The following is a 72,089-nucleotide window of genomic DNA, read 5'->3' as shown; positions in this document are numbered from 1 at the left end:
TGCTTTCACTTTTAAAAGATATTTTCTGTGACATAAAACTCTCAGTTGACAGGTTTTTTTCCTTCAGTACTTCAAAGATGTTGCTCCATTATCTCCAAGTTTAATTAGCTCCTGACCAGACATCTGTTGTCTTTCTTAACTTTTTCCTCTGTACATAATGTGTCTTTTTTCTCTGTCTGAGTTTAAGATTTTCTCTTTAGCACTGATGTTTAGCAATTTGATTATGATGTATCTTATTGTGGTTTTCTTTATATTTCTTCTGCTTGAGGTTTATTGGCTTTTTGATCTTTAAGTTTATTGTTTTCAAGACATTTGAAAATTTTTCAGCCATTATTGCTTCAAATATTTTTTGTATCCCCATACTCCCCTCTCCCCTTTTTGTGACTCCAGTTACATGTATATTTGACTACTTGATAATGTCCTACAGCCCTTTTTTTTTTCATTCATTTTTTTTCCTCTGTGTGCTTTATGTTGGACGGTTTCTATTGTTATATTTTTAGCTTCACTTGCCTAAAGCTTGGGCAGTGTCTAATCTACAATATTTATCCTATCAAGTGCATATTTTAAAATTTCAGATACTGTATTTTTTATCTCTACAATTTCCATTTGGGCTTTTTCAATCTTCCATTTCTCTCCTCATCAAATTCATTCTTTGCTGAAAAACCTACAGAATACTCTAAATCATGAGACTTAGTAAAACCTATGGAATTTCTAAATAAATAAACACATTTGTCCATCAAATAGGTTCCTCCTATTATGAGTCAGAGTCACATTAAAAACCTTTAAAGGTTTGAAGACAATTATCACAGCTGACCAAAAGCTTTCTTGCCTCCAGTCTAAAAGATTGTCCTCTCCTTATATGTCCCTTTTCCCAGAGTCTTCCTTCTCTTTTTCTTTTTCTAGATACTCCTCTAGGTATCTCTCTAGGTTATTGGCAATCAAAGTGAAGGCTCAACACTGAACACAAGTCTTCAGGTCCATTCTGAATATAACCAGACAGAGTAGGATAGTCTTTTTTCATATTTAAGACTCTAGTTACATGTAAATGTAATTTAGGATTTTATTACTTTTTTTCCAATCTTGTCACATCATGAATTACATTGCACTGGAAATAAACTAAAACCCTTTACCTTTTTTCACACATATAGTTATTTAGTAATTTCTCTTGTATCTTGTACTTGTGCTTTTGAAGTTTGTTTATTCCTATTAAATTTTATCCTCTTCTATAGGCTCTATTATTTCTGTTTCTGTTGAGACCGATTTGATCTCCAAGCATTCTAGCTAGGGTTGGTTCCTGTTATTTGTGATCCCTCAGATATCAAATACCATTGACAGCTCAGCAAATTGGCATGTTATTTCAGTATCTATTAATCTGTAAGATCTCTGAGATCAGGGACTGCTCTCTCTCTCTCTCTTTTTAATAAATCACCAGTTCCTATGAATGTGCCAGACACATAGTACGTGCTCAATAAAATGTTTGTTTACAAATCCTGAAAGTTGAGTCATTCAAGGCAGGGGAAAATATCATTCAGAGCAGTTAAATTCTTCTCTTTGTGTTTGTTTGCTTACCTTGGTCTGCAATTCCCTCATATCAATGTTAATTTTGCCCTTTCTCATCTGGTTGGCATTTCTTCTTAACAGAGAAGACACAAGCAAAACAGGAGGTGTGACATTTTACTTTGTTTCTGTCATTCATGCTATTTCATGCCATTCATCTAAATCAATGAAACAATGGTTTACCTTGTCTTCTTGCTCCAAGTACATCTTACAAAGTCATTTTGGTTGTCATGAACAATATCTGCAGGACTCAACTCATTGCAGTATTTTGCCTTCTTTATGTTTGTGGTAGATTGAAGATGGTTGTAAATTCTTTGTCTGTCCCACCAAGACATGGAATTTCTTTCTCTAATCCCTTGAAACTGGGCTAGACTTGTGACTGCTTGGATCATAGGGTCCCTAGGGCACTGATAGACTACAAAGCAGAGACAGCTTGGGTCCCTGAAAATCTTATGGGACAGAATCATCTGCCCTCAAGTCTTTGGACTTTTAGTTTAGAGTGAAACAAACTTCTATTTTATTATTTTGAGTCTCTGTTACATGGAGCTGAACCTAACCTAATGGATAGAACCTCTTTGTTAATCAACATTAGATCCAGAGTAGCAATTTCTAAGTAAATTTCTTAATTTTGAATGTTATTATTGTTCTTTTATTTTATGTTTGTCATTCAAACATTGAAAAGGGGATGGAAATGGGATGCAGAATTGACTTATACAACAACCTGGCAGATATGCCTCTGGAACACAGGACTTGAGGTCTACTGTAAGCGTTCTAAGTGTTCCCTAATTTTCTTATGAGAGAATTATGATTTTTATGTCTTATTTTCTTTTAACTTTTCTCTGGAGACCATTAAATCATATGTAGAGCACTAGACCCGATAGCACAAGAATTCAGTATTAGTTTTCCTCTAATTATTTCTTATGTGTTGGCCTTGTTTCTTTAATATAGTAAGTAGTATGAGGAAGGAAAACATACCTTATACTCTCTGTAGTAGTCATAGTATTGAGAACACTGCAAGGCACATAATAAAACTGAATTATGTTCAAATATCTGATATAGAGTCATTGGAAATATTGTCATTAAGTTGGCTTATGTGTTTTCCTTTATATATCTCCTTCTAATGCTCAATAATTTTTGTTTATGACCTATTTGTGATTTTAAGAAATCTTTTTCAAAGATTTCTCATACATTTATTATCCATTTGAATATTTTTCTGTGATACTTATTATAATTTTTCCCTCTAGAGCTGTGAACATTATAATTGGCTACATACAAGGAAGTCATCATAATATGTTGATTAAAAATTATATTTCCTTGCCAGAGAAATTACATTTATCTAAGAATTTTTTTTAAATCCCATATAAAGTCATACACTTTTAAAGCACTAAGCAACATTAATAATCATCTAGTCTAGCATCTGTATAATACAGACAAGTAAATGGAAATTCAGGGTATTTTCCTCCAGCAAAATAAAATATATGATTAAGAATATGTGGAAATCATGTCCTAACCAAAATTAGGCATCATAAAAAAAAATTTATGTGTGTAATTCTGAATTCATCCAAAATCTTAAAGAAAACCTCAACAGAATGAAAAAAGAGAGATTTGAAAAATAAGATCATAAATGCTTTGGGTTGCTTCTGGCAAATACTAAATAATCAGATCCTGTTCATGATTAATATGTTAAAATGTACTGCAGTAATGCTAATGTTATGGCAAAAACAAGCTTAGCTCATTTTCCTGATTATTATTCATTATTTTTAAAAAATCAGCCTCATATCAATAATTGGTAATATGCTAGAGGTATTGTGGAAGGGTATACAGTCACCATGCTTGAAGTCAGGTAAAATAAAACCTGGTCTACAGATTTAAGCCTATTCAGTATAAATGATGAGTCAAGTTAATAGAAATATTAAAAGTAAAAAAGTTTAAGCTATGACCACATTTTCCCTTTTACATTAAAATATTTCCCTTTATGAGCACTGTCTTTGGAATTATTGGCTTGTAATTTGTGAATTCATTCAAGTAAGAGATTGCACCTGAGGGCTGGAAGGTTAAAAAATTAGGTTACTCTTTTCCCTTCATTGTTTTTGAGGCCACAAGGAATTTTGACTCAATTTCTCTCTGTGCCTCTACTTAATTTCCGCCATCCTTCACCTCCTGCTTCCCTATCATCATCTCCTGGGGCTTCCACTGCTCCGATCACATAAACCCTGTCCTGGCTGCTCCAAGACAGTGTTATTCTGACCTTTGTGTTTTTAAATCTGCCAAGGACAGTGCTTGTAGCTGACTTAAGAATCTATGTTGTGACTCCTGGCACAGTTCAGTTCATTAAATAAAGAAAAGTTTAACATTCAGTTTCTGCCTCTTTTATTCCCTTTTCTCCCTCACTGGTTATCTCTCTTAACCAGAGTTGTCTTTAAGAATTTAGGTCTTCAGTGTCTTCTTACTGTATAGACCCTCTTTCTATCCAAGCAGGTGTCAAGTTACTTATATCTTGACTGTCTCATTCACATCAACGGTCACATAGTTCTGTATATTAAATACTTGTCTGTGGAATAAAAATTTTCAGCCTTGGTTAAAGAAATTCTGCCTCCTGGGAAATTGCTGAGATGTCTTTTCGAGCTGAGCAATCCTGCAATTGGCTTTGAAAGTTGAAGCATTTTAGAGTGACTGAGGAAGCCAAGTAGAAAGGATAAATTGGATCCCAATCTCTGTCTTTCCTTGATTCATTCTTCTTGTTGCTTTTGCTCTATGCTCAGTTCTTACTTCCAGGTACCCACAGTCCTGAGCTCAGCCTCACTGGCCCTCCTGGCTTTCCTTGTGCCACTTCTGATCAGCTTCTCACCACAATCTTCCCATCTCGCATTTGAGATCACTTTTCATCTATTGCACTGTCCTGCCTGGAACACCTAGCTTCATGTCCTCTAGCCCCAAAGTCTCTCTGTAGGTCTTAAGCAGAGAAGGCTAGAGAATCTGTTAGGTTGGGGATAAGAAAACGAAGAGTCCTGGAGAAAGGGAAGCACAGAGTCCTATAACTGACCGTGTGCCAATGGTGGTGACAGTGGTGGGATGATAATGAGGATGATGTTCATTGATAATGATGATCATGATCATGATACTAAAAAACCAGCATATGTAAACTCTGGGAACCTTCTAATAATAAGGCAGGATAACTGACAACATGAGATAAGTAAAAGAAAACTAAAAAACACTCTGGTGGTATAAGAATACAACGAAAACTCAGCTGCCTGGAGCCCTTAAGGATTAATAATAATGACAACTACTTAGTGAGCAGTGGCCAGTGTAGCAGACATTGTGCTACCTTCACGCTACAGCAGTAGATGATAACCACTTCTGCGTATGGTAGCTTCTCTCCTGCAAATGTGCTAGGAATGGTAATGACCATGATGATAATTGCTGATGTTTACCGAACTTTTATTATAGCATTGAGGTAAGTAGTGTGCTTTATCTTATTTAATCATAACACCAGAACCCCTGCCCACCAGTAAGGCAGGTACTATTGTTATCCCCACTTTGCAAATGAGGAGACTGAACTTAAAGATGTTTAATAAATTATCTAACATTGTTCAGCTAATATATATTGGGCCAGAACTTGACCCCAAGTTGCGTTTGATTGCAAAGCCCATTCTATGCTGCTTCCAACTGCCAAAGGGTAAGACATAAGGCAGCAGGATCCAGGGCTTACACTGGGATTGAAGAACAGGGGTTACATGATGGAAATGGTGGAGGTGGGAATGGGTTGTGTGGTTAGAAACTTTGCTCTAAGACCAGGTATTGCCGTTAAGACAAACTTGAATTCTAAACTTCTGGCAATGAAGTAAAAAAGGAATCATGATTTATTTTTTTTCCAGTGGGAGCTGTCTTTAATTGACAACAGCCCAGAAAGCACATTAAAATTTTCATTCATTCCAACATGCTGTCTATGAGCCTTTACCATGCCTATTGCTTTGTGGGGGAGTGCAAATAAAAATAGTAAGACTGGGTTGCCTGCTCTGAAGGAAAAGATAGCAATGTAAACAAACAGTATGAATCTAGTGCGAGAAGGCAAGAACTGGTGTTTTGGGAACATGGAATAGGAGGTCATAGGCCATCCTGGGGGTGTCAGGAAGGTTTTCAGGAAGAGGTGATCCCTGAGTTGAGTTATGAATGACCAGTTGGATTTTCCAGGCAAAGAATGGAGGGAAGAAGATTGCAAGCAGAAAGGCCCAAGTGAAAGGTGTGGATATGGGACTGTGGCTTATTCTAGGACACAGCAGAAGTAAAGTATGAGATGAGGGTAAGGAGGTAGGTGGGGAGCAGGTTATGGAGAGCTTTTTATGTAATCCAAAATTTTTAGATCTTATCCTATAGACACTGGACGAGCCACTGGAAGGTCACAAGGGAGTGAAAAATCAGGTTTTTGCTTCAGAAAGCTGATTTTGGAAATAGTGTGGAAATGGATTAAAGAGAGCAGAGCCGTAAAAATCAAGTTAGAAGTCTTTTGCAGAAGTCCAGGTGAGAAATGATGAGCCTGAACTCAGGAAATAAAAGTGGGTAGAGAAAGCAGAGGATGTGAAAGCAAAGAAGCAAAACTCAGAGATCCAACTGGCTGTGGGGTGAGTGTGGAAGGGGATAACACCCCGGTTTCTGTCTTAGGTAACTGGAGATGCCATTCACAGAACCAAAAGGAGCATTGGATCCAAGAGAGTGGGAGCATTAACAATGGGTTCAATTTGCACACATTGGGCTCCAGGTGCCAGTGGCACAACCAGGTAAATCTGTGCCATAGACTCAGGAGAGAGACCTTGACCCAAGACACGCATTTGAGAGTCATCAATGTGCAGGTAATAGTTGAAGCCATGTGAGAGACTCCTGGTGAATTCAAACTGTCCTTTGTATAAAGCAATATTGAACCACATGGTGGACAATATTCCCCAAAACGATTTCACACATGATACAAAACTGTTGGTCACACTTGTATTCCTACACTCACCTTCAGGAAAAGGTGGCAGCAGAACACAAATCATAGTTGTATAAAGATATTTCTCCTAAACTAAAATAATATAGTTTAGATATGTAGTTTTCTGTCATCTAAAAGTATCTTAAAATACCTGGCTGCCCGTTGGAATCACCACAAGTGCTTCTGAAAAATTCTAAGATGTTCTAAATCAGTTATTCTGGGGGAGGGGCCCAAGTTTATTGTGTATATATATATACACTATATATATATATATATACACTACACATATATATAATGTAACTCTACCATGCAGCTAGAAATAAACGACTGGCATGGTGTCCCTGGATAATTCCTCCTGAATATCAGTTGTCTCAGCTGGGTTTTGGACCACAGCTCTAAGGCAAACAATTTTCGAGACTAGGTGAGTCATACAGTTTAGGTTCGAAGCATCTTGTTAGCAAAGATGATATTTTTGCATAAAAATTAAATTTCTGCCATGAGTTCTTGCTCAGCCAGATGGAAAGTGTCCCTCTTCTACATAAAAGTTCTGGAGTGCAGAGAGAAGGACAAGACATTTCTAAGAAGCAGCTTTAGACTTACTGAAAGGCTTATATGGCAGAATTGATGCTTCAGGGTTGTGCCACATGAGGAAAGGAGAGAAGACCTTGACAGGAATATTTTGAAGGCAAATTCTCACATATGCTATTCACAGATTACCTGTGAAAGGAATGAAAACTCATTAAATATCTTAAACCTTAAAATTATTCTTATTTTAATTCAATCTGTAATGATTCAGAAGACACATTAGAATCAGAATGTTGCAAAGTTGGTGTTATGAACATCGGCTATTATATTGAAACTGCATGACACTGCAGGTTAAAAATATATGTTAAAAAAGTTTACTGTATAAAATACCACTGAAACTTTTGCTCCTGGCCATGAGGAACTATCTTGCAGAAGATTAATTCTTCCACCAAGAACAAGTAGAAAAGCTAGATAAAATACCAGAAAAAAAAAAATCTATTTGAAAGTCACCAGAAATGTACCAAGGCAGCCAGGACTTAAGGTTCAAGATCATGGAGAAAACGGAAACTCGAGGTGAATTCAACATTCTACATTGTTTTTCCCTTCGGAAATTCATTGATTCATAAGTGGTATTGGTGGAGAGAATGAAAAATAAATAGAAAATAGCTGCTAAGGACAGAGAATATGAGTAGAGTTTTCAGCAGTTTTATAGGACTAAGAAGACAAAAATTAAAATTCAAGGCTAGCCAGGGGAGAGGAGCCCTGGAAAACACCCAGGCTTTCAATTGACCCTGAAGGAGAATGACATATGCATATGGCCAAACTGGAAACAGACCAGGCCTTGTGAAGAGTAAAACCCAGCCTCAATTAGCTCTGTCCCTGATTGGGTTAAGGTGATTTTCTCCTGCTCTAACTGCCACCAGAAGCTAAAAAATAAATCCTCTCCAGCTGTAGAGAACATCATCTAGGTTTGCAGAGTCAATATAAAGTAAATACACAGAAAAATACACTTAAGCACATCATGGTAAGATTGCTGAAAACCAAAGATGGAGATGATATTAAAAACAGCTAGAGAGGGGTCTGCCCCACGGCTTAGCGGTTAAGTGCTCGTGCTCTGCTACTGGCGGCCCGGGTTCGGATCCCAGGTGCACACCAATGCACCACTTGTCTGGTCATGCTGAGGCCGCATCCCACATACAGCAACTAGAAGGATGTGCAACTATGATATGTCTACTATTTACTGGGGCTTTGGGGAGAAAAAGGGAAAAAAAGGAGGAGGATTGGCAATAGATGTTAGCTCAGAGCTGGTCTTTCTCAGCAAAAAGAGGAGGATTCACATGGATGTTAGCTCAGGGCTGATCTTCCTCACACACACAAAAAAATTGTCCATAATAAAGGTATTAAAAAAAAAAACAGCTAGAGAAAAAAGACACATTTCCTTGAAAAGTGCAACATATAAGACTTAACATCGACTTTGCAGTAGGAAAGATGGAATGCAGAAGACAATGGAAAGATATGAGTGATGTGCTGAAAGACAATAACTGCCAACCAGAATTTCTTAAACAATAGGGAAGTGCAGGGGGAAAGTATGATCTTTTCAATAAATGGTGCTGGGCTGATTGGATCCTTACATTGAAAAACATAAATTTTGACCCCTTCCTCAAATCATATATAAAAATCACTTCCAAGTGTATAACAGATCTAAATGTGAAAGGGAAGTATTTTCATGACCTTTGAGTAGGAAAATATTTCTTAAACAGGTTACAAAATACGCCAACCACAAAGGAAACAATTGATTAATTACACTAAGTTAAAATTAAGAACTTCTGTTCAACAAAGGCCACCATTAATAGAGTGAAAGGGTAGGTCACAAAGTAGGTGAAGATATTTGCAATAAATGTAGTTGAAAAGGACTCATACCCAGAAAGTATAAAGAATTCTTTCAAATGAACAAGAACAACCCAACAGAAAATTGATTAAATGACTTGATTGTCACTTCACAATTGTGGATATCCATTGGTCAATACTCATGTGAAAAGGTCTTCTACCTCATTAGTCATCATCAGGAAAATACAAAATAAAAGCTCAATAATGTATCAACAACCACTCCCAACAATATCTAAAATGAAAAAAAAGGGAGGGGCAATACTAGTTGTTGACAAAAATATGAAACAATGGAGCACTTTACCCAGCTGATGGGGGTGTGAACTATTTGGCAGTGTGGAAGACAGTGTTGGTGCCCTCCCTGTGTCTTCTCAGCATTCAGCACTCCCATGCACCCTACCCTGACAGTTTCCAGCAGCAAACACCCATAACTTTGAGGACCTCCTTTGGATGCCGTAACTTGTTTGATCTGCACATGGGGCAAGCCAAAAGAGCTGGGGAGTTAATATTCCCTGGGAGATGGACTCAATAGATGACTACTGGGAGTTAACAGACAAATATCCCTACCCCTCACCCTCAGTTGGGATAGCTTTGAGGTTTGTCCTACATTGCCTCCCAGAGTTTCATATTGGGATTGAGGCTCAGTTGTCTGCAGCAGGAATCTGCTCCCTAACTCTAGAGTGATTTCAAACTCACTTCTGCCAGGGATCTAAGGAGTTCACTGATCCCGGACCAGTTTCTGATGCGAATTTTTTGGCTTAATATTCCTATACCATATAGTATTAATTCAAACCCCACATCTACATGTGGCACAAGCCTGGGGTTTTCATTACTCATGAACAACTTGCCCCTCTCCTCAGCTAGAGCCCTGGACAACAGCAGGCTTCTTTTTGTTTCTCTGAGCCAGTGGACACAGTTTTGTATACCCCATCCTATGAATAAGGCAGATATTCTGGCTAAGAGCTCTGTACAAGGAATTCACTTCCAGCCTCACACAGGCCCAAGTTTATGTCTTTTGTCCCCAGCCCCTAGACTTTAGAGCCCATATCTGATCTGAAACTCAGTGGGCAGTAATTCACTCCTTATTACTGCTTTGGCTTTGATTTCTCTCTTTTCTTTTCTTTTTTGAGCTCAGCTAATCTAGTAGATGCTGTTGGCCCATATCTTCTCAGCGCTAGCTCTACATGCGGAAGACTACATATTACCTTCACTTCTGACTCTCTGCCTGAGTGCTTTATATTGGATGTGAGCACACTCAGCTTGCAGGCAGGGCAAGCTAGAAATGCCAGTGAATTAATGCCCCTGTGCACCTCTCAACCAATGACAGATGGAAATTTGGTGGATAAATACCCTAGTTTCCCCACCCTTCAGTTGGGATAACTCAGATATATTCTATTAAGCTTCCGTTGCTCACATTGGTAACTTGTGTGATAATGCACTCTTTAAGGACTTTATTTAATTTCCTACGTCTCCATTTCCACTACCAGTGCCTCCTGGAATTACTGCCTAAATAAACTATTGGCACTCAAGTCTTTGTCTTGGGAACTGCTTTAGGGACATAAGCGTCATCAACTAAAGCTGATCATATATATAACCTGTGACCCAGCAATTCCTCTCTCGAGTCCATGTACAATGGAAATGCACACAAACGTATGCCAAATGACATGTACAAAAATATCTATAGATGTATATTCATAATGCTCCAAGCTGGAAACAACCCAAATGTCCGTCAACCGTAAGATGGATAAATAGATGGCGGTACATTCACAAAATGGAATATTACACATCAAAGTGAATGAATGAACTGTCGCTAAACATAACAACATGGATGAATCTTGCAGGCATAATGTTGAGCTTAAGAAGCCAGAAACAAAAATATACACCCTATTTAATTCATTGGATCTCTACATCATAGTATTGGTGGTATATTGTTATTGGGGGCAATAACATGCAACCCAGAGTATAAACTATATAATAAATGAAAAATGAAATATCCTGTACTATAATTTGAAAAAATAAGGAACAGCTAATTTGGGTTTTCTTCTCCTTAAACACTATCTAAATTGTTAGGTGATCACATATGTGAAGATATTTGTTAGTTTACGGTATGAAGCTTGAAAATCCACAATATTCCCTTATTCATTGATGTGCTTTATAATGTTAATATCTCAGTGGCCTTTTTTCCTCAGTATCTGATTAATTACATGCATACAATGACATCCATAGTATGGATGTGACTCTCATTTTAATTGATGCAATTAAAAATAATGTGGCACAGATTTTTCAAGTTTAATGAGTAGAAATTAATAAATGGATGGTTCACATTTTAAGTCATCAACATATCCAAAAGCAACCAAGGCAATCGCAGGTAACTTTTGGTAGAGATAATCGGTTTGCTGCCCCAAACTGAACTCTTTGGGGTCAACAATTTCTTCAGTAACCATATTAGCATATTTTAATACCTGTTGAATCTAAAGACTCACTAATATGCTTAGTAAATGAAATTGCTATTTACAGTTATTAGCATATTCAATCTTCATCCTGGCCGCAAGACTCTGAAAGCATTATTAAAATCCCATTGCAGTAACAGAACTCTGTGAGTGTTTAGGATCACTCTGTTGTAGAGCAGGCGGGAAAATATAATCCCTCCTTGTGGAGAAAACATTTTCCTTTTCGGCGTGGACTCCTAACGTGGGCTTCTGGAGAGTTCAGTGTGGCTCTGGAATCACATTGCATGGCTTTGAACTCTGGCTCCATTACTTAGTAGTAGGGTAGCCTTGGGCTAGCTATTAAACTCTCTGTGCCTCAGTTTCCTCATCTGTAAACTCAGAATAATAACAGCACAAGTTAATGAGAGTAAATAAATGCAATGCTCTTTGAACTGTACGTGACATAAAGTTAGGTACTTTCTTTATTCAACTAATATTTATTGAATATCTACTATGTGCCAGGGACTATCTAGGCACTTGGATATATCAGTAAATAAAACAAAGATTCCTGCCCTAATGGAGTTTACTTATAGTCTAGCCAAAGAGACAAACAATAATACAATAAATGAGTCATGTATATCGTACGTTAGAAGATGATGAGAACTACAGAAAAAGGCACATACAGAATAGGGTAAGGGAGGTCAGGGTGCCAGCAGGGGCCAGGAAGTTTGCAGCAAATAAAGTGCTCAGGGTGGGTCTTGCTGAAAAGGTGAAATTTGAGCAAAGGCTTGAAGGAGGCAAGAGGGGTTAGCTAGTGGCTATCTGGGGAAAGAGAGCTTCAGGAAGAGGAAACAGCTGGGCCAAATGTGCTTGCATATTCAGAGAACAGCAAGGAGGCTTGTGTGGTTGGGGTAGATTGTATGAGGGGTTGTAGAAGTGTGGATAAAGGGGCTGGATCTTATAGGGCATTGTAGGCCATTATAAGGACTTTGGCTACTGCTCTGAGTGAAATTATGGTTGTTGTTGTTAATTATCATTACTCTTTCCAAGACAGGACATCTTTGCTATAGATGTTGTTTGAGGTATTTCTGTCCCAGGTCTTTGGTATCCAAGTGACAATCAGTGAAAGACGTTATGAGATTGGCCATGGCTCCTTTCAAGGTCCCAGGACTTGCCAAGACTGCCAAGGATAAAAGTCATGAGTTATTTGCCCAATCAAGGTAGTATTACACCCAGCCTATGGGAATGTGTGTCCCAGGGCAGGATCAGCACTGTCCCTTAGGAGCGGAGGCAGTAGTGGCGGATCTTGGCTGAATTTCTGTCTCTTCAAAAGCATTTCTACATTGGTGTGAGTAGGCCAGTCACCAGCCCTGTAGCTAGCAAGAATTTAAGAAGGAATTCACCTCACCAAGCCACTTCCTTAAGTCACATAAAGCTTAAGTAGGGATAGAAAATCCACTTAAATGGGGAAGAAGCGATATGGTGTGAGAAAAAGGAAGAAAGTTCTTTCTTCTGTCTCCTCTCTGTGTGTTCCAAATCCCCGCCCATCTTTCCAAAGCATCTTCCTAGCATACCTACGGTGTGCATGGGTTGTGTATGTGTGCGCAACATGGTGTGTGTCTGTGTGCCTGTGTGCCTGTATGTTTTTCGTCACTTATAAGTGAAATATATTAACAGTGGTTTCAGAAAATTATGGGAATAAGTGAGACAAAGAGTTCACAGGAGTCTCCAGAGGGCATAGAAAAATTTAATTGCCTCTCCTTGCCTGTGCCTGGCTTTTGGGGAATAACCTCAGCTGCTTTTTGAATAAGAAGCACTCCTGGCTTCATGATTCTCCAGGTCACCGGCCAGTTTCCACTGCTGAATTAATTTTGTTCCAAGTTTTCTGTGGATATTAATAGGATATGGTGACTCACTGTCTCCCAAGTTCTTTGAGGTTCATAACCAAGATGGATGCTTCAGCTCAAATCAGTGTGACTCTATTCCCTGTCTCTCCGTGCTAATGGCTACATTGTCTTTTTGTGCCCTCGGGGCCACACGCCTGGAAAACTGTACTCCTCCTATTAGCCATCTCCGCCTGCATCCTGCTCTCCTTCAACAGACATTGCCAAATGCACATGGATGCAAGCACCGAAACGTTTTTGTTGTCTCAGCCATTCACAAATAATTTAACAACCTACAAATTATTTAAAAGCAATCTAGCCAGAGTTCTCAGAACTTCCAATCATATTTTAGTACTTGCTGCTATGACATTCTTTGGGCATATTTTTTCACCCCTCTGAGCACTTCATTGACTTTTTTGTATTATCTCTTACATCAAATTTGTGTTTGCCCACCCTAAATGTTGTGGAAAACATTATCCTTCTTTTCTTTCCTTCCTCTAGCTTTCCCGCTCCAATCGGTCGAATGCCACTGAAGAACGCTTTCCTTTTGCAGCTCCTTCATCTTTTTCTAGGCTGTTCCCTCCTTCGTGATAGTTAGAGCACCACTCTGTGCCCAGTGTTCTCTCTTCCAGTGCTCAGAACAACAAGTCTTCAGGGCAGGCACTATTCACCTTTTGTTACCAATGAGGAGACCGAAGCGTGAAGCTGGCAAGTTATTGGCTTGAAGCCACACAACTCCCAAGTCAAAGAGCCAAGATTTGAATCCAGATCTTCTGCTCCACGGCCTCATTCCATTCCTTGCCTTGTCTTTTCCACGAGATGGCTCCTTATTCTCAGAACATCCTCTATCAAGTATTCATAAGCTATCTCCATTTGCTTTTTCTAGATCTCTAGACTTGATTCTTCCAGAGTCTACTCTAACCTATCCCAATGATATTTGTGAGTGTAACAGAGGGGAAGAGTGCTTACACTGTCTTACAGATGCCACACCAATCAACCCCCCTCTAGTGAAAATTCTGGTATATCTTGATGTGGCTATGCAGATCGTGTTTACTCAAGAGGGCACTTGGCCCAGTCAGATCTCAAAGACTGGATCCTCTCCTTCCCATCCGCACATGATTAGCTTTGCACTCTCTGGAGTGCAGGAGAAAGACAAGGCTTCCTTTATTTCCTAAGCCAAAGTCTTAGGACTTCAGCAGTCTTGCAGGGTAAGAGAAAGGGAGGGTGCTATTTATGCCAGTGGGAGGTTGACAGCAATGTCTTTAAACGAAGGAAACCCAGGCAGAAATCTAATTTCTCATCTTCTACAGGTGCCATAGCACTCCCTCTTTTAAAATTATTTACTTAGGTTTCAGTGGGAGCTGCTCTCTTTGTGGAGTATATGTGTGTGAGTGTGTGAGGGAAAGAGTGTGTGTGTGTGTGTGTGTGTGTCTATGGTGGTAGCTCTCTCCCCCAGAGTGGAATTTGTGCAACTCCAACAAAAATTGGGCAAACTCAGACCAGATCTGCAGTGCCTGTCTCTCCACCCATGCTCTTCATTTTCTGTTGACTCAAGGTTGAGAGCCTCGTTTTCAAGGCCCATTCCTTCCTCCATGCTCTGGCTGGTCTTGCCTCCTACTTAGTTGACCCATCACTCTTCTTCTCCTGAGCACTGTCATTTTCTTCTCTTCCTTGTATATGTCCTCCCTATCTTGAAAATGCCTTTATTTGTGACCCTGCCACTCTCTCTTACCACCACATTCTCTCTCCTTATATTCACAGCCAAACTTAAAAAGAAAGTTGTATACAACTCACCACATCTCTCTTCTTGCTCCTCTCAAATCAACTGAAATTGTCCTTTTAAAGATTATCATAACCTCCTAGTCACCCCACTTGATGGTTTCTGCTCATTCTTCCTGGACTTTCTGCAGCTTCAGAACCTTGACAATGCTCTTGCCCTTGTTTTGAGAGTCTCTTCCTCTCCCTTCTAACACTTGCCTTCCCCACCTTGGATCCATCTGTCTCCCTCTTCCATTCTCTGAGACTCTGGCTTTATGTGAATCTCTCCAAGAGACTCATTCCTTCTCAAGAACTCAAATAGGATTGCTATGCAGATGGCTTTGAACTTTATATGTCTAGTTCTATCCTTTTTCTGGGCTCCAACCCTACAGGTATAACTATTAAAAATTTCCACCTAGATGTCTCATGATCATCCGAAAATCAAAATGTCAGAACGAAGACCATCATTTTCTCCAGAGTTAGTCCTTCCTGATGTCCTTATATTTGATAATATCACTATATTCTTGTAAATTACTACAGCATAAAACCCAGTCTTCTGGTGTTTTTCCTTATTCTTCAGAGAATGTAGATTTTCCTCTGTGACATCTTTTCTATGAATATTTTTCTTTCTATTCTCATTCATGTCCTCTAGTTCTTCATTGATCTGTCACTCACCTATTTTCCTTTTAGTGTTACATTCTCTGTACTTTGGGTACAATTTCCGCCCACTTTCTTTGCATGTTGCTCACAGACTAATCTTCCTGAAAGACTTCCGCTCATCTCCTCAAAACTCTTTTCTAGCTCCTCATCGCCAACATAACAGAGCCCATACCCTTAGCCTTGCAGAGTGTCCCCACCCATGTGAGACTGCCTCCTCCGCCTTTCCAGCCTTATCTTCCACGTCTTTCCCACATAAACTCATACACCTGAAGCTTCTCTGCTCTTCACTTTCCAAAACTACCTCCTCACCTATCTTCTTTCTTACCTTCATGCCTACCCCTTATCCTCATTCTTTTCTTTTGAAATACTACCACCCCCTTTTATCCTACTTTCCCTAGGAAACTTCCACAATTCCCCCAGCTGGAGCCTATGTATGTCCTAGGATACTTGGTGTCTCTATCTCATGTTCTTATACACATGCTTCAATTCCTTCCTATGCACTCCCATACATTGGTTATTTGTAAAAGTGTTTTTTTCTTTCCAACTACACTGTAAGATCATGTTTACATTCTCCATAACACTTGAGATAGAATCTTTCACTTATTTATCGAATAAGAATAGTCTCCTCTGTGTCTGGTGTGGTGTGTGTGTGTGTGTGTGTGTGAGAGTAGAGGGAGAGGTTGTGAGAAGAAAATATTAGAACTTCAACTTATATTTATTTTTTCCACATTTATTTTAAGTTTTTATTTTGTGAACGTTTTATAGTAAAATAATATTTGAGTACAGTATTCATGTATTCAACCTTTCAATGTAGTATTCATTATAAAAATAGACCTGAGGATTGTCTTAGACTGGATTCGCTAGAAACAGACTCTGAGGTAGAGCAGCATTCACAAGGTTGATTGGGAGTGCTCTTGAGAAATGCACTTGCCAGGAAGGGAGGGGGCAGGATGGGGCAGAGAGAGGTGACCTGCAATGTGTTTGCAGTTGAGGCTTCAGCAGATCCTACTGTGAGCTCTGGAGCTGGCAAGGCCCTTTAGGGTTTTCCTGGATTAAGGTAAGTGGGCTGGGCCTTCCTACTTCCACACTGGCCAGTCATTAGTCATGGGACGCTCCCTGGGAGGAGAGAGCACCTTGCTCGAGGAAGATCCCTTTAGCTGAGGGCAATTCCCAGTGAAGGATGCAACTGTGACAATCAGCAACCCATATTTCCAGCAGCAGGGGGTTATGTGCATCAGCCCTGACACATTTTCAGCAGTGGGGAATTATGTGCATTAGCCCTGAAGAGGGGATCTAAGTGGAGGACCACAGTGTCCACTACAATGGCACAGTCTTGTATTTGTCATTCTTTCTCTCTCTCTTTTTTCTTTTAACTGATGGGAGGGCCATTAGGAAAATCTTTGGAGACCCCTGGATCAGAGGAATGACTGAGGGAAAGCAGAGCAGGGAAATTAACATTGCTTTAGGGCCTCTCTGCTTTTAGGCATTTTGCCAAGTATGTACTTAACATACTCTTCTGCTCCATTTTAAAGCATAAAGGGCAAAGAATAAAAAGTGATTAACATCCTTCACGCATGCTTCATGCTGCCAGGAAAGTGGACTATGTTGAATTTGGTTTCCTAAGGATGGAGCTACGTGATTCACATGGGGATGAGTAATTAATGGACGAGGTAACCATTTCCATCAATGGCCACCTCCCAAGTTGTGAGGAAACAATTCTACCCAAATATATTTCCTTTAACGTTCACTAAAGGTGTCATTTGACAAAGCTGGTTATTTCCACTATGTGGGGGAATAGATATTGAGTGGAAAAATGTCTTCCCTGAGAGTTTATTTTGAACACTTATGGGATCCTTTCTTACTAATGAGTACCATCTTACCTTATCTCATATCTGCAATCTCTTCTAAAACTCTCAGAGACTGAGAACATTCACCTCCTAATCCTTTTCTCTCTGGTCCTTTTAAATTACTGGACTCTTCCTGTCCTTTTCCAGTCCATATCTGGAGGAGACAGTGCAGCATCGTGGTGGAGTGGAGACTCCTGAGTCAGACAGATTCGGGTTTTCTTGTCCACCTGGACATCCTTGGGCAAGTGACTTTCTTTTAGCACTAGTTTCCTAATCTGTAAAAAGGAGGAAAGATTGGTACCTATCTCATGGGTACTTTATTATTGGAGATCACTCTCTTGGGGTTGTGGTAAGAATTCAAGAATAAAAATCACGTTAGAAACGAGACTTTTGGTGGGAACACAATGCAGTCTATACAGAAGTCAAGATATAATGATATAGAGCTGAAATTTATGTAATGTTATAAGCCAGTGACCACAATAAAATAAATTTAAAAATTAAAAAAAAGAAAATCTAAATAAATGGAACAATATATGTGAAAAAATAAAGGAATAAAAATCACATGAATTTCTTAGCCCAGTGCCTACCTTATGGAATGTGCAAATTAAATATTAACTATTTTAAAGTTTCGATTTTTCCTTTTTTTCTTTGCTTTTCTCACACTCTTATATTTTTCTCCCTATTCCGCAGGAGATTGTGGCATTAGGAAATCTCAGAGAAGATGGGGCCTGAAGACAACCAAGTTGTACTGTCCATCTCTGTCGTCCATTGCCTTCTGGCACCCTTTGTACTTCTCTCTGATTTCCCCCTCCCAACGCCATTTTTAATAGCTTCCTCCTTTACGTTTTCAGTCTGAGCATCAGATTGCACCAGGGATACATTTCCGTTTCTTGATACCCGGAGCACACCCAAAGGCTGGCCCACTGTGAGGTGCCGCGCCCTGAGGATGCCCGTCTGTGAGAGACCAACCTGCTCGCTCAGCCACCTGGTGCGGATTAAAGCCTGGTCAGTGTCTGACTGCCCTGCTTAGAGCCCTGCCAGCATTCATCCAAAATGGAACAATTCTTGATCACTGTGACTGTGTTTCCTAATGCAAAAACAGCGTGGGCTCAGGCCAGGCAAAAGGGAGCCCTTTTACCCCAATGCAAAGAGGAGTTAAGAGGGCAGCCACACGAGCCAATAACTGTATGTTGCTTTGTGCCCGAGAGCTATGGGTATAAAATTAGTCAGCCTATTAAAAGTCCTGATTATTGATTCCTTTCTTGGTTGCTGACAACCGCTGAACTCCTTTCTCTACAAATACCTGAGCTGGCTCCCCCTTCACATTCAGCTACATGCTTTCATGTGTTTTTTTCATAAAACCAATTGGCCAAATCTCCTCTTCTGTTGTTCTTAGGACAAGTTTTCAAGGAAGGCAACTTCCTGCCAAAGTCCCACAGCTCACACAACACACACTACAGTACACACACACGCACACACAGAACAATCTCCCAATCACACCTTTCTCCAAAGGCAAAAAAGCCTTTGTGTGCACTTGCTCCTGGAGCCCCTCCCTCCCGCCTTCGTCTGTCTTCTGCACGCCTCTCCTCTTGCTCCCCTTGCTGCCTTATTTTTGGAGATCCACTGTTAGAGCCCATTCCAGGAAGACTCAGCGTCTTTGCAAGCGCCAGGTTCTTTCCAAGGTCTCTCAAAGCCCATATTCCAGTAGTCTATGGGAGTTTCCCTTTTGAGCCCCCCCAAGTGACCAGCAGCCCAGTGACACTGATAATATTTCCTCTCCTGGTTTATCAGAATCCTTGTAAGGTTCATTCAGGTGCTGGGCAGGAGGTAAAAAAATTCCACTGTGAAGAATAGCTGTTAACTAGTTCTCTATGACCCTCTCCGGGCCCTAACTGACCCCAGAACACAGCCCTTAGAGATGCCTCTTGTAGAACTAGTATTATGCATTTGTCATTCTCCCAGAGATTTCCAGACCCTTTGAACCAGGAAATAATCATCTGTATCATTTTTTTTCTTTACGTGGTAGGTTTCTCATACACACATTCCTGTGTAGCTTGTATACCTTTTTCATTTGTGGTCATTTGACCACTAATCAGAACTATAATAATAAATAATTTTATAGCACGCTTCATCTAGGAATCTCATTACACTTTATAAACAGTAACTAATTGGAGAGGGACTGCTGTGTATTTATTTAATAATACAGTTGTATCTTCTGTTTTAACAAAATGTTCAGTTCTTTACTGTTTATTATCAATGTAATTTCCCTCACATAATACAAATTAATGAAGAGAGAAAAAAGCAAATTGGTTTTTCATTAGTTACTAATTTAAGGATTTCCAAGCTGATTAATCAGAGTTCTTCCAGCCCATCCTCCCTGCCTCCCATGCACTCAACTGATCAACCATTTTTCTTCCTAAGAATCTCATTTGCAGTTAAATATTTGTTTTGATTCCTTAACCTATACTAATTTTCCATTTGCTTATACATCTGCGTTTCTCACTGCTCTTTCTTCTCTTGCCCCCTCTCCCACAAAGCTCACGTACCCATGATACAAACACATGCACAACATCTCTTTCTCATTTCTCTAGCAACTCCCTCTTCTTTTTCATCTAGTCTCTCAAAATTATGCCTTTCCTTTTCTTTCTTTCTTTTTTTTTTTTACTACCTTTGAATTTAACTCAGTGGCTCAAGGGTGATGTCTTTCAATTTGGAGTTACTCCAGATGCACACACAGACAGAGATGATAGCTCACTGTTGCTGGGGAGACTATTAACTGCTCAGATGACTTCATCACAGAATCTTTTTGTGTCTGACTGTTGCTTGTAAAATTTATATTTTTCTTCAAGTTCTCCAACAGTGTTTCTATTATCATCACACGTCTTCTCCTGTATTGGGCCCACAGGCAAAACCCAATTATTAATTGTGAAATAAACACTTCTCTAGCAGAGAGACCTTCTCTCCTTTCATAGGAACTTCCCAGCAGGGCCATCTTTGTGGGCATGTGAGCTGTGAAGTTATGCAGGGTCCTGCGCTTAGAAGGGCCCCAGGCTTCGTTTAATGCTTTGTTGCTGCGGTCTTGAAATTCTTAATAACTTTTTCACAAAGAGTCCTGCATTTTTGTTTCGCACCAGGCACCACAGTAATGTAGTCTGTTCTGCTTTTTGCTTCTTCTTTCCATTTACAGGTCCTGGGACCCCATGTAAAATCAAAGAGGTCAGATCGGCCCCTCAGTGCTTATTATTTCAAGGAAGAGTACACAATAGGCTTCTCTCACCAGTGGGAAACTTCCACCATCCTGTTCACCTCCACTGAGAGAATCTCCTCTAAGTCTCCTGGATCATTTGGTGCCTTTTACTCCAATATCTTCTTCTTCCCAGTCTAAGACCTCAATTTTTCTCCTCCCAGGACTCTCATCTGAACTTTGTCTCATCCTCTTCCACCTTCAGGTGACTCATGCTGATCAGGTGCTTGGGGTGACACAACTCAGAAATTCAATGGCAGAGACACGGAGCCTGGTATCTAAGGACCTCTGGATCTGAAGTCTGAGCTCAAATATTCAGCATAGCCTGAAAAAGGCTCTCCTGAGAGTGACTAAAATGCTGTCTAGAAGCAACAACCACTAAGAGGTTGTTGAGGAGAAAAGAAGCAAACAAGCGCTTTGAAAGAGAAAAATTAAAGGATGATAAGAGAATCAACAAGAATGTAAAAATAACTTAGTCTAAGCAAGAGGCACATGTTCACCACCTATGAAGATATATGCAAACAAGTTTGCACAACTAGGTGAAAGGAGACAGAGAAGCTCTCCCATGAGTATAAAACTAGTTGAAATGTCAACTATCCTCTGTTACTTAAGGGCCCATTGAGAAGGAAAAGCTGAGACTCTCCTGGAAAACAAATCTGACAAGAACTGGACCAGGTCTTTCTCTTTAAAACACAAACTCACATACACACACACACACACACACAACAACACCACCACCAACAGCAATCATGACAATATTATTCTGTACTACCTGATTTGTTCCATTAGATAGCGGCTCTTAGAGATCAAGGTCTTTATCTTTTTTCTTAGGCACTGCCATTTGTCACAGTGTCTCATACTTGGTGTGTGTTTGCAAAATCCCAGCTCAATTATGACCCTCCTTCTTTTAGTACCTATGTGTTCTGCATTGGTTATGACATTCAATGCAGATTCAATAAGATTTGAAGAGTCACGAGCATGGAACATTCTGCTTGGACTCAAATTCCTGTCTTGCTGTTGCCAACTCTGTAGCCTTGGACACATGTCTAAACTTCTCTATGCCTCAGTTACTTCATCTCTAGACGTGTTTTTGTGAGGATTAAATGGGTTAACATGCTTAAAGAACTTAGATTGCTGGGCTCTCAAGAAATGTCAGCTGTTATTATTGTTGTTGACTTCCCTCTCTGCCTTGTGAGGCAACAGGGCTGGACTGTACAGAGTGTGCAGTGAGGCCCTGCTTTCTGGAGCTCTAGAGCCACGTTTCCTGCTCCAGGCGAGGGTGGTAATCCTCCCACGGTTCCATAGCATCCTCGTCTTTTATGTCAGGAGCAAGGCTTGATTCAAATGTACAGCTCAGGGCCTTCTTCCCTCTCTTTCATCTTCCAGGCAAAGGTGATATATTCCATGCTTATTTCCTGAGGAGATTCACCAGGAAGAGTGTTTCTGACCTTTCGCATCCAGAGCAGACTACAGAAATATGACTGTGCTGTGTGGGTAATGTTATTTCCAGATATTGATAAAGCTGGTGCAGTGGTGAATGAGACAGCTAGACAAGGATGAAATATCCAATGCATCAGTAAGAACAAAACATGTTACACTTGGGGAGAACCTCTCAGGAAAACCAGTGGGACCAAGTGGTGGGCATATTAACTTAACTGATAGGACTGCAGCACCTGAAGAAAGGTAGTCACCTTTCCCTCCACATCTCTGCAGCCCCTCAAAAGCAGTGCAATCAAACCACTTATACAATAAAATATTTAGAACATATTATTTAGTTTAACTTGCTTACACAACGATAGACCTTGGCATTTTCCATTGCTTGTAGTTTCTTTGTATAAAGATTCACCCCATTAGGTGACAGCTGTCCTTGATACCAAAATAACATTCAATCTCTCTTCTTTTTTTTCAGATGCAAACCAGGGACATTTGTGACTCGCTTTCATAGTGTCTAAAGCACTTGTGTTTTTAATTGATTATTTTATAGAACAGCAAAGCTTGCCATTGGAGAATTCTTTGAATTTTCAAACAAAGCCCAATGCCACACAAACCCTGCAGAGTCCCAGAATAAAGCAATATTATATCCCAAAGAAAGCATTTGATTTCAGGAGCAGCCGTGCTGACATTCATCAACAACATCCTTCACTGCCCCCAGTAGACGCACATAAGTGGACTCCTGCTGGACAAGATTGTCATGTTCCACAACCTTTCAGTTTTCTCTCCGCACAAATATCAGGTTCTCAGACTGCACTTACTGACTTGAGTCAGAGAGCCCCCAAAGAAGAAGTAAAATTATTGGAAGGCAATAGCTCTATAGTGGAGCCAAAGGAAAAGAAAACAACCTTTATGTCCCAAGCTTGTTTCCTTAACACCTTCCATCTGGAGGAGCTATGTGAGAACATTGGGGAAATTCTGACAGCAGGGTTGAATCATCCAAGTCACCTTTGCCCCTTGAACGCCAAGCATTGTCAACAACTGAATTGCCTATTGCTTAATCTAAGCTTTTTGAGTGCTTTTCACTGTAATGATAATAATAATAACAGGTTAAAAGAATAACTTCCTATCCTAACATTTCTTCGGATCACAGCTGGGTGACCCTTTTGTTCTTTTTGGTGCTGCAGCCCATGAGCATGAAGGGACAATAGAGATATAACATGCTAGAAGAATGGATTTAACCCAATGCACTGTGACACTAATGAAGTACATCTCAGACATAGTCATGTTAAACTATTTGCATTAACTTTCCCTTGTTGCTGGCAATCACGCTGTGACAAGTGTCATCTTCAACAAGAAGATAACCTTAAACCTTCAATTTTGGCACAAACATCGTTTACTAGCAATGAGCGATCCCAAAAAAACAAGTGCTCCTACACAGATTTCCCTTGTATACACTGACCTAAGGTAAGGCGACAACAAAGGCTAACTAACAAGATGTTTTGAAGCTACTACTCAGTAGCGCCTATCCTTCTGATTTCCATTTGCAAATATTTTCTTTGCTTGTAATGAAATTTGAAGCTAGTAAGACTTTTAACTGGCTTTAGGAGGCTTTTTTTCAGCTGGGCAGAATTTCCTTAAATTTAGTGTGAGGATCTGATGTTTGCTCTCAGTTTGTTCAGAATGTGTGATAAAATGTTTGGTGTAGGATTATGTATACATTTGCGCTATCTAGTCTATCAGCATTTCATTGGGGTTCAAAGATTAAATGGGTTTGATCTCCCTTCCTGTATGAAAGATTTGGGGCCCAGCTACCAGAGTGTTTCTTATTCTCACTCCACGTCTCAAGGTAATGAAAAATTTCTAGAACCTGTTCCCAAAGGGGTTGTAGTCAGAACCAAGGAAAACAGTTGGAAGCAACTTACCAAATCCAAACAAGTCTTAATGAAAAAAACCCAAGACCCAAAGCCAAACATTTCAAGAACCAAGGAAATTCAGTAAAAGAAGAGATTCAATGTAAAGGAAGGAAAGTGAGTCAAGTGAATTCTCTGACTGGGGACTCTGATCATCACTCTTGCTTTTTTAGGGTGCCCATGGCCCCTGGACTGGGTGTGTTGGAATGGGCCAATTCCCAGTGGACAACACGACTGCCTTCCATATGTGGGCTTTCTTATTTTTACATGGGACCCAGACATCTCAGAGCTGAACTGCATTTTTGACAGTTTTCACCCCATGGAAAGCCTAGAGTATAACACTGTGGGTCAACAAAGACAGAAAAGGTACACAATTTCTATGATGGGCATATCATTCTTCAGTAGAGCCACAGGTATTTAAATCATTCTTTTGTAGTTTAAAATTGACCTATCTTCCTAATTTCCTTAATTCGCTGGGTGGTGGAATGATGTGTGAGAACAAAAGGATGGAGTTGAAGAAGAAAGATACAGGGTGGAGATGAACATCTTCACTGTGATTAGGCAAGAGAGAATGATTCCTACGGACAAAGGAGGCTTTGGGTACATTCATGAGGTTTAAGAGACAGCTTAGAAGATAGCCTGGTGGAAAAGATAGCTTAGTGCACTTGAGAATGTTAGATATTCATCAAAACACTCAGGAGAAGGATGGAGATATGAGAGAGAGGAGTGGAGCAAGGTAAGTTCCAAGGGAATAAATCTAGGTCTAGAGCCCACAAAAGAGCAAGTTGGTGGTCTTATTTTGAGGACTACCTGAAAAAAGGCCACTTTTGCCTTCACTAGGTACTGATTGAATCCCTGGGCCTCAGTTTGCACAACATTAGGCTAAAACTAGGAGACCTGAGTTTTTCAAACTGGCAAGGCAACTTATTATCCATGAGCACTTAGGTAAGTCTCTTAAACTATTTCAATCTACAGTTACCTAGTGGAAGAGGGCCTTCTACCTGGCTAATCTTTCTTGTGAGTTATTAGGTGTATCACATGAGAAACATATGAAAGTATTCTAAAAATCTAAAGTGGAACTTTCAACAGCGTGGAAGATGGAGAAGAAAAGGATGCAAATACAAATCAATTAAATACAAGTGCTGGAAAAATATTTCTCCACCAATTATTTAGTTCATAGCTTAGCTCAAAACATGAAAAGGAAATCCTAAGTGCCAGAAACTGAGAGAAACTAAAACCAGAGCAGTAAGTAGGAGCTGATACCACTTGCCCAAATGGGTTTCAGATTAGCTATGTACCTGGACTCCAGGGATTGGGGATCATAGACATGACCTTGGATCTGTGTGAGGTTGGGAGGCTCCAACAGAACTGCGCATAGAGCTCGGAGTCTCATCTGCCCTATTTTTCAAAAGAGATCGAGATCTAGAAAAACTTTTCCTACAAACTCAGAAAAAACAGAAATAAAGCTTATTATTTGTCCAAGGTCTTGAGGGGAGGGGACAGAGTTGCTTATGAGAAATTTAAAGCCACATGTGAGTCGTGCCAAGTGTAGGTGTAGAGTCTGCATTTTTCCTAACTAGAGTGGTACAGAAAACTTAAACCATGAAATTAGCATTAGACACTGATTTTGGACTATCGAATGACTTGAAATCCCCAGTGAAAACACATCTGATAGGACTCAAAAGTGTTTTATTTTTTCTCCCACATCCAGAGCAATCAGGATCTCCAGGGAAAAAAGGCCCTGCAGAAGATGATTTCACAAATTAAAAAACTACAAGCCACATGAGGAAATGAATCACCATGAAGGAGATTCAAGACATAAAAACAAACAAAAATGAACTACCCAAGTCTTGAACATAATAAATTTGAGACTATGTAGATTTTGAAAGAATTAAACAGAACTTCTGGAAATTAAAACAATACCCATTAAAATTCTTAATTGCTGAAAAGGATAAATATTAGTATGGTGAGAGGTTATACATCAGAAGGAGAAGTTTTTATTTTATAAAATAATGAAAAATATTATGAGAACAGGAGATTTTGGGTAATATTTACTAATGCCCACTGTGAAGACCTATGTCAAATTCTAAAGATACCAAAAGAAATTAAGACACAGATCCTGATCCTGTGGAGCTCATATTCTAGGGAAGACCATAATAGTGCAAGAAAACAATAAAATGTTATAGATGAATAGGGTACAATGAGGGCATAAAGGAGGGACTGGTCAAGTCTACCTACTGGGGTTGGGCAGAGGATGGAAAAGGCTTTGTAGAACTGGAGATGCTTGAGTTAAGTCTTGAAATATGGGTGTTTTCCAGACCCATAAAGAGGAAAAGCCATTAGAAGTAGAAGGTGCAGGGTAAAACAACATGGTATGTCTGGGCTACTGGGTGTGAAGGTGAAGGAAAGGGTGGAGAAGTAAGCAAGGGTGGATCATGAATAGCATACGGTGATTTTTATAGGGACTTATAAGGAAAGCACAGTATTATAGTAGTTAGGAACCTGGAGGTAGACTTTCTGGTTTAAATCTTGGGTCTGCAACTTACTAGTAATGTCGCCTGTCTCGGGGTTACTTAATCTCTCTATATCTCAGTTTCAATTGTAAAATAGAGAAGAACAATACAAAATCTTCGGTAGAGTGTTATGATAACTAAATGAGATTATGCATGTCAACACTTGGCACAGTTTCTAGTAAGTTTTAAGCACTTAATGAACATTAGCCCTTTTTATTATAACTACTATTCTTATTAAGATAGGATTTTGAGAGAGATGGAAGCAAACAACAAAGTAATAAATATTACAGTATTTATTCAGTCAACAAATATTTGAGACACTGTGTAATGAACAAGGGTTATCTCAATGAACAAGACAGACTCCTTTCCTCAAGAAACTTACCTTCTCAAGAGGAAGACAAATATTAAAAGGAGGCAGAGAGATCTTAAAATATTAAAAGGAGGCAGAGAAAATGCGTTGTTTTAATCAGCATCACCTGGGAACTTGGGACATGCCAATTTTCAGATTCTACCCCAGACCCACTGAATTGAAAACTCTGCATACAGGGCCCAGCAATCTGTGTTTTAACAAATCCTCCAGCTGATTCTGATGCAAGCTAAAGTTTGAAAATCACTGCACTAGGCTTTTATTTCTTTAAGTTTAATGGAGGGAGCTCTTCATTGTAGTTGAAAACACGCTAGCAGCACCTGGGATGGAGCCATTGAAAATTGCTTGGCTCCAGGTATTCTTATTGTGCCTTCAGCTTTTCATGGGTTTTTCTGAGGACTAATTTAGATTTAAAAGACCCTTGTTTTAAAATTGAATCTCGGTAACATCTTAAGAAGGAAATCAATAGCTAATTATAGTCTGGTTTCCCCTCTTCGCTATCCTTAGGGAGATAGAATATAGGTCTGTTGTCTCCAGCAGGGGGCTCCATGATCAGCCAAAGGAGCAAGGAGAGGGTCCCCGCCCTTGACCAGGAGTGAAGGCTAGCCATACATATGGGCTGACCTTGCCAAGAATACATCCTGTGGATCGTGGCGACTGTCTGGCCACATGCATGCTGCTTAAAGTACTTTAGTGGCCGGTCATCAAGTACCTTCTAAAGAAAATAGATTCAGTTAATCGCAGGGCTTTTAATTTTGTCATTGGGCGTACAAATTGGGACAACACTACCTGTGGCATTCCTTTTTGACCCACCTCCCCAGTAATACCCAACCTTTTTCTAAATATATGTTGAAAAAATATTTAATGAAAATTCATTCCAAAGGATGCCAAATTATTAGCCTCTAGCCCATAGGTCCAGGTCAGGCGGGAACAAATGGACAGTTCTATATCACAGCTTATTGAGAGATACTGGCGGTGAGTTCTTGGTCCATCTCTGGACTGCCCACCTGAAAGGAAAGTCAAGCTGCTGACCTCACTGGAAGTTTAAGCAACAGTTCCAGATAAATACAGCATCTTTGAGGCTGAACCTAGTCTAGAGGTAATTTTCATCCCTAAAGTTTGTTTGTAAGGTGAGTGTTTAGCATTTGGAGAAGGTTTAGACATCTTGTTATCCATGGTCATTAGGTAGCCAGGTCAACACATGCTGTGCCTGTAGGATAGCATGAATAGTGCTGCTTGCAACTAGACACAATCACTATCTACAAGGGACCAGGAGGAATGCATTTGGATGCCAAGAATATATCCCTCTCCCTTAATGGTAGGGTCACTGAAAGCAACATTTGGTGACTCAGAATTGGCCCGGGGGCAGGGTTGAGAAGGAGCAAGGAAGATGTATTCCTTCAATAAAGATGTAGCGCTCTTTTGCACTTCTACAACTCTATAGTGGAGGAAAATGCTTGCTATCTAATATAAGAAGGTCTCTCAGTGTTCTGCACTGGAGACTGCAGGCATTTTGGTGGGTGGGCAGAGGTGGAGGGGTGGATTGGGCTCCGGGTCATTTTAAAGCTAAGGAGTGGGGGTGGCGGGCTGCCTATTTGGCAGCCTTTGAATATGGTCCTAACATAAATTCCCAAGTGGGGATATTGACCTTTCTTTAGGTGAAGAACAGGAAACTGATTGACAAATGGAAAACCTTTGGTGTGTGTGGCCAGAATATTGGAACCAATATGGGATGCCTAATATTCTAATGTAAATTCGGTAGCATGCCTGGAGTGTTTTAGAACCAAACGAGGATAAAGGAGTTCTTGATGACACTTTGCCAGGAGGAGTGGAGGATTCCATAGGCCCAACAGCCCCCTTAGTATTTGTCCAAGATTAGACCACGTTGGGGGCAACAAGGGTAGGGGTTGTTGGCCGCGGAGCCAAGAAATAGCCCATGACACAATTGGAAGTCATCAATGTGGAAGGCACTTATCTCAAAAGATTTTTCAGTATAGGAAACTGATTATTTTGGGAACAGATGTTGAAGATAATAAGGAAAGATGAGACTGATTAGTTTTTAAGCTTGAAATGGTCGATTCATTGCCCTTTATGTATAGTTTCTTATGAACTCTCAAAAAGGTACAAATGGAGAAAACTGGAGGTAGAGAGAGGTTAAGTAACTTGCCCAAGGTCATAAAGTGGTAGAGCTGGGTTTTGAACCCAGGTACTTTGATTCCAGAACCTCTACTCTTAATCAGCTACACTTCCATAAACTTACCTGCCTCTGAGTCTCTGGATTTATGGACAAAAGGATGTACCAGCCTCTACAGTCTAACTTGCCACAGGTAGAGGAGCCTCTGTATTCTAAACTTTGCACTTAACCTCAGTTATTCTGCAAGTTCAGATACGCATGCAGTGAGATTGAGGGAATTTTCAATGCATTGGTTTAATTCGGAAGAATTCGTTTTGACTATTTCTCTCCCCACTAGTCTCCACTCATTTCCCCACCTCACCATCTCTGCATCATTTAAGGAGGATATTACAATGGCTAGAACACTTTAATTCCCAGATCTACTATGTATTTGTACATGACCTTAAAGAGAAAGAATTCTCAGGTGATTCTAGTATCTACATTTGTAAATAGCAGTATCTACATCTGTAAACAGCAGGTAATGGCTACTACCTGATAGGTTTTTAAGAAAGCAATTTGTTTGTAAATGACTTCTGGCTTCTTGGGTCAAAGAATTACATCAATTAAAACAGAAATGAAAGATTCTGACATAACACCAGTTATTACTGGGTAATAGAAGAACATGCCTACAATAAGAACCGTGGAGATCAAAGGTCAAATGCTTGTAATTGAGTGAAACTAATAAATTATCGGAAAACACTTTTCAAGTAGAAGACAGTGACATATATATGAAAGACAGCATTATTACTAACTTCAAAAGAATATAAAACTTCTCACATCGCAGCCCATCAAAATCATCTTTCAACCATTTTTATTCAGAAACAATGACTTACTACAATGTTCTTTAGAAACTGAAATTCCCAAGGCAGAATAAGCACTTATTTCATTGGTGGAACTCTGGAAGCTTAAAAGCAATAGACAGGTGGTGAAAGCAGCCTACTGGCCTTCTCACAAATGAGATCAAGACGTGCCCAGGAGAATTACCAGCAGAGCCGATGTCCCATCTAAAGGAGAAGTTGACAAAAGATCAGAATCTACATAGTAGACATTTATTATTTAAAACATAATCTTTGTATAGTATCATAGATTACAGGCTCTCCTTCCTAAGTACCAGAACCATATGGCTTTTAAATCTGACTTGTGACACCGTAACAATTGATGAACAAAAATCCTCTCATTTCATATTCAGACATGTAAAAAGAATCCAAGACATCTTGCTACCCTCTGGTTATTCAAAACCTTCCAATTTCCTCCAAATTTCTGAAATTCCCTATCCTATATAATTGCAAAATTAAATCTCAACTTCCTCAAGTCAGACATTCCCAGCTAATGTGCCAGAAATAGATTACAGGTGTGTTGAATTATTTCTTTCTTCAGTCCTCAGGGTGGCCTCATAGAGTGGTTTCCAGCCATGAACAGCTTCAGCAGTTTACTCTAGTGTAATATATAAACATTATTTTCTATGCATACTGTGACATTTAAAAACAGTTGAGGAAGAACTGTCTTGAGTATTCCAGATGGATATTTATTAAGAGATCAGCTAGTACTTATTTAGAAAACATTTAGAATAGTGCCCAGCACATAGATAGTAGAGTAAAAGTGCTCATTAAAAAAATACGTATAATTGAAGCTATTGTTTTAAAACCTTTACACTAAGATATAGATGACTAAGTTCAATATGTCATGAGGACTTTTGAAGTCTTATAAAAGATCTTGTTAATCTGAATTCATTTCTAGTTGGAGAAATCACAGCTTCTCTTCCCCTAGCAAGTACTCATTCCCCTCATCTGTGGGGTCAGCATCCTCCACCTTTCCCTGCCTTGAGAACCAGCCCTGTAAGGTATAAAATGAACAGAATCAATACTGTTTCTTAGCAGGAAGTTTCATGTCACCTATGCTTCTCTATCCAAACACCTTCGCAAGTGACTTTATATCTCACGGGACTTGGTAAAAAAAACAGCCATTTTTGGAAGGAGAAGTGAATGTTGGCAAGAACCTAACATATATTCAAAATCAGGGAATTATAGATTCAAGACTGCAGAGGATCACTTATACACTATAAATTACCACAGAATCATATAAGATCCAAGGGGCTTTGAGTTGTTTCTCCAGCACAGGCAATAGATTTGCACAGCAAGTTTTGTTGAATGAATAACATATAAATCATCAAATAATCAAGTTCTCTTTGATTCATTACCATTAAGGAAGAGAGTAAAACAATTTGGTCTCTGCACAGTGCTTTAGCCTGGCTAAAAAGTCAAAGACAACATAATAATAAGAAGTTGTACCAAAACACCATAACTCGATGTTTGCGAGCTGGGAATCATGGTACAGTCCTGTTTCTGAAAGTCAAATGTATAAGTTTTTTTTTTTTTAATTAATTAATTTATTTTTCCACCAAAGCCCCAGTAGATAGTTGTATGTCATAGTTGCACATCCTTCTAGTTGCTGCATGTGGGACGCAGCCCCAGCATGGCCAGAGAAGCGGTGCATCGGTGTGTGCCTAGGATCCGAACCCGGGCCGCCAGCATCGGAGCGCACGCGCTTAACCGCTAAGCCACAGGGCTGGCCCAAATGTATAAGTTTTTAAATCCATATTCCCAAAATTAGATGTCAAATCAGTACTGAAATAGTGGTATCAGTCACACGGAGAGGTTTCAAGTATACCTCTAAATCCATTGGGAATTATCTGTTTTTTGTTTTTTGTTTATTTTCAGTGCCTTCAATTTTCTGCATATATATATGATCTTCGGGAGAAAATAATATTTATCACAAAGATTTTGACTTTATGTATGAATTCTATGCACAGAGATTGACTGCTACTGAGTCACCCAGCAGGCTCTGGGGAGAGATAGGTGGCACTGAATTTGATCATAGAAGACAGAATAATATTTTCAAAAGAATTCTCCCAGCAATTCAGCTATATGGGAGAGGTTTGCCACTTTTCTTTTCAGTGTTGGCCGCAAACACCACGCTCCCCTTCAGCCTGTCAGCATCTTGGAGGTAGGCAGGGAGGTGAAATAGAATGAAGGGATAGGCCCTAGTGGAGGCTTGTGGGAAAACACCATCCATCTGATGTTACTTGCACCATGGGCTCATTCTCTAAACCCTCCCAAATAAAAGCTTACGTTAATACAGCACTTTACAGACGTAAGGTGTGGCTACAGAAATGATCCCATTTAATCATAATTCTAGCCCTATGGCCCTGCAAAGCAGCCGGGAAAGGATTGTTGGGGCCTCATATATGGCGCAGGGAAGAAGTATAGCCAAGGTCAAACTCAACTACTAAGTCAGGCCTTGAATCCAGACCTGGCAGCGTTTCCATTACAGCACAGCAGCTTCACTGAGTCTCTGCAGCTTCAGGGAGCCACAGTGTGAGGAGGCAGCCTGCCGATGATGGCCATTCTGGCGAGCCTCAGGAGAGCATCCAAGGTACCATGCTGGGCCGAGGTGCTTAGTCTTCTTGGCAACCAGTGGACGAAGACAAAATCATTACTAAATGTTAGTAAAATCCCCTCTGGCTTGCTTCTGCCCTGTTTATGGTCTTCTCTTTGTTATTTAGGAGCTAATTATGCAGTCTGCCGAGTGTCTCTGCTCCCAGGCCTTGTGTTGCCTGCTCTCTGACCTGCCTGTTATTTCTGTCAGCAGACAGAGGTCAGCAAGAGAAGGCATCAGACTTTAATCAGCGTCCTCTCCCAGTTGTTAGCATTAGCAGAAAAATCTTTACAGAATGTTTCATAGTTGGCTATCAAGGATTTGGACATCTGGGGATTATTTATGGATTTCATTAGTCACTTGATTTCATTCACTGTTATTGTGAATAGCTGAGGTTTGCCGACATCTCCAACACAATTTCAAATTTGCAGAGGAGTCCTATGCCCTGAAGAACTGGACATGTTCAGTTCGTCATAGCTACCATGGCAAACCATTCTGGATCACAGAATACAGAAGTATGCAAGAAATGCTTGTGTAGGATTAGAGGGTAGGATGGGTAAAAAAAATTTAGACTGTAGGAACATCTCACTTTGAACAATAGAGCTATTTCTGGAAAAGTTCTTATAAATTGATTTATGAGCGTTTAGCTACATTTTAAACCCACCAGAGGAGTTGACAACTCAAGGCACACCCCACTATGAGCTCTTTTGCAGGTGCAAAGTATTTTTCTGAGGAAATGATTCCCTCTCCATTTGTCTTTTTTATGAATTTGAATTTGAATGTATCAAGTCGTCTTAAAACACTTGTATAGCTAAATCTGCCAAGATACTTTTCATTGACTACCTGGTAGATGAACAGACTAATTCTCTCACAGAACATTGGAAGCTGTCTGGCTGTTTCCACTTTCAAGGCTGAGAAATGCTTGTCGTAAATTGGACATAGGTTTTTAATGGGCCACACCTGATTAGATTCCTACACTCGAGCACTGTTTCTCTGAATATAGGAGAGAAGCAAATGGAACAGTTCACACAGCCAAATTTGGAAGCTTCTGCCTCATGTAGTGTTAAATCTATTGGTTATTGAGTTTACATATATTTGAGTAAGAAAGACCTACTTGTTTTTAAGTTTCTAAATCTAGCATCTTTGCAAATACTTTAATCTCTTGCCTACAAAATTTTCATTTAGACCCTAAGAGTGGGAATAAGCTCATTTTCACTTATAAATTTCATACTCTTTTCTGCTGTTTATACCTCATCTTTGCTATTCTCTACCTAGACAAAAGCTAATGTTTTTAGCTGGCATTTTCCAGACGATTGCTCTGTCTTTGCTGTCACTTGTGCAAATGGCTTCAGAGTTCCAGCACAAGCATATAGTGCATGAAAAATAAGTCAAAAAAATTTTTAAGTGTTTAAAGCATAGTAAAGCTGATTTTGCCTACAGTTTTAGTTTCTCTTGGCCCACTGCCTGACATCCATTTGGTACACTCTGAATATTCTTGCTTTTTAGACTGGTTTGTGCTATTTACTGCCAGACATGATAGCCATGAGAATAATGGCATTAAGCCTTGTTGCCAAGTCTCTTGGTTCATGACCATTCCCTGGGTTTGGTATTCATTCTCATCTTTGCATCTAAGATGAGAAGTCTTATCTTGGTTACATGCCTAATCAGCCTTAGAAGCAGAACTGGAAGCACTTCTGGTTGTCCTTCAACCTTAAGAAGGCTAGTTATGTGCCTTGTAGAAAAGGAGAGCCGTGGAAGCAGATTCCATGGGTGGGCACTGCATTTTAACCATGGTGTTGTTTGTTTCTAACTTCAAACTACCAAGAGTGGTCTGCTAATATGCACACAAAGCCTCAAGAATCTTCCTGCTCTACTGCAGGCATCTCCTGAGGCCACCCTGTTAAAGAATTTACTTTCATAATCAGTTTCTCAGAATCAATACTTCTTTTCCTATTTCCCTCTGCTTGGACATAATGTGATTAGAACAAAGAGCTCTCAGGCTTTGTGACTTATCAGAATTGTTGCTAAAGAAAACACTGTCCAACAGTCCTCTTTTCACATATGAACTCTTCTTTTCCCCTTCCACTCGGACGTCATAAGGGCTGTGAAAGCTGGAGAGCTCAACCAAGCGGGCTTGGAATTGGGGCTCTAGGGGAAGCAAAGGTGCCCCCATCTTCTTGGAGCAGCCTCTAGAAGGAGTGACTTGTGCCAAGATTTTTGTTGACTCATATTCACTGTAATAGCCACATGTCCCCTCTTGCTCTTCTCTCCCTGGAGGCTGTCCCCTGGAGATAGTGGCATTTGACAGTAAGTGTGACCTATTTTGGGTCATTCCAAGGATATTTGAATTTATTTAATTCCAGTGAATAATGCAGAAATGTATAGAGGTTTTCCCTCTGTTAGGAAATGGAGCACATTTTCTAAGACTTTGCATCTCTAATTCCTCAATCAGTGGGACAGGATTAATACTTGAAAACATTTACATTGGATGACCAAGTAAAACAAACTGCTCATAGCCATCCAGGTTAGAAAGATTGGGATTTCACAAGACAGGCAATCAGAGGCTAAATTGAACAGCTAAAGGGTCTCTGTCCCTTTCTAGAATAATCAGAGGTTTGAATGAGACAAAAACCAGAAAAATTGTTGTTAGGTTTATAAGTGCAAATAATAAAATCTATCAAAAAATTAATGGCAAAGCTCCCCTTCCCTTAAAAAGACACAAAATTTCTTTGTGTAGATTTTGTGAATATACATATATGGTGAAATCTTTACAAAAACTGTGACATATGCAATTAATTTGGAAAAGGATTAATGCTGGAATATTTTAAAGCTTTACTCCCCACCCAACAGCAAAGCTTTCAGTTTTTTCCTAATTGAAAAGCAGTCTGTGTTATTCAATATGAATGAAATAATTACACTTGGGTCAGGTGTATGGTTGGGTGGCTTTGGACACTTTTAAGAGAATCTCCCCCTTAGCCCTTATCTATTCGTTCCCTGAAGGATTTCTGTATCTCTTCGGGCAAATCAGGCAGTAGCAGCAGCAATAATCTTATTTACAAAGGGGGCAGGAGGGCAGAGGGTTGGAGGCCCCAAGGGCTGGCGTTCAATACCATCCCTGTCATCCTGAGATCAGAGGGTTGCCCCAGCCCAGGTGAATAATGACCAGGAACACTTTGTGACTGATGACTGCTCTGTTTGGGGAGCTAATTGATGTCCCTCAGTTCCTAGTAAATAATGCTCTTTCTAGCAGTGACAGTAATGTCATCAGGAGGGAAAATATGTGGCCAGCTAATGAAGAAACAGGATATGGAGCCCCCATCTCCACCCCTGGGTGTTCTACTGGGCCAAGCAGGAAGTGATACTTTTACACACGTATACTATGCTTTGTTAAAATCTCTTTGAATCAGCAGAACTAGGGAAAAGGCTACCTAAACTATGACCTTTTCTGACTAACATTATGAATCTGCTCAGGCCTCTGTAAGTCAGAGTGCAGGTGCTCCAGGAACAATGAATCCCCTTAGCATCTATGGCCCTTGGTGATCTGGCCCTTGGCCCATTTCTCTCCCATGTATACCATATCCCAGCCACAGGAGACTAAGTATCATTCTTTGAACATATCATGCTCTCTTAAATCTCTTGCCTGTCTCCCCCACCCCTCCATCATTTCTCTCCCTGTAATATCCTTTATCTCCATTTTTCCCCTTTCCTCTTTTACTGGCTAGCTCCTATTTGGTCTTCAGTACTCAGCTCAGGTATTACCTCTTCTTCTTAAGTCTGTTACGTGTTCCCTTTCTGGTTTCCATAGCTTCCTCTATTCTAGCATTGATTGCATTACTTTGAGATGATCTTTTGAAGTGCCACCTTCTTTCATTGGCTCTTAAGTATTTTGATGACTTATCATGGTAGATACTCAATAAATGTTGCTTGAAGTGAACAGAATAAATGCACAGTACAGTTTGCTAAATAGAAATTGGCTTGTGGCTATCAACTCAGTAATGTAATGGCTAAGAGCAAATCTGAACGCTACCACTGACTCATTGTGTGACCTTGGGCAGGTTACTGTCTGTCAAATGGGGATAAAAACACTTCAGAGGCTGGTTAAGAGGTTTAAATGAGATGATGTATCTCACAATAAATGAGATAAATGCTAACCCTTATTATCAATGCCAAGTCACAAGGCAGGTTCTCAGTAAATAGTTGCTAAATTGTATTTTACTATTTTAACAAGTTACATTTTATTGACTGGTAGAGTATTATTCCTAGCTGGCTTGTTCTACATCCAAGTTAAAAATAAAAAGCAAGGGTTTTTTTAAATTAAAAGAATTAAAATGAAAACTTGCTGTAAAGAAGTGGCTAAAGAGCTAGAAAAACAGCTACTATAAGTGGGATCAGGAATATATTTGTAGCACCCAGCTCTGGGGATAAAATAAATCAAACTTCTCCTCAGCCACTGTTTCAGCTACCCAAGGTGAGTGATGATTCATGCCGGGCAAGTAATAAAGAACAAAAATTTAATTTATTTTGACATCCAGGTGGATTTGATAAAGTTATCAAATTGCTGCTGTCTGGAGAATGAAGGAAGGAAAATGCAAGTATCTGGTTAGAGTCATGTGCCACATCACACCGCATGCTCCCTCGCAATGTGGTGTGATGAAAAGATCCAGAGTTTAGAGCCAAAGGACCTAGGTTTGAGCTCCAGAGATTCAACTTACTGCTAACTATCCCTATGAGCTTGGGCAAGATTCTTGGACCTACGCATGTGGAAATGTACTGCAAGACACTAGAACCGGGGGCGTTATTTTTACTAGACATTCTGGTAGGTAAAGGTGATGTTCTCCGTCTTCATATTTCCTAGCACATGGGAAGTTTTCAATAAATATTTGTAGAATATATGGCTTTAAGTGAATAATGAATGAATGACTGGCAGCACTGTGGTTTAGTGAAAATAATATGGGCTTTGGAATCAAGAAGGCTTGGGTTCTAACCTTAGCTATGTGGTCTTTGCCTTACGGAGCTTTCATCTCACCTATAATGTCAAGTTAATAATATATACATCATAGGGTCACTTGAGGATTAAATTACGTATATATAATATATATTAAATCACTATATATAGTGCTGGTACGATGCCTGCCACTCAGTAGGCACAACAAAATATAGCTTCTTTACTCCTGATTATTAGCTAAAGGATTGTTGTAGACATTAACTGAACAACTAAGATAAAATGAATTATTTGAACATGGATTAATTCTAATACTTTACATTGGTATGGTCTTTCACAATTTTCAAAGCTCTTCAAAACACTTTGCAGCATCTGATGCTACTGATATTTTCAGAGTTGGCATTTTCACAGATGAGAAAACCAAATCAGAGTTTGCAGCTTGTCCAAGACCAAACAGCTGGAAAGTGACTGATCCAGATCTACATCCTGGTCTAATAATTTCTTCTCCAGTGTTCTTTCCAGCACAATAGCTGCCTCTGTCAGTCAAAGCTGGGTATCTTTGACATTTGTCATGATTCTGATGTTAGCCAAAAAGATTGTGTACTGGAGAAGGAACGTTTGAACATTTTCATATGGATCAGGATTACCCAAATTATGTTAGGAATTCTATTATTATTATTATTAAAATAAACAACTGAAGTGCTGCATTAGTCATCTATTTCTCAGTGTTAAGAGAATAATTATTCATTTGCTCTACAAATTTTGAGCACCCGTGTTTGAACAAGGTGTTGCAATTAATACTGGGGAGTCCTAGAATCTCATTTTTCTCTTAATCCAGGACTGCAACGGTATTATTTTAGTTACTCATCTCATTTGTCAATTTCTTCCTGTCATTCTCTTCTCCTTTGGACATGTCACAGGGAACTATGTATCCCATAAGCCTATATGTTCATTACTTAAGTTGACCCAGAAACTCCTGAAGTGGTTAACACGGTAGGTAGCCCAGTGACCTGTACCTCTGAGATGTTTGGAGACAACCCATTCCACACATTTCCTCACCCCTGAGCTAATCAGATATGTACACTCCAAGTTTCCCTTACCAGCACTCCAGGGAGAGGGAATTGAAGAACAATGGTGACGTGTATTGTTGACTTTCTGTATATCCAGTATGGAGCCAAGAACTTCACTTGTATCACCTTTAAACCAGGAGAAACTATTATCATAGACTACTCTGGAGCTAAGGGTGGAATTTTTCCAGTCGGAACCGTATAAGGGACACTGGAACTTCTTAAATACTTCAATTGGTTGTCTGTTTCTACATCATTCTAAATGTATATTTCAATATAGATGGCAACACATATTATTGATTGGGGATCAGTTTTGAGTTTCAAGATGCTATATGAAGATACTTAAGTAAGTATCTTATTCCTATCAAGTCCCAGTATAAAATTTAAGAACTGAGAACAGGTCATTTGCTTTTCGTTAGAAGCATTCAGCTTATAGAGTTAACAGCAGTGTTTACTAAAAGAGGTAGAATGCCAAATTTTGATTATTAAAAAAATAAAGATAATCTATTTTCAAACATTTGCCAATTCATCGTTTAAAAAATTTAAAGCCTTCTTTCAAAATTGACTGCAAACATACTTTATTTCAGACAGTAATAATGTGTAAACTTAATTATAATGCTTTTTTTATTTCATTATAAATTTGTTAAACTGTTTTCTCTTATGGTTCAAATAAAAATTATGTGAGTTTTTACAAGTTATGTTGAAAAGTAATTATCTCACATGGCTCAGAATATATGATGTTTACAAATTCTTTAGATTTATATATTTTACTAAATCTGCTAGGTTCCAATTTAATTTACATATTGTGAATAGTACATTTGTTTTAGTTTACTGCAAAATCATTAAACTCTGTAATGAAATAATGCTTTAAAAAGTATGGCAAGGGGCCAGCCCCGTGGCTTAGCAGTTAAGTGCGCGCACTCCGCTACTGGCGGCCCGAGTTCTGATCCCGGGCGTGCACTGACGCACCGCTTGTCCAGCCATGCTGAGGCCGCGTCCCACATACAGCAACTAGAAGCAGTGCAACTATGACATACAACTATCTACTGGGGCTTTGGGGAAAAAAAAGGAGGAGGATTGGCAATAGATGTTAGTTCAGAGCCGGTCTTCCTCAGCAAAAAGAGGAGGATTAGCATGGATGTTAGCTCAGGGCTGATCTTCCTCACACACACACACACAAATAATAATAATAATAAAAGGTATGGCAAGATTTTCTCCTTTATTATGTAAGTGATGGCTTTTTGCATGTTTTTCCTATGTTAAAAATGAATATATTAACCCAATCTGTCCCCATTTCTCAAATAAAGTCATAAGTCCTTTTTGGGAACAAATCAGTTGTTCAATAATCTTTTAGAACTTAAGTCCCTAGTGTTTTAACATCACACTGTGAAATAAGGCAGAATTCAAAGGCATTTTATGTTCTTTATGATAATCTAGAATTTTTATTTGATTCCAGGTAACTTAAGACAATAGACATGATGAGATATTTTCTTTTTGAATAAATAACAATTTAATTACATCATTGAAATAAAATACAGTGTGGGCTTAATACATTGTAAATATTACAGAAGTACTACTTTGCTATAGTAATTTAATGACTGAAGCTACATTGAATAACAATCTTACTAGTACTTGTGTACGAAGTATCATACAGATTACTAACAAAGATAGTGCAGCGGGTGCAAGGATGTTACCAGCTCAACAAACATCTAACAATACAATATTCTTCTAAGAGGAAAAGTAATAATGTTAGATTTACAGACAATAAAGAGTTACGTTTTCCACTTGAAACATTGGAAATAAGAATCCAGATAATCTAGTATCTCGATTCACATTATTACAAGAAAAGGCTTCCTTTCTTGGGGACTCGGATCCCCGGCAGGCCTAGTACACTAAGTTTATGTGAAGATAGGTTTTATGTAAAGAAACTCTCCTATCTGAAAATTACTGATTTGTAAGCCACTGCTTAAACATCTGACTTTTTTAAAACCTATTTACATACATTCGGCCCAAATCAGTAGATAAAATGTTTTGTCTATGTTACAATAGGCATTGTTAACATTTCATCAGAAGGCCAGTACAAAACAATTGTGAATAGCCATTGCCCAGCATTTAGGAGATTTTAAGATATCATACAAATATACAGTTAGATTGTGAGAAATCTAATTTTGCGAATGATATTGGTGGTCTCTCTTACAGACATGGAATGGCAGAAATTAATCGACAGGACAGTAACTAGAATGCTACTCATCCAGGGCCTAATTCTCATCTCAACTCATGGTTGGGCCTATTTCGGTAGCGTGGGTTTAGACAGCCAAAATTCCTTGACACCTAATGCCAGACAGACCAGATTCAAAGTGACGGGGAGGGTTGGGAATCATCTCAAGGGTAGGCATATGTCTGCAGCTTCTCCCAGATCCATGCTTTTTTTTTTAACATATATTTCACATGTAATGGAAAATCAGAGGTTCTTGGAGACAGCCCTCCTTCTCTAAATGAAACTGTTGGTCTAGGACTGAAAGATTCATCAACACTCTGAAGAAAGTGAACAGGTTGGGAATTGGGCCCTTTCCGAAGACATATGTGATGGCAAAATGCATGGTCAGGACAAATATGTTACCCTCAGAGGAAAGTAGATAACTCTGAAGTTGGATCTTATAAAACTTACTGAAATATAAATTATATTTAAATTAATGGGTCTAATTAAGGGACTAATTAATGAATGATACTAATGAATGGTAATTCCAATGAGTATATTCACTGGGGAGAACATTTGAGTCACTTGGGTTAGGAAATGATATTAAAAGTTGCAAAGTGAATCAAAGTAATTTAAACGTTTCAAAATGAAGGTGTTATAACACATACATGATGATATTTCACAGATATTTCTTAAAATATCAATAAGCACCAAGTTTAGTGCTGTCAGCCCCATTGTCCCTTAATGTATTATATATGATTTAGATCTTGAAAGCACAATACACTATAAAATCTACATTGCATACACACAAATACAGTTTCAAAAATGAATCCTGGAATTTTTCTACCAGTAACAAGAATTTCATCTTCACCAGCCTTTCAGAGCTGTGAGAAGAGAGTTGGTACTGTCTGGCGAGCTTTGAGACATGTGGATTAGTATTCAGAATGATGCAGGACAAAAGAGCGACAATTCTTGAATGGAAGCTAGACCCTGTTGAGTTTTTCCATAGTCTTTTCTCTTTCTAAAGAGATCTTATTAATCCCCCAGCACCCTGAGTCCCCATCTGCACATCCTAGAGAGGTAAAGTGAGGGAACCAGCAGGCTTCGAGCTGTATAGACAGACAACTAAAAGTATTCTGGCTTGGTCCACAGGCCACACTCAGCCTTAGAACACACACTGCAAGAAAGGACACTGCCCTGTTAGGCTTCTCAGGTATCTAGATAGCTAGAAATCACAGATAAACGCTAGCTCTCCACTTCACTTCACACTATGTAGGCCTCCAGGTCCTGCAGGCGCCACACTTTATCTGTATAAGGAGGAGATTGTTTGTAAGTAAAATTTGTCAGGGTTGAGTGGTTTCTTAAGCTTACTGGGAAAGGGCCTAATTCTGAGCCCCCATGGCACTATTAAGGAGTTTGAGACTGGGGCATAAGAAGAAAGAAAGCCGTGCTCATCTTTACACTTTAGCAGATCTTCCTCACCAGGAAAAGAGGAGAGGTCTATTCCTGAGCCCAAACCTACCCAAAGCCAGGTGCTGGATTGTCCCCAGTGGCATCTGGGCACAGCACGGAAGCAGGCCAACGTCATCAAGGCCTCAATCACGAGTGTCAGCTCCTCACTTCAGCAAGTGACGCATAGGGCTACTTAAACTGGGATCACACGGCCTCCACAGAAGACTGAAAAATGTTATCATTGGGGGTCTTTTAGAATCACTTCCCCTATAAAGACTTACATGTCCATGGACTTGATCCATATCAGGTGCTCAGAAACCAAACACTCCCATTTCCCGACATTTACTCTGTAAATACAGACCTTCACTTGAATGTTTGTCATTGATTATTCCTTGCTAAACACTGGTCTTATGGAATACCTAAAGGTCAGTTTAGCAACACTTGACCCAATCTCTTAAAGGGGGGAGGGTTCTGAATGTTTATGGCCAGTATTTTTATCAACAGGATTTTTGGAAGAACTCAATTTTAGAAACTGAATTCATGTGCTAGAGTGCAGCAGTGGTACAGTTCATACTTCGTCACAGTTTTCTCACTTTAGGACATTACTATAACAGTTACAGGATAGAAACACACACATACGCACATTTATATTCATACTCACACACAGTATAATTTTACTGATCCAGACAATACTTCTTTTCAATTAAGAAAAAATGAAGACTGTTGTTTGGCCACCCAGGCATGAAATCTACTTAAACCTGGAATATAAGAAAGCAATACTCTTCAAGTAAACAGCAACTGCACAGTGATAACAATATACATTAAGATTGACACATGCTGTCTTAAGAGGTCCAGTAATAGCTAAAGACTAAAGAAAGTCAGAGATGTCAGCCAAAAAAGTCAATATGCCTTCTCTCTTCCAATCGTATTGTAATCCATCACCCAACAGAACAACTATAGTCCAGAATGTCCTCATATGAAAATGTAGGGCTAATAAATTTTTAAGTGTCAATGAATTCTCAATAGTTTGGAGAGTCTTCAAATTCTTCTTGTTGTATTAACAGAAAAATAAACCTTTATGGTTATTTCAGTGTCAAATTTAAATAGAGATATTTGAAAAAATATTAAGGTTTCTAAAGTTATATCATGGGCAATAATTTTTTAAAAAGTGGTCTCATTGGCATGTATCCACTGCTTGTGTTCCATTGTTCTCATAAAAGTCTACCTTTCAGTTGTGCTGAACTAGACAAATATAAATAACACATAGTAAACACTGATACACATCTCACAGGACACAACACATTTTACACAATAGCTCTACTTTAGTACTATAACTGTTGTAAAAATGGACATCTCTGATACTTAAGGACAAACACATTTCACATTATAATGAAAGTTGTGGTTACAAAGGCATTACTCATTTGATGGCATTTTTCTATGGGTACTTAGACTTCAAATTGTATAGCCAAAGGTTTCTCTCCTATTTCACTGAGAACTTGAAGAACCTTCCCGTCACTTAAGCAACAGGCTTTCTTCACAGTAAACTCCTGGAGAACTGAGTTTGAGTATCTACACTATTGAAACGTTAGAGAACTGATAACTGATCATGGTGACAATCACCTTTTCACCAAGCATGGTAAACTTAAAAAAATATAACCGATGAGACGACAGACTCTTCTAGATTTTGAGCTTAAAAAAAAAAAAAAGAATTTCTTTTCCTGTGCTGCCAGGGAGGCGTCAGGCTCACAGAGCCTCAGCAGATGTGTCTGTGGACACAGACATGGTCACCCTGGCAATCTTGACCGTGCTCTTGATGCAGCTCTCCGCAGCCCTGTGAACGCTGGCTGTGTTGTTTGCGTGTTTGTGCACGCAGTCCGAGTCCCCCATGCTGTTATCGAGAGGCTGCGCGGTGCCTTCGCATGAGGGAAACATACTCCGGAAAGCATGTCTCAGGTCCTTGCTCCTCAGAGCATAGATGATGGGGTTCACGGTGGAATTCAGCAGGCAGAGCATGCTGCAGAAGGCAAACACCGTCTTAATGAGCTTATTCATCTTCCCAAAGACATCATACACCATGATCGCAAGCAGAGGGCCCCAGCAGATAATTAAAACCACAAGGATCAGGACTAGGGTCTTGGCCAGCCTAATGTCCATGCGGGCTTGGTCGGGCCGGGTCACCTGGACCTTGCCGTCCTCTGACGTGTGGATGATGATGCTCTTCTGGGTGCCACGTTGAATCATGCGCACTGCGTGGCTGTGAGCCTTCCAGAGAATGTACATGTATGCATACACGATAAACAGCAGCAGCACACTGGTGACCCCAATCCAGAACATCAGGTAGGTTTCATCAATGAGTGGGAAAATGTCTGAGCAAACGGATTGCAGTTTCTTGCAGTTCCAGCCCAGGAGAGGCAGCACAGCGATCACAATTGCAATGGTCCACATCAGGCAAAATGCCACCACAGCCTTGGGCCTGGTGACGATCCTCTTATAGGCCAGGGGCCTGTGAATAGATATGTACCTGTCAATGGCTGTGAGGAACAGGCTGCCCACCGAGGCAGTAAAAGAAGCTGTGACTCCGCCCAGTTTGAATAGAAACACATTGGGGCTATCTTTGCGGTGGAACACATGGAAGTCCACGAAGCTGTAGACAAAAATGACACTCCCCAGGAGGTCTGCCACCGCCAGGCTGCCGATGAAGTGGTAGGAAGGCCTGCAGCGGAGGCTGCGGGAGTGGAGGATGACGCAGAGCACCAGCAGGTTCTCCAGGACCGTGAAGGTGCCCAGCGTGAGTGACAGCACAGCGATGGCCAGCTGCTGGCTGGGGTTCAGAATCATGAAGCACTCCATGTCCATGAAGTTCTCCCCACACTCAATGTTCTCCTCATTTTCCTTGTAGGATGAAAGGGACTTGTTGTAAAATTCAGTGATGTTCACCTGGTCTGCTGGGACTAACTGGGGGTTGTCTCCTGCAGTCATCTTTTCTTGGAAGGGACTTCCCCTAAAGGAAGTTAAAGGAAACTTCTGTGGGAAGTACCCTAATTTGGATGCCATGTCGCCTTTGATATCTTCATACTGAATGTCATTTGAGCCCATGTAGAGGAGGTCTGTGGTGATGGTGCGGAAGGTGGTATCTGCAAGGCCATCTAGGATCGACTTCATAACCTCCGTCTTCGATTAGGCCAAACTCAAAGTGACTGAGGAACAGACCTGCAGCCGGGAATCCTAACAGGAAGGAAAACAAATAAGCTGAATGGTGAGAAAACCAGGAGAATTAAAAAAAAAAACAACCCTCCTGTAAACATCCCAAACATGTACCATTATGTTATTTCACTCTTGTCTCTGAACAAAGATAAAGTCCCAGTCAGATTCAGTCAACAAAATGAGTCAGTCACTTAGAGAAAAGCCATGCAAAGTTGGTGATGTAGTGGCACACACCAGAAACATATGTTTCTTTCATTTCAGCTTTCTGTGCGGATTTAAGTCACTGTGTGAGTCCTGTGTGGACCTCCAGGGTCTGACAGCCAAGCAGAAGGAAATGCGTCTCAGGCACGGCGTGCATTTCACAGTGGTGTTAGGAAGTGTTTACCACCTGGCTTCTACCTTCACATACACACAGTGTCCTGATGCTGGTGGGGACAGGGGAGAGAAACAACATGTCACACAATCTCTGCTCTTGAAGATTTTGATCACCTTGTCACACAGGTAAGACTGAATGTACCAGACAACCAATGGACAAGACAGTGTGGCATCAGGGACCGAGCTGTGTGGGCTGTGCTGAGTGTGAAGCGGGAGGAAGAGACTGTTGAGAACCAGAGGAAGCACGCAGCCATGGTGGGAAGACCCGGGTCTAGTTCTCATTCCATCAGGCAAGTCTCCTCACCCAGAGGAGATGTTTGACCTGAGCCATGGCTGAGATGAACTTCTAAATTGTCTATACCAACCCAGAAAAATGTCATAAAGGGCCAGCTTGAACTGAGGCTCCAGAGAAGACCAAGCTCTTTAACACTGGAAAGGAGTGATGACAGACACGGCAGCCTGACAGCACCCCCCCGAGCCGTGCAGTGACATAACACGCTAGAAGACAGGAGACAGGCCCGATCATCCAAGGGTTTCCACATGGATGGCACTGGACGTAAGGATGACTGAGAGGAGGGGGCCAAATTTTAAGGGCTCTTCAATTCTAAGCTAAACAATTTGGTTTTGTTTCGAAATAAACAGCCAAAGAATTGATTTGACTATTTATAAATGTTTGTTTTCGCTTACAAAAAATATTAGAAGTACTGAGTGATATCTATAATAATTAAAATAATCATAAAGACAAATATTTTATTTACCAATTGTCTTTTTGCTGTTCCTAAACATATTACAATGTACGGGGGGTGGGAGTAGAAAAGATAGTCATTATCATGGAACAAACTAAAAAGTTCTAAGTCCTCCTGCTAAAATACAGAGATTCTATCTATCTGAATTAATAATTCATTTATCCATCCATCCAACAAATTATGGAGCACCCACGATGTGCCAGGCACTGCATTGGGCACTAGGGACACAAGAGCATCAAGAAAGAGCCCTTCTTCTGGTGGCAGAGCGTGGATTACCCTGAGCCTGGCAAAACGGCGCTTGAGGCCATGAGCCGATACACCAGCCCAGTGAATCCAGCTGTCTTGCCCCATCTGACTGCTGGCCGTTGGCATGTTCTTCACTGCCTGGTTCTTTGTTTGTGAGGTCACCTCCACCAAGTACACTCAGAATATCTACAAAGGGCTCCTCCTCTCTTTGGTGGCCTCACTCTTCATGGGCTTTGGAGTCCTCTTCTTGTTGCTCTGGCTCAGCATCTACCTTTATAAGCTCCCAAGGGTTCCAACCAGGCGGCTTCACTGGATCCTTGCTTTTGTCAATTAATTTTTTACTATTGGTAGAAGTGTCCCGCTTGCTGCTCACAATAAAGGTAGATGTGTGACCAAAAAAAAAAAGTCCCTGACCACATGAAGTACAGTGTAGCAGAGTTGACAGGCAGCTGATGCCATAATTATGAGAAAGCATGATGACAGCTATGACTGAGGACATATAGGATGCTGTGGGAGCAGCCATCGTAGGGGCTTGAAGGAGGTTTCCCCAAGGGAAGGATGTTTATGTCAAGATTATGTAGGATTAGTGTGGGTGGAGACAGGACACGGAGGCAGAAGCAAAGAAAACAACTTTAAATTAATACTTTAAGTGTCACGATGTGTTTTTTGTTCTGTTTGTTAGTAATTTGGACTAGGCACAATGTGCTAAATGGCCCACTTTTCCACATTCTGCCACCCCTAAGTCCAGGCCCCCATCACTGCTCACCAGAACTAGACCACCACCTCACAGTCAGTTTTCCTGCCCTTCTCTGGACCTAGCCCCTTTCATCATTTGCCAAACAGCTGCAGCAGTGGTCTTCATGAAATACAGGGCTGATCGTGTGACTCCTCTTTCAACCTTTTTGCCCTGAAGACCAAGTTCAAATTCGTGCAGAAGGTTTCCCTTTCAGGCCCACGCTTTCCAGACTCACCACGTGAAGCTCCTCTCTTTGCCTGTGTCAGCCCAGCTGAGCACCTACCAGATCTGACCCTCAATCACTTGTCCCCAGAGTTCTCCACATTCTGTTCTCTCTGAGCAGAAATCTGTCCTCCTCCATCCCTCCACCCACCCAGGGTGATCGGCCCCGGCCCCTCTCTCCAATCCTCCCCTCACCACCCCTGGCCTTACCACTTAGGCTGGACCAGATTCAGCTCCATGAACACACCAAATCCATTGCTTTTGCACTCAGTGCTTCTGCTCCCACTGCTCCTAACACTCTTCTAACCACACAAACACACACACCCGCCCCCACCTAGTCAACTCCTCCCCATCAGTTTGATGTCACTACCTCCTGTAGCTCCCCTGCTCCCATGGTCAGGTGAAGGGCCCTCTTTGGTGTTCCCAGAATTTCCAAATAGAGTTCTATTGTGGTGCTTACCAAATTTTCTAACATTTCTCTGCGTTTGCATCCGTTCTGCTCCTTCCTCCCACCCACTAGAGAGTTAGCTCACTGAGGGAAGGACTGTATCAATCTTAGTATTTATTCATAGCATTTAGCATAATGCCTGACAAATAGAAGGGGGCCCTAAAAAAGCTGGTTGATTGAATATATGTATTTCAAAATAGAAAAAAAAATAATCCTTTCCTATCCAAGGTGGGGGAGGAATTCTTCTAATTATACTGGGAAATAACTAAGCATGAAACTGGAATCAAAGTATCCAGCCTAAATAGCTGCCCAATCTATTTGTGCTAGAAAAACACTCCATTTAGGTGAGGTTATTGACATTTTTTTTCTTATTGAGGTCACATTGGTTTATAACACTGTGTAAATTTCAGGTATACATCATTATATTTTGGCTTCTGCATAGACTGCATCATGTTCACCACCAAAAGTCTAGTTTCCATCCATCACCATACATTTGTGCCCTTTACCCCTTTTGCTCTCCTCCCACCATGTAAGCTGCCTATGTAATGATGACCTAGCCTAAATACTCATGGAATGAGCCATACGACATGGGCGACCTTGGCTAGAGAGAGGTAGACAAGAATACTGGTGATATTTTAGCAGGTGGTAAGCAGAGCAAGTGTGATGGGTAAGTCAGGAGGGCTCCCTTAGCCCCTTCAGGGGCCTGTAGCCCTTTCATGTGATTGGTGTAGCCTGTGATGACATAGGGAGGCACCACCAAACTGAGGGCCCCAAATCCTCCATGGGTAACTTCTGTTATCACTCAGGTAATTACAGCTTTTTCCCTAGTCTGGGCTTTGAGTCGTTTCTGCACACCCTCCCTGCACTGTCCTAGAACAAGGCACAGGGGAGCTGGGAACTGCCCGACCATTGGCAGGAGTACTAGTGTACAGACCACACAGAGACGCAGTGCAGGGAGTCTGTTACGTCCAACTAAGTCAGGGCAGTGTCCAGGGATACAGGGAGCTGTTGAGGATAGAAATAAAGGATGAGGAGTAAAAGATCAAAGTCCAACAGCCAAGCTGGTTGCCCAGTGCTCCCTGGTTCCTTTATCTAAGATCTCTCCTGAGTCCCCACCCTCAGCCTGGCTCCAACTGTTAACTCTCAAGAGTCCTTAGGTTCCCTGTTTGGCTATCTGTCTGTCTATCATATCCTTTCTCACATCCTCTTCTTTTCCAGAAAATGTCCTGTGTGCCCCACCATTGGGCTGTCTCCTGAGTCAACTTTGCTCTTTGCAAACTTACATTTGCTAAACAACTCCATTTACAAAGGAAAGTTTTCCCATAATCAGAGGGACACAGAAGATGGCCAGTTTATGAGAGCTGCTAATGGTTCTGGCAGATCCTCAAATCTAACTTTGGCCTCTCATCTCCCACCCAAATTTAACACACAGCTTGCTGGCCCTGTGATGACTCACTGCTCCCTGAATCACACTTACACACCTTCCTCCTTTCCTCTTACCCTCTGTCTGAAATACTCATTCCCAAGCTCTCTGTTACACTTCTCTTTCAAGGCCTAGTGGAAACTAACCTCCTTTTCTGAGACCTTTTTGACCAGCTCTTCCCACCAGGCAGACCTAGTTCCCCCAGTTTATCCCTTTATTACAGGCTCTGCCATATGATTTAATCCTGAGTTTACATATTTATTTCCATAACTAGAATGTGGTTCCCAAGCACAGGAATGGTGTCTTTTATTCTTATGTGATTCACCAGCCTGATAACAGGATAGCAGATGAGAAAGAGAGGGCTGGGCTCCCTCAGAAATTTTCATATGAACCTAATAGCTGGCAGTTGAATTTTATTAACTGGTGCATTAAAGCAGTAATTTAATAATATTTATTTGCCCTTTTTTTTTAAATTAGAGGAGAGTGAGCCAGCCTTGATGGTCTAGTGGTTAAAGTTCAGTGCTCTCACCGCTGCAGCAGCGGGGGTTCGGTTCCCGGTCTCAGAACCACACCACTCATCCGTCAGTAGCCATGCTGTGGCGGCGGCTCACGTAGAAGAACTAGAACGACTTACAACTAGGATATACAAGCAAGCACTGGGGCTTTGGGGAGAAAAAAATAAATAAAATAAAATAAAAATTAGAGGAGAGAAAGGTTAATTAATTCAATGGATATTTGGCCTGAAACCCAAAGCTTGAGCCCAACGTTTCCAAGCAGGTACTAGGAGCCAGTCCATGACTTCCATCCTGTAAGCCACCTTCTCTCAAGTAACTAACTCTCTCTTCATACTTCCCATTTATGAGCTAATTTATTTGAAATTCTGAATATTTATATGTATCTATTACATTCATACAATTCAAAATTCGAAAGGTGCAGAAGGATATACAGCAAAGAGTCAATCTCTCTCATCCCGATGTCCCAGCCAACCAGTTTTCCTCCTCAGAGGCAAGAAGTTTCTTGTTACTCTTCCCAGAGATATTCCATGCATATTCAAGCAAATATATATATAAATATATCCATTGCCTCTTTTTAACAATATATAATATACTATATACACTGTTCTGCACTTTGCTTTTTCACTTACAAGTATATGTGAAGACAGCTCCACATTACTCCATGAGACCTCCCTCCATCTAGCAGCTGCCTTAAGGATCTGTTGATGAATGTGACCAGCCTCCTACTGATGCAGCTTTAGGCTGTTTATCATCTCTTGCTATTACAGATAATGCTGCAGTAAATTACGTTCAGCCATATCATCTGTCACATTTCTCATGGTATTGTGAATAATCTTTCTAGTTGCCTGAGCTCAGACCTCAGACTTACCCTGGGCGCCTCCCCCTTCTTGGCCTCTATAATCAGGTAGACCACTAAGTTTTGCTGATTTTCCCTTTTCAAGCACCTATGGAGAGGTTACGTGCAGGTGGTAACCTGAGCCTCTTATGCGTATCAAACTGTTTATTTTCACAACGGCTCTGTGAGGTGGGTGCTGTTATTATCCCCATTTTACAGATGAAAGGCACAGAGAGGGTAATTTGCCATTACTCAGCTAGTAGGTGGTAGAGCCAGAATGAACCCAGATATTCTGCTTCTAGAGCAGTGCTGTCCAATAAAAATGTAATGCCAGCCACATATGCAATTTTAAAGTTTCCAGGGGCCGGCAGGGTGGCACAAGCGGTTAAGTACACGTGCTCCTGCTGCAGCGGCCCAGGGTTCGCCGGTTTGGATCCCAGGCACGCACTGATGCACCGCTTGTCAAGCCATGCTGTGGCAGCGTCCCATATAAAATGGAGGAAGACGGGCATGGATGTTAGCCCAGGGCCAGTCTTCCTCAGCAAAAAGAGAAGGATTGGCAGATGTTAGCTCAGGGCTGATCTTCCTCACAAAAAAAAAAAAAAAAAGTTTCCATAGCTAGGTAGAAAGAAAAAGGTGAAAGTGGGAATTAATTTTAATAGCATATTTGATTTAACCCAATGTATCCAAAATACTATCATTTCAACATGTGGAACTAGCCAAATTTCAAGTGCTCAATAGCCACATATGGCTAGTGGCTACCATCTTGGACAATACAGGTCTGGAGCTGCTTTTAACTTTTATGATACACCATGCCTCTAACCTAAGACAGAAATGCTACCACCACTGATTCCAGCCAGTCAAAGCATCAGTAATGGAGAGAACATTGAATTACAAGTTAGTAGACCAAGATTAGTGTCAGACCTGTACTTAGGCAAGTAGCTAATCTTTCTAAACCTCAGTATTTTATCTGCAAAATGGGGAGGAGAAGCAGGAGGAGGAGGAGGAGGAGGAGGGGAAGGAGGGGGAGGGGGAGGGGCAGGGGGAGGAGGAGGACGAAGCCTAAATCATAGAATTGTTCTGAAAATTAAATGAAAAAAAAAAAAGCATTTAAAGCACTTAACATAGCGCCTAGCACAAAACTTAAGTTTTCAATAAATATTAATTATTATTAGTAGTACTATGGCTCTTTGCCATATATTATTAATTATATTTCAAGATAATTCATTGCTTTAATTAGATCATAGGCTGTTTATTCAATTTTTATTTTTGTCTCAGCACTTAAAGCATGAAGCAAATAGAAGATACACACACGGGTGAGGGCAAAGGAAACTTTATTGAATGTCTATTATATTTCAGGCATTCGAGAGACTTTACACATATTCTATCATTAAATTGTCATGACAACTCTATCAGGGGCTTGTTTATAATCCTATTTCACAGATAAGGAAATGGAGGCCATTAGATGTTAAATAAATTGTCCAGAAAATGAAGAGTTTGGAGCTGAACCCACGTCTCTCAGACTCCAGAGCTTCTGCTTTTGGACTTTATGCACTGTTTTAAGGACTAAGAGTAACTAGGATAAAGCCATTTTGCATCTTATGTCATATTCAAGTCTTCTAGCTTCTTACAAACACAAATTGAGGCACTTGGTCAACAGTAATTAAGACTACCTCCCATTAAATCACTATTTCCTATACCAGCCCATCTAGGTAAATCTGCCTATGGTCATGGCCTCAAGAATTAAAATTTTAGTAGCTGGAAGAGCTATAAAGCTTCTTCAGTGAAGGTAAAGGATCACAGACCTTATTTCAGTAATGCAAAACATACGTGCCTGTGATTGACTTTATATTAAGATCAACACAAATGTGATCACAGTTTCCCATTGTAACGCGACCAAGCGCTTTTATTAAAACAAACTAGCTTGTTAAATCTGAGCCAGGGCATGGTGTGGTTATGAGATATAGTAATTTCTGTCCAACAGAAGCCAACTTTAATTAAAGAATACAGTTTAAAAATATACTTGGATTTTGTGCAGTTCAAGGATCTTAGTAATGTCAAAATACCACTGTGCACAGGCTATTTTAACAGTTAATGGGATCATGGCAAGAAAACTGTTCTCTGCATTTCAGTGATGATTTCCTTTATTTCTACATTCGGATTATTACAGTAATTTCCACCTGATTGTTTTTTGCATTGAGAGTTTTCTTTGAGGATTCATTAGTAATACAGTTTAGGCGTTGGGGGGTGCAGCTGCCATTAATTTTGTTTTTGTTTGCTACTGGGAAACTCATAATTGGAAATTTCTAGCAAGATGTGTAGATGCACCTATTAAAGAAGTTGTTTTTATGACACTTATAGTAAAAGAATGATTGAATGACATTTAAGGGGATATTCCTAGAATTCTGCTTTTAAAAATTCAACCAACATATTCTAACAATTTAAGCCATAAATCACAATAATAACTTTACAAGCTTTATAATAATAAAAATATTTTGATGTGTTGAATCTATTATTTTTTAAAAACTTCAACATTTTAGAATACCATCACCTGTTCTTTTTGTCCATCTCTCTACTTGCACACCTGCCTCTCCATCCACGCCCCCCCCCAAACTTACACATCACCTGGCAGGCTATGGCATCATCAAAGAAATATTATGGGTATGACAGCAGCATGGATTTTTTTAAAAGTCTACCCATAGTCTATATCTTTATTTCTATAACCATTAACAGTATAAAATATCCATGTTCTGATTAGGGTGAGCATGGAGTAAGTCCTTAAAACAAACTTCAAATAGGATATTTTCTGTAATTTAACAGCAGGTTATTTTAGTCTTCATTGCCCTACTGAAGACCTTCTTTGTTTTAGAGAGGCATTTTAATAATTTAGAGATTTATCACTGTTGTATCTGGAGTCAAAATCCTTGCAGTTTTGGCCTGTGCAGCATCTCTGGGGGAACAGAGTAGGCAGTATTTGCTTCCTGCAGGATGTCATGTCCAGGAAGGCAGAAAACTCTTTAGAAGCATCAAAAGGATTGATGTTCCCGATTTAGTTACAGACTGTATCAGCCCATTGGCTCCTTCTCTAATATTCTAAGTTTATAAATGCTTTAAGGATACAAGGTCAAGCTCGTAGTTTCTATCGACAAGAGTCCAGGATATCAAATGCAGGAGTCCCAGGCCCTTGCTTACCCCTGTTGTTTTCCCTGCTTTCTTCGTTGGTTCTGTGTTGTTCTGCTTGGCTAGCCTCGTAAAAGAGCCCTGTGAAGGGTTCAAGAGAATAAGGGTGCCAGTGGATATATTTGTTTGTTATTTTCCATTTATTTCTGGGAAAAAGCCTGGTTTCCACTAATTTGACCAAGAAAAATAACTTGTTAATGTATTTTTCTCAAGTTAGTAGAAAAAATTTTAGTTGACTCATAATTGCATTATGTCTAAGTAATATCCTCAATATACATGGCAGATCTCATGGACCAACATCATAACTTGATGAATGATATTTCTGCTACAGTTGAATGGGCAATTGAGTCTTTTCTAACTCTTATCTAACCATTAGAGTTTTGGAATTATTAAAGTAGTCTGGTAACTTTTTGTATAATCTTCTATGGCAAAGAGAAATAAAGGATTGACAATTATCCTGATAATTCAGACAAAAATACATAATTTTTCTTCCTTGTACTAATGTCAGCTCCTTTTCCCATATATAAAAGAAAATTCCATTATGCTGGTAATGCTCGGTTGGTTCTCAAAGCTTTAGCTTTTCATATATTTTGTAATGTAGAATAGAACTTATTAAATGCACTATTTTCTCTGGTCTATTCTTACTAACAATATGAATGAGTGTTATATTTTTCATAAAAATGTATCAATTAATATGAACTAAACAAACATTAAGACACCTATAAGGCTATACTTCTGTTCATACTTAACTTGAAGCATGCCTAATTATTTATCATTTTAAGGTTTGTTAAAACAAAGGATTTCAGGGCTCAAGCAATGATGCCTTTAGACGACATCAGACTGAGCACTCACCATTAGGTGGTGACGCTAAAGAAAAGCCGATCATGGAGCCAAATTAATGATATAAATGAAACGATCTGCTGACTTTTATAACCAATCCCATTTACCATTTAATTTTGCTCTGCTGTTTTGATGTTTCCCTACTAACAAGTGCCTTTACTTTTTCCCTTTTTCTTTTGAGAGAGATACCTTTTGTACATAATCTATAAAGAAAAGTAGTCAGGCATGACTGAAACAGCCTTCCCTTGAAATACAACTGCCACGTTTTCAATTCAACAGAAGCCTGGTCCGTATATAAAATACTCTATAAAATTGTCTTTATCTTGCATATGAGGTTTGGTCATTAAAAGCTAAAAGCAATGTATTATTCTGGTCCATAATATATGTAGAACCCAGTAGATAGGTTCTCTTTATAGTTCATTACCAAGGACAGCAGTTTAAAGTGTGCTACATGTTGTCCAATGGTGCAGTATACTCTTCCGTTTCTTCATTCATTCTCCAATGAAGGGGTATTTTCTCTTTGAATCCATGAGCATACAAATTAAGTCCAACTAAAAACCAAGTCTTGTTTCTCCAGGTTCAAATCTCAGAGTGATTAGGTGATTTGGGTGATTAAATGCACAATAGAGAAAATTCCAATTCTCAAATATTTTCAGTAAGAGACATTTGAATGTTTATGTGCCAGGCATCATGCTAAGCATATATATTATTTTTGTTTAATACTTTCCTGAATTAGGGGCTATTAGAATCCTCATCCTACATTCGAGAAAACTGAGCTTAGAGAGGTAAAATGCTTTGCCCAAGGTCTCCAACTAGAGGGCGCAGAGCTGGAACATCAACCCAGGTCTACATAACTCCAAGTCCCTGCTCTTAACTTTGAGGTCCAAGAACCATTTAAAAAGACACTCATCTTTCCATTTCTAAGGCAGGGAGAAGAAATGATTTTGGGAAAAGGAGGTAATAAATAGTACATGATAATTTTACACAGTGAACAGCTAAAATCTGAAGGAATGATCTGTTGACAGCAGAAAGGTTGCCCATAGCACTTGCAAATCATCCTTGCCCCAAGGTGTTCAGGGACAAAGCACGACAATTAACTATAAACTATAAGTCCTAACCCTGGATTAGCACCTTATTTGCAGTGACTGTTGGCAAAAAATGAATAAAATTCAACTTGTCTTTACGACTATTTTTTAAAATTAGGTAGATTTTTTTGTCTTCAGTAGTCGATAGTAAAGACTGTGGACAGCAATGACAGTTTCCACAATACCAGTGAGGAATGGGGAAGGTACCTTCTTTACGTCTCATGAGACATGATGGCTATTAGTAAACAAAACCTTGAAACAGTCATTCTCCATATGAAGAAATTCAAACTCACTTGAAATCACTCAACTTCCCATAGGAGCAGTGTGGTTTTCTTAGACCCAGAGGGAAGAAGACTCTGTAGCCAGTTCCTAAGATCTTGGCTGGAATCAAGGCGGACGAAATTCTGTAAACCTTAGTAGGGCTCCAATAAGAAAGTGATTGACAGACTCGCAGTACCCAAAGGACACAGAGCTGTGTTACTACAGAAAGAGGCTCACGGATATGAAGTTATAGGCCCTCGCATGCTCCATGTAACACATTTTTACTGGGCATGTACTCTGTGCCTAGCACTGTAGACAATAGACATTATCCATGTATCACACCTGTGTAGTGAATATGGGTCAAGGATACAAGGGAAATGATTCTCCATTCTACCCCACCCCATCAAATAAAGACCACTCATCTGTCCTTCCCCTTCCACAGGTGACAGAATAGAAAAGGGTATGAAAACATGTAATAGGCATATGATATAATAGTATTGGGTTGAATGAATCCCTTTCCTATACATGCTTTCAGGTTTTCTCCCAGGAGAGGTGATGGGCACTCCCTGTAGTGGTCTTCCTTGCGTCTAAACCCCTCAGACCATGAACACCCTGAGAGTAGGGACCTGTCTTATATGGCCTTACATGTCCTCTTCCTGGTACCACGCCTAGCACCGGGTAGGAACTCAATACCTGTTTCCTAAATGAATGCTGGTGTGCATCAACATGACAGATCTATCTTAGCAGAATGGCTTTTAACTGGGGATAGTTTTCCTTGGCATAAAGTCAGTTGATCATTAGAGAATTAAACCTGAGTCTTGGTCTCATACAAACATCCATCTGAAGAAAAACTGCCCAAATGTAAAAGTTACATAAAAGGCATCAATAATTATTTACCCTAGGATCTTTTATCTCAGTATCAAACAGAAGTTACACTGATGGCAAGAGGAGTTTGTGGGCAAAGATCAGGTATTTACTTTTTATCCCGATTCTTGTTTAGCCTGGGTGTGCATTATGAACGTCAATGTTTAGCCACACAACAATGACATATAAAGAGATCTTTGTGACATGTACAACCTTGAATGAACCCTAATTATATGCTGTTGATAGACCTTTTAAGATAATATATGAAATTATGATTATAATGGACTTTTTCCTTCCCTCAAATGCATGTTATCACGCATTGATCTTTGCCAAATGGGTTTCTCCACGTGCAAGTGTGTTTTCAAAACAACTGGTCAAAAGAAGTTATGTGAAAATTCAACCACTAGATGGAGTGGCTTTTTTTTATAAGCCCTCAGGAAGCAATTTGTTAGTCTATTCAGTAGACACTATTCAGTAGTTCTTGCTTTGGTTGAACAACTTCTCCTGCTACAACATTTTATGCATTTTACAACTGAATTAATTAAAACATAAATAAGAAAATATGTTATGGAGGGTTAAAATGGATTATTACTATTGCCTACAAAAACTAAATTTCTAATTGCTTTTCTGGGGTAAAAGGGTGTTGAGAAAATTTAATATATTGATAAAAATTAATTGTGAATATTTGGAATTCTGCCTCAAGTAATTAAGAATGAGTAAAGGAAAGTAGTTCTACTAAAAACAAATGACATGTTTATGCCAAGAGATGCTAAAAGTAAGATGAGAACGTCTCAGGAGCCCAAAATCAATTCTAATAACAAATTCAACTCATTCCTATTTTATGAAACATTTGGCTTTCCAATTTTCAAATACGAAATCACCAACACGGTCATAACTCTGTGATAAAAAAGAATAGAAAATTATTTTCTATTATTACAGGGTTAAAATGGAATATTTCACAAGAGAAGTGAATATTTGTTCAAAAACTCATACAAATCAAGGATAAGGTAGCTTTCTAAATAATTCAATTTCCTTCCTATCATTTTCTCACTGGAATAATTTAAAATAAGTTTTTATTATTGTGTAAATCCAGGGTTCCCTTCAAACACGATTTTGAAAACTAGGTACTTATGTATCACCTACTTTGGTTGAAATGTTAAAAAATTTTCAGTGTGTACTAACAATGGAAGATACAAACAGAAAAATATGCCTTCAAGATGCAAATAATTATATACAAACAGAACTGGAAGAACTATGTTTTAGTAAAGATGCTAAATATGCTTTGGAAATGTAGTTATGATTAAGAAGTAAGTATGCAAATTGGGTGCAAGTAGAGAATTTTTATGCCATTGAAATCATGAGGTAGTTCTACTGTACTCATTCAAGGTCAAAGCCTTCCTAGGGTTTGTGTGATGCAATTATGTGACTTTGAACACAGCTGAGGAACTGAAAATATTCAGAAAAAGTGATGAGAAGATAAAGAATTAGGAAATAAGATAGGTGAGAATGTGCCGGAAACTCCAGTGTACATCTTAGAGAAGAGTCTGAGAAGTCACATAGTGGTTTGTAAGTGTGTGCAGAGGTATTTTATAGGTCAGTGGTTCTCAGAGGGTGGTCTCCCAACCAGCAGCTTCAGCAACACCTGGGAACCCATGAGAAATGCAAATTCTCAGGTTCTACTTCAGACTTACAGAATCAGAAACTCTAGGGTTAGGGTGCATCTGTGTTTTAACAAGGCCTCCAGGAGATTCTAACACAGTCTAAAGTTTAAGAGCCACCGTTAAAAATTATGGAGACCTGGGGCTGGCCCGGTGGCGCAAGCGGTTAAGTGCGCGCGCTCCGCTGCGGCGGCCCGGGGTTCGCTGGTTCGGATCCCGGGCGCGCACCGACGCACTGCTTGGTAAGCCATGCTGTGGCGGCGTCCCATATAAAGTGGAGGAAGATAGGCACCGATGTTAGCCCAGGGCCGTCTTCCTCAGCAAAAAAAAGAGGAGGATTGGCGGATGTTAGCTCAGGGCTGATCTCCTCACAAAAAAAAAAAAAAAAAAAAAAAAAAAAAAAAATTATGGAGACCTATGAAAAAGACTAACTGAGGGAGGAAATAGAATTAACCTTTAAGAAGAATTGAGGTCAGATAGCAAGAAAGAATATTCTATGACTATAGGTTTTTAGATCAATGAAATGGACTGCTAAGGGAGCCTGCTCATGATAAAGTAGTCTCCCACAGAAGATCTTTAAAACCAAGGTATTTCTATTTGATTGGAATAGAATATGTAGTGTAGCTTGAAAAGAAGCAGGAGTGGAGAACTTCTCACGGTTTTTCAGCCTACAATTCAGAGCCTCTCTGCACTTTTTCAAGAAACTTCTCGTTATATATTTTGTCCAGCAAGAAAAGTGGCTTTGAGATATAATATGTACATACCCATACTAAGAACTCCACACCATTTTCTCCTAATTCTATGTACAAAGTCTATGCAAAGTTTTATAGGCTTGCTAGCCATTTCTTTCAACAGGGTGAGGGAACTCCTGATTACTGAGCAGAAAAGAACAGGACAAAAGTAAAAGTAGTTAACATTCCACCTTATTTTTTTAGGATGGAAATGTTTCTGTTCTTCTTTTTCCCAAACGATAAAATAATGTATTACAGGAGGTGAACCCAGAAAACGACAAACTAAAATGGAAATTTTGCAGTAGGCCCACGTAATGCAGATCCACTGCAAATTATCCTACAGAATTACCCTGGTAATTATGCAATTTACACTGCTTACAGCCGGCAAGTATCTTTTAAAAATACCTAAAAGTTATAAATATATGGAATGTATCCCAAAGCACTTAAATATATGACTCTGGGCAGACTGTTCCCTAATTATTTCATCAATAAAAATGGATCATAGATTACTCATAATTAGTTTCCTTAGTGGAAGACTAAAATCATTCCAAGATTTCCCTTTTTTTAATTTGTAAGAACTTAGACATAATTTTCAAAAGTAGTTGTACATTTTCCAAAGTCAAATTCCCACATATGCAAAGATACAGAATTCTTTGGACACTCTTTTGCTTACTTTGGTTATGTGTTAGTTGTTCAGCTTTCCTTTTTCTCTACATGCATATTGCTTGCTCACCACAACTTATACAAAAGCTAGAGAAAACATTTACAAATTCTGGTAGCCACGTGTTAAAATGAGTTGACAATCTGGTCCATTTAACAAGCCATACTGGAATAAACCAAAATATACAGATCAGAGTGGCATTAAAGTAAGTCTCTTTTATAAAGAATAAATCAAGTTGGTTTATTTTTAAACATAGTTGAGTAAAAAGCAAACAAGAGTGACAAAGGCATACCACTTATGATATTGGTTCATATATTAAAAACATCTTTTTTAGCCTCTTGACCAACAGAAACCAATGTTTCCTAGTACGAATGTCCATATGTGAAAGTAGAAATTTGTTTTTTAAAAAGCGTACTGGAATTTATCACCATTTCAATGTAAAACTCCTTATAACAACTCATTTTAGAGAACTCATATTGATTCCAATTTTCTTCTCTAAATATATGATCTAAAATAATGGATGAAGAAATGATGAAAGAAAGAGGGGAACCTTCCAATTTAAACACAAACTTTGAAAAACATTCTTTATTATATTTTATTTTAATTATATTTAAATATACTACTGACATACACAGGTTGTGAAAGCATTTGCCAGCATATTCAACTACCACAACAGATTGCCTGGCACATCTTTGAAAAATGCCTCTGCTTTTCTTTAAAAAGCAATAGCATGGAATTTGCTAGTAGGAATAAAAAAATAGATATTACACTGTCAAATTTAGGAAACTATACTGCACTTTATCTCCTGAAGTTAAAAACAATTTTTAAATGCTCTTCAGAGTTGATAATGGTGGTAAGGAACCAAGCCAAAGATATCAAATTTCTATTCAATGAATCCAAACTCTAAACAATTAAGAATCTAAATTAGAATGGAAAAATAAGATCTTAGATAATAAAATATTATACTCTTAGAGAAAAAGGATCTGCCATCTGTGTTAGGAGAAAAGGGAACTTAAATCCCTTGTTGCGTTCAAAAAATGCAAAATCTACTTTAGGAATCTTATTAAAAAATACAGAACATAATGTGATAGCACAATGGGTTAAAAAAAAGGGTTGGCTAAAAAATATCAATTCCTATCTAACCAGTCTCAACTCACATATTCAAAAACACAAGAAAACAAAACAAACAAACAAAGCAAAGCTTTGAAAGCTTTCCTAAAGTGCAGGTGTGAAAATTTCTCCAGCTGGGGCTAAAACAGAATTCACAGTATTCCAGAACAACTGCTATGACTCTGCCAGGCCCATTTGCTCAGGTGTGGTGAGTAAACAACTCTTCACTCAAAAACCCATACAAACACAACTATGAACCTCAAGAAGTCCATGCTCACTAAGCTATGAAATTTACCTTTCCAAATGAAACTTTTAAATTAGAGGAATCCCCACACTATTCATTTATAGTCTGTGTGGAAAATACTTCAAATATGTGGAAAATATCAATGAAAACTAGATCAAGAATATATTTGTAATTGAAACTGTCCTAGAAAAACTATTATAATGCAATATACTTTATTTTCCATGGGGTACCCTGTTCAGTGAAGAAATATGACCCAGGAAAGCTTTTAGTAAATATTTTATGTTAAGAACTACAGGTAATCACACTGAGGACTTTATGTAATGGCTTTGACCTATTATTACCAATATGTCACAAGCATATCTATTATCCACGCAGGCCTGTTTGAGACAGAAGTTCATCTAACATCAAACCACTTGAGTAGTAGCAAGAGAGACACTGGCAAACCACTAAACACAACCCTCCCTTCTCCCCCCTCACAAATTTCATATAGGTTTGTGTGTGTGTGTGTGTGTGTGTGTGTGTGTGAGGAAGATTGGCCCTAAGCTAACATCCATTGCCAATCCTCCTCTTTTTGCTGAGGAAGATTGGCCCTGAGCTAACATCTGTGCCCATCTTCCTCTATGTTATATGTGAGATACCTGCCACAGCATGGCTTGATGAGCAGTACGTAGGTCCACACCCAGGATCCGAACCATCGAACCAGGGGCCACCAAAACTGAGCGCACGAACTTAACCACTACGCCACCAGGCTGGCCCCAGCATATAGTTTTAACTTACTTGTGATAGCATTAGAATGTGTTATATATAACAAATATGACTATGTAATATGCATTTTGTGATACAGTAATAACTTTGTATATTTTCTTCCAACTTTCCTTCAACTTTCTTTCCAAAAATAATAAACAATTAGCAAGATTGGTGAGAACTGTGTTAAACCTATCAATTAGTCCTTATGATAAAACTATAATCAAATGTGGTTATGCCCATTCTGGCATCTTTGCAAGATTCTTAGAACACATGGGACTGGAGCAAATTTCCACTATCCTGGAAAATAAGAACAGCCTTGTTTTGATTCAAGGTGGACACTTCCTTTTGCCTTGAGTCTTCAGTGTCCATCTGCACAGCTGCCCTGAATTTGGACATTGCCCGAAATTTGTAGTATTTATTTAAAATCTGAATTATATGTCCAAATATATAAATGTGTCTAAATTTTTACTTCAGTCATGATATACATCTATGAAAAAGTTTGTTCATATGTATGTATAAATGTGTGTTTATATATCAAGTTATCTAAAATTATGCAGCATATAATTTGATATTACATATATTCTGGATGATATTCATTGTTTCTTTTAGTCCAGAAAATATCTGGGAGAAATCTGAGTCGATCTATAATATGTCACAAAGTTAATCTAATCTAATCCAAGAATATACAGATAAGTGAATTAAACAGTTATCAAAACATTAAATAGTAAATCAGTGGCAAGGTGCTGAATCCCCCAACCCCTCAAAAACAGCATTCATGTAGTTATATTATAAAGTTAATATTATTATGAGAACAGGATGAGGAAAGAGCTGGACAACTGGGGGAGGAATAAGAAGTTAAAATTTTGCGAACACCAAGTACATCAATTGGTTTTGATTTCTTCTTATTCTTTAACTTGTCTCCCACTCTTTAGTCAAGAAAAGAAATATCAGCAGAGCTTGTGGTCCCCCAAAATGTAGATAAGCAATATATAAAGCTGGCCCCAGTACAGTTTTTCAAACAATGTTGTGAAAGCAACATTGGGTCCAGGTTGTTTCAGAGTCAAAAGCAGAATTATAAATAATTTAAACCCAAAGGCTGGTTTCATTCTAATTTGTCAGTTCAATTAGAAAATGATGGATACAAAAATAGAAGAGACAGACTTACACTGGTGGAGACACTGCATCCTTTTTTTGCAGGAATGGAAGCTCTCGTCTGTGTTCTTCATGCAACTGAGCTAACATAATTACCCCAAGAATAACAGGCAGCAACCTAAAGAACAGGCTCCATTTTACTAACCAAATTCAAGACACTATAACCAAATCTTGTTTTACTCATCATGTGTTGCTAGGTACTTCCAAATTCAATTTATTACTCTTTTTGCAGCATTCCTGGAGAGCTAATTATGGGAAATAATCCCTTTCCTTATTAGGCCAACTGTTTTCTGGGAAGAAACATTTGGTAAGCGTGGTGAACTATAAACTGCTATTATAAATTCCATTTCATAATAGCTTATTCTTATATAGCAAAGTATCTCAAATCTAATTCCGAATACTAATATGCAAGACAACCAAGGAGCCTGTGTAAATTTCTGAGTGGTTAATGTTAATTCTGTGTCAAAGCAAAGAAGAATGTCATACGATTGTTTTGAAAGAGTTTTTCAGGCTTTGCCTTAGTAATTAATAAGCTGACACTGCATACTAAACACTTATCAACACAATCAACGGGGCTGCTTCTTCCTTGAGAAAATAGGTAAACGGATTCAAGGAGTCTTCTTTTGGAATAGACTGTAACATGCCACAAATATAGTGGTTCTTCTGGAGAATTTCATTCCCAGCAGTTTCGTCTTGGTAACATTTAACAATTTCACTATTTTAACATTTTGAAATGCCAAAAAGAACACACTGATCCTGCAGCTAGGCTTATTAGAGAACAATCTCACAGGCGAGACAGGGAGGCACACAGTCCACTGGGAAAAGGGTAACAGAAAAAGACAGAAAACAGTGGATAACAAACAAAGCCGAGCACTACTCCAACATGAGATCACATTTTCACCAGAATGTAAAACTTTACACACCAAATTAAATACTATCACTTATGGTTTATTTAGGGGACTAGGCATAACATTCTTTTTAAATGCACATATACTGATGCTATCTATTCAAATTAGGGGGCATGGATATCTAATTTGCCTTCCTAACAACGAGTATGCAAGCAGAGTCATTTTATTTTTGAAAGGTCAGAACTGAGCCTTCCCCCCCTGTGGCATTATTTTACCCCCACGGAGACTAAGGAACACAATGAGACCTCTTCCCATCAGACACTCCATACATACCTCAGCCAAGACTGCTCCTTGCCTGGAGTGGGAGACATCTTTGGAACAAAAAGAGTCCATTTACAGTAAGTTCTCTTGATAACCTAAAATGGATTAGTTTTTAAAAACCATGTCCATCATCAAGTCTCTTGCTCAACTATGGCAACTGCTATTGCACCCACAAATAACCGCTTGTGGTATACAACATTTAACATTCTGGAGGTGTGTGGATTCTGTTCATGTATGGATACGATCAGAAAATAATTTGTCTCACTTAAGAAACTATACATGGCCTTTTATTTTGATAAAATTGCTCTTAACTGAGTTAGAGAGCGGGGGAGGGGGAAGGAGTACCAGGAAAAAAAGGGACAGAGAAAAATCAATCAGTGTGTCTTCCCTTGCAAACTGTCAGTAAGGTAGGATTTGAAAAGCAACACTTTAAATCAGATCAAGTCCTAGGGGAACCTTAAAGGTTGGTTGCTCTGAGCTCAATATTCTGCAAAATAGATTCATGGCAGTGGTCACTCCACTGATACTCAACGTCCACTGAGTTTCTGCTAAGAAATTGCATTTCTCCCATTGTTCAAAAAATGTTAACTTGGTAATAAAAATGAGAAGTTATGGGACCCATAGAGATATCTTTCCACACCTTTAAAACCAGTAAATCTGTTCTAATCTCTTATTGGATTAAATGCCCAAGGATGCTTAATATATCAAGAAAACAACAAAGGCAAGAAAAGCACTTATTTGAAGAAGAATAAAAAAGATGGGAGACAAAATGATTAATATGTTACTAATTTTTTCTTCTCATCTGTTCAATTTAAAACTAAAATTAGGAACACGCATGTTGCTTTTAAACTTTCAAACGACCAAATGACAGTGTCTCACGTCTATCACAGCAAACACATCTGCACTCAGGAGGTGATCCATTTATGACTGAGTCTTAGCAAGAGATAACACATCAACTTTATTCACCTAATGGCTAGTTCTGCGTTAAACGGTTCCATCAACATTCAAATCCAGATATTAGTTAAATGCACATTTATTATTCCTCAAAAACAGAGTGGTTTCTGTAGCTATACTTTTTTATATCAAAAGTTTATTTGACATACATTTCTTTATATGACATTTATATTTTACTTGAGACAGTTTCTAGGTTTGGTGCAGAGATGGATGTATTTCTCGGGTAAGACTTAGTTGCTGGTACGGTTTATAGACATTAAGCACCAACTCAAGCGCCTGTTTCTCAAACATGGACAATTACACATTTTCCACAAACAGACATCAGTGCATACAGAGAGCCAGGTGCACACACATTCAATAACTAGTAAATGGTAGAAACCTCCAGAAGTAGCATAGACCACAGTTAACAGGCTGGGGCTATACAGCTAAGTAAACACCGACGCACGATTCGCTCACACGGAATAAGAACTCCACGAAGGACACTTGGGGACCACACTGGTCAGTACCCGAGGGGGCGGGAGGCGGAAAAAGTATTTCCAAACGCAACTCTGCCAGGTCTTACCCTTCGCATCCCCCGGTCCTCGGGGTGAAGCTCCCTCGGCACCTCTCGCCCAGCGCAGGGGCTGCTTCTCTGCCAGAACGAAATGTCCCCCCTGACTCCACGGAGAGCTCTGCAGGGAGCCGAGGCGCCCTGCCCGGGCCCGGAGAAGGCACTGGCGCCGCGGGAGCCAAGAAGAGGCAGAGGCGGAAAAGAAGTGGAGAAGGAAGAGGTGGCCAAGGGAGCAACGGGAGGGAGGTAGCGCCGGCGCTGGGATGCGGGCGAGGCGGGGTGGGGTGGAGCGGGGTGTGCCTCCGTCGGTCGGTCAATAAGTCAGTCGGTCCGCGCTGCCCGCGCGCCGGCGTCCCCCGCCTCCAGCGTCCGCCCGTGACAGCGACAGAGACTGGCGCTCCCGCCGCCCGCGAGCCTCTCCCCTTCCCCGGGCTCTTTACTGGGTCCTCCCGCCCGCCCTGCCTGGCCGGGCGTGGGGCCACCCGTCACCGCCAGCTCGGGCTCCTGTCGCCTCGCCCAGCGTGCGCGGTCCCTGCCTCTCCCTCCGCTCTCGCTCTGTCTCTGGCTCCCTCTCGCTCCAGTCCCATTTATGAAGCGCGGTCCCATCACGTGTTAATGAGCCTTTGTCCTGCCCTGGCAGCGGCGGCGGCACAGACCCCGCCGCGGGAACTGCGCGGGGAGGGACCCGCGCACCGCGGCGCCCGTGGCTCCAAACTTTGCTGGCGCGGGTGACCCGCCGCGGCGCCGGCCCCGGGGCCAGAGGGGACGAGCCTCTGCGGCCCACGTCACCTACTTCTCTTCCTCCTTCTCCTCCTCCGCCGCTGCGGTCCCGGGGACCCCCACTGCCATGACCTGGCTCGCCTCCCGGATACCCTCACACCCTGGTCTAGCCAACAAGGGGCTCGTGTCTGCGCCGCCCCCGACCTCGGGGCCATTAATCACGCGCGCCCCGGCACCGCGCAGCGCCAACACCTTGCGCGAGGGTCACGTCTGGGGTAGCGGGCTGAGCCGGAAGGGAAAGGGGAGCAGAAGAGAGAGACCGAGGCTCCCCGGACCCGAGGGTGCGGCCTCGAGCCCCACTCCCCCTACCCTAGGCAGCCCCCGCGGCGGGCAGCAGCAAGCCGGGCCCGGGGGCGGGCGAAGCCTTGGGACCGCCCCGCGCAGCCCCTGAGCTCTTTGCTACCTGGCGGCTGCCGTGCGGCCACCTGTCCGCCCTCGGGGCACCGCCTGGCTTCGCGCTGGGCGCCTTCTCCAGCCCCCGCCGCCCCCGCCCGGCGCGGACCACTCGGGCCCGCCCCACCGCCCGGCCCCAGCTGCAAACAGTTGGGCTCCGTGGGCGGCTGACTCTGAGCCTCCCTGCCCAGCGCGCCCCCTCCCCAGCCGCCTGGGCGCCCCACTCCTCGCACTCTCTCTCTGGAGGAGGACGCCTCCCTCCAGGGCCGGGCGGGGGGTCCGCGGGGTTCAGGGGCAGCCGCCGCAGGCGCCTAGGGATCCGCGGTGCTCCCGGCGGCCGCGGCAGAAATTAGGGGACATGCTCGTTAATTGGTTCCACTATCAGCCGCCGTCTGCCTCCCGTGTGCACGGATCAAACCTTAATTGGTCTTTACATTTATCATGGTGAATTGCGAACCTACAAACAAGCCCCAGACGCCGCTTCAGCAGAAAAGGCGCTCCCCCTCCCCCCGGGGCCGGGCAGGGTTGTGGCGGCGGCGTTCGTGGTGTTTAGACATCTTTATCTCTCGTGAGTTGGGTCGAGGGAGAATTGCTCGGTTTCCACCTGATGGAGCCACGTCACTCCGGCCCCAAGAGCCCCGCCGAAGGCACTTGGTTCGGTTCCCAGCCCTCCTCTCCGTGGTCGTCTCGGCGTTCATTTTATGATACCTCGCCGGGGATCCGGAAAATTGTGCCCCAGTCCTCGTCCGCACCCCCTCACCCCACCCCCCCCGGTACCGACCTCCACTCTCCCCTCTCCCCTACCCAGAACCCAAGAGTAATGGTAACACATCTGGGCCCCATATTTGGACTACGTGGCAAGAATCCGGAAAAGCAAGCCCCTCAAGGAAGAGGAAGATTGGTGGGAGGAAGCCCAAAGTTGGAGGGTCCAGAGCACTGGAGGAGGGAAGGCAGTAAGTGCCTTTTGGAAACATCAGGCCAAATCGTAGAAAGGCTTGCTGTAGAGAGCTAGTTCAGTCTTTGAAAATCTCCCTAGACAGCTTTAGGTTAGAAAATGTATTTCCCATTTCCCCATCAGGAGAATGGCCATTTGAAATAGAGTCCACAACAGAAGTGGTCAATTTCTACCAGGTAGGTAGATGGCATAGGTTATAAGTAAAGATCTGATGGACTCATCGATAGATGGAGGGATGATTGACAGATAGGTAGGTAAATGTGGAATTAGCGTTGGGCATTAAACCTGAGGCCTAGAGCAGGCTCTGCTCACAGAGGAAGAAGCCATCTTCAGCCCACCTCCAGCGGATACGGCTCCGTCTAGAAATTTAAAAGGGAGTAGAGGAGGCTTCGGCAGGCTTTGGCATCTATTGCTTTTTTTTTTTTCTTTTAGAGGTCATGGTTGTTAAATTTTACCTTCACCCCACACCCTTGGCAGGAGGAAATATTAACAAAGTTTTGCCCTCCGTGTGACCTCCCAGACTCTAATTTCCCAAGTGGCCCTGTGACTTGACAAGAAATAACTTCAAAGTCTTGCCACTTCTGGTAGCATGGGTTGGAATGATTGCCAGTAATTAAAAGAAAATATCTAAGCAGCTCTGCCTCTCCCTGTGAGGAGGACGTCTTTCAGGTGACAGGAAAAGCTGGGGAGCTGGGCTCCTGGAGCGCTTTCAGGCAACAGGATTTCACATGGGTGCTGCCACCCTCCCCGCTAGCTGGGTGATCTGTGCTCTTGGGGTGGCCGAGATGTTAAGCATTGCTCAGATACACCATTCTGACACGTCCTGGGGTGGCCCTTATAGGACATTCTCCCACTCATCAACCTACCCGTTGGGGGTCAACATCAACTCCCAATATGGGAACCATTTACAACCTATGGAAAGTACTCCATGAAATCTCTCATCTCAACTCAGCCACACCCACCTTTGCTTTTTCATAAAGAGGAGCAATCTGATTATCTTCAATGTCTCTAAGTCATCCCAAATCTCTTTTGATTGATGGTGAATTTCTTCACTGAATTTTGTGAAATTCCAAGCAGAAAACTAGGATCTGAATGGCCTGAAGTCCATTTGTTGAGTGACTGGCCGAATTGACCTGTGGACAGAGCTAATCATTAAGAATCTAATCAGGCAGTGACTCCAGCAGCTCTAACTGTTTAGCCTGTTATTCTGTTGTTCAGGGTGGGGGGAAAGCTGGAGCCTGACAGCTGGTGAATTGTACTGACTTTCCATTTAGAACTCAAGGATAATGCTCAGTAATGGAGTCAAAATTTGACTTGTGACCTGGCATTTTATTGCCACAAGTGAATGTTTGGTTGAAACTGAGAGAGTTATTATGTTGTTTGGGAAATGCTGTTCTTGTGGGCATGCTTGCACATCTTTCAATAAAGTCTGTCCTGGGCTCATCGGGGTGTTAGACTGCCAGTCAAAGAGCTGGTATAGTTTTCCCTCCGAGGTGGAAGAGGGGCAGACAGCAGACAGCATGAAAGCAAGATGCTATTTAGTGCCTCTGTCTGAGTTCACATTTTGCAAGGATCACCTTTACATGGGATGAAATGATTTCAATTCTACTTGTGGTTGGCCATCCACTGTGCTCCGGAGAGAGTCAGCAAGAATGACAAATGCAAGCTATCAACATCCCTATTGGGGACGTTATGTTGAGGGAACACATACATTTAACACAAAACATTGAATGGTCACCACAAACCTAAGTTGAATTTGAACCCATGACCTTCTGGGGAAGGACCCTGGCAGCCCCTTAACAGCCTTCACTAGTCCCCACACTGCTACATGCGAGGCTGTCTGGTTTTTTAGTTCTTTATCCTTTTAAAATTAGAACGGGGCTATGATGAGCCAATTTACTGCCGTTCTGTGTAATTTAGGTTATTCACTCAGTGAAATGTAGAGGATGAGAGCGCAGTTAAGGCTGTATATTTCAACTTCAAAGAAAGATCTCAATTTATTCCTGCCAAAGTGTTAATAGTTATACTGGACATAGAACATTAGAGAAGCATGTCCTGCTGCCTGCCTGAGACAGCTGTTGATCCAAAAGGAGCTATCCTTCAAGGTTTCTTTTTTTACTTGTGCTTGGTCACGCCTCTCTCCCACTCCCCAAAGGAGTGGTCTGTTGGGAATGATGAGTAATGTCCCTGGTTTGGGAACTGGTGCAGCAAAAACATCACTCTGTCTTAGAGTTTTGGAAGTTCTATCCAAGTTTGGCCCTCATATTTTATTTGGTACTTTTGGTGTGATGCTCGCACCACAGGGCCGGAACGCTCTCTGATTAAAGACATTTTTGGAATGATATTAAGACTACACGATTTCATTCTAATTCGGAGCATTGCTTTAGAGTTTCGACAGCTGTTATTGGCTCTCCTTTGAAGCATTAAAGCATTTTTTTTTCCAGTGGCTCTGTATTGCTAGATGATATTTTGCTTTTTCATTCCCAGGCTAAAGGGTAAGTGGCAGCAAGCCTGCACACCCAACTAAGACTCTGTCATCCCAAGCTCGAGATCTGAAATGCTTGCTTAGGAGATGCTCTACCAGTGATACAAGCCACCTAAAGAACCTCCCGCACCACTTCTGCCTGTTTCTCAAAAGCTACAAGCTGGGCATGGAAAATGACATTCTTTTTCACTCCGCAATCAGAAACTAAACTTCATGAAATCTGTTCTAGGTGGAGAAGCTGGTTGGGGGGGTAGGGAAGGAATGAGTGAGGCAGGAAGGATGATGGGCTTCTTTGACCTTGGGGCTCTCGGCGTTATGTTAGGCACAAAGAAAATCACCGCCGCTTCTCAGTGATCTTTCCATGTAACTAAACACATGCTCATTAGGGCTTTTTTTTTCACCTTCTCACCTTCTTTCATTAAACCCCACTCTTTAACATCCCAGCTGAGCAGCAGCAAGGAAGGCTGAGAAATGACAGGAAGACATTTTTCCTTTGTTCGTATGTTTTGTTTTGTGTTTCATCACCAAGCAGAGGCTCTGTAATGAGGAGATGGATCATCCTTTCATTTCAAACCATATGAGGAGTACGTTCTAACAGATAATAAACAGGCACATAGTGCAAATAAGGGGAGGGAGAAAACAGGTTAATAAAGCTTTTGCTCCTTCTTGATTAAACTCTTGCAAAATAGTCACCCAAACTCTGTAATTAAAAAGGCTACAAACATTATGTCTAAATATTTCGTTTTTAAAAATATAGAGCAAGCAGCAGTATTATAATGTGAAAATATGGCAAATAATAGAAAAATAGTACTAAAAGACATGTATTTCTTAAATAGTCACTTGGCCTGCCTTCTGAGGAAACTCTCTTCCTAGTGTTCTTCATGGTTTTTTCAACTTCAAGTAGGAACTTGAAGAAGAAATGACTATCTGTTGTCGGTTGTGAGGATTAAATGAAATAATAAACATAAAATTCCCAGCCTGGTGCCTGGAACTTGGGCTTTCCATAAGTGGGAGTTGTTTTTATTTCTCCCATGGCTACTTCTACACTGTAGCTGTCTCTGCATTAAATATCCGGAGAGGACCCCAGTCTGGCTGTGGGCTCTCTAATTCTCAAACCGGAGGGCGGGTGGCTGGTTCGTAAACCAAGTGCTCACATTTTGAGGGTTTCTTAGGGCTCAGCTGTGACCTCTTTGCTGTCTCTCCCATTGTAGACAGATGCCGTCGATTATCTGCTTCACCCAGTGTTCTGGATGCACTCATTCCTTGAGAAGTCCCCATTA

At 40.5% G+C, this 72,089-nt stretch overlaps 1 protein-coding gene and 1 pseudogene across 1 annotated transcript; one reads left to right on the top strand and one right to left on the bottom strand.

The window, feature by feature from the left end:
* Positions 1–40,047: 40,047 nt before the first annotated feature.
* On the bottom strand, positions 40,048–66,523 carry CNR1 (cannabinoid receptor 1). The gene is made up of 2 exons (XM_058566658.1): positions 66,209–66,523; positions 40,048–45,465 (listed from the first exon to the last, which is right to left on the bottom strand). The coding sequence occupies exon 2, from the start codon at positions 45,400–45,402 to the stop codon at positions 43,984–43,986; it is 1,419 nt and encodes a 472-aa protein (XP_058422641.1). The 5' UTR covers positions 45,403–45,465; positions 66,209–66,523; the 3' UTR covers positions 40,048–43,983.
* On the top strand, positions 46,869–47,145 carry LOC131420622 (transmembrane protein 258-like; annotated as a pseudogene).
* Positions 66,524–72,089: the final 5,566 nt, after the last annotated feature.

Source organism: Diceros bicornis, chromosome 23 (genome assembly GCF_020826845.1).
Source record: "Diceros bicornis minor isolate mBicDic1 chromosome 23, mDicBic1.mat.cur, whole genome shotgun sequence".
Lineage (NCBI taxonomy): Eukaryota > Metazoa > Chordata > Mammalia > Perissodactyla > Rhinocerotidae > Diceros > Diceros bicornis.
This window is presented reverse-complemented; position numbering and strand designations above follow the sequence as displayed.

Excerpts from the sequence above, each read along its gene's own strand:
- CNR1 (XM_058566658.1), bottom strand. The coding sequence starts at position 45,402 with ATGAAGTCGATCCTAGATGGCCTTGCAGATACCACCTTCCGCACCATC.